The 72089-nt window shown below is 40.2% G+C and overlaps 1 pseudogene; it reads left to right on the forward strand.

Moving 5' to 3' along the window:
- Window positions 1-22229: 22229 nt before the first annotated feature.
- LOC118152597 (small nucleolar RNA SNORA42/SNORA80 family) lies at window positions 22230-22372 on the forward strand (annotated as a pseudogene).
- Window positions 22373-72089: the final 49717 nt, after the last annotated feature.

A 72089-nucleotide genomic window follows, 5' to 3' on the forward strand; every position in this document is an offset into this window, starting at 1 on the left:
CTGCATGTGCCCTAACGCTGTGCCATGCCTCTCATTGAGCTACCCTGGCTGCTTTGAAGGGAAGCTGAAAGGAAACAATGCTCATTTAATAAATCCATGTATCAGGCATTGTGCTAGGAGATGTACATGCAACCCCCACAACACACATTTTCTCTGAGTCACAACAAAGGCTGTTGCTCTCTGTTTATGACATTTGGACTCCCTGTGGGAAAGGCATAGTATTTGGAGATCTTTTTAAAGAAGTAATTTGGCAGAAAATTGTCACTCACCTACTAAGTGCTAGACATGATGCCAGGTCTTCGGAAGACAAAGATGGGAAAGACTCCATGCCTAATTTCCAGGAGCTCAGATTTCTCTAAAATGCTAACAAATCATCACCATAAAATGTGATGTATGCTATCATGGGAGACAGAGGAGGGGGAGAATCTTTTCTGCCAAGAGGGGCAGGGTGATTGGGAAGAGGGGTTCAGAGAAGGTGTCACATCAGAGGCATCTAGCATTTGAGTAGGGTCTTAAGAGATAGTTAGGATTTTTCCAGAGGGAAGGGGCAGTGGGATATTTAGGCAGAAGGACCAACATATAGAGATCAGCGTCATGGATTTTCCAGGCAAGGAATGTGCTGCTTGATACATCAGCATCCCAGGAAGGTGAGACAGGAGTGGCGAAGTGATAGTGAGGAGGAGGATGGTAGCAATTGCCAGCCCATAATCCACTTCCTGCAAGAACTTGCAGTCTCTGGCTGCCTCCTCCTTTTGTCCAGTACAGTCCAGAACCAGCTGTCTTCACCAGCGATTATTTTAGCTTCCTCAGAGACCAGGGCTTCTCAACCTCGTTAGCACAATTGACATTTGGGGCCAGTTAATGCCTTGTGGTGGGGGCTGTTCTGTGCATGATAGAATGGTTACAGGGTCCCTGCCTCTACTCACTAGATGCCTGCAGCACTTCCTAAGGTGTGACAACCAAAAATGTCTCCAGGCATTGCCCAATGTGCCCTGGGAGGCAGAATGGCCCTAGTTGAGAATCACTGCTTTAGACAAATGTCACCTTTCTTTCATCTTCCATAGAATAAAGCATAGTGTTGATATGGTTTTGCTGTGTCCCTACCCAAATCTCATCTTGAATTCCCACATGCTGTGGGAGGGACCAGGTGGGAGATAATTGAATCATGGGGGCAGGTCTTTCCCATGCTGTTCTTGTGATTGTGAATAAGTTTCAGGAGATTTGATGGTTTTGAAAACAGGAGTTTCCCTGCACAAGCTCTCTTTGCCTGCTACCATCCATGTAAGATGTGACTTTCTCCTCCTTGACTTCTGCCATAATTGTGAGGTTTCCCCAGCCATGTGGAATTGTAAGTCCATTAAACTTCTTTTTCTTTCTAGTCTTGGGTATGTCTTCATCAGCAGCATGAAAACAGACTAATACAAGGGTTTTGCAGATAGTGGGACCATGTGTAAGTTGAGGATACGTCTCCTTTGAACCAGAGGGTCTATTTCATCAGCCAACAGTCTGGCCTGCTTTAGAGTAGTGTTCTGAGGAGCAGCCAATATACAATAGTTACCCTCTATTTTGTATTTTGCTTACTTTAAACATGTCTGTCTTTTATTTTTTTAATTAAAATCAGGCAGGCATTTAGTATACAATTACTTTCTCAAATGGAAGGTCAGGTAACTTTTTAAAAATAAACTGATTGAGACACAAGCAGATTAAAATGATTTTGGAATGTTCTTTCTTTCTTTTCAGGACAAAATGATCTTTTTTATGCTTTATGACCTAACCCTCCCCAAATAATACTTCATTTACTTGCAGATACCCCAGCAGTCCATCTGGGGGAAATATAAGCCAGGCTCCCATATTTTCTCAACTAAATGTTGACTTTGCTTGCTCACACATCTGGCATCTAAAACACATGGATCATGCTTTAATCAACATCCCAGAATATCATCATTTTAAGCACCTGTCAGAGAATTCATCCCAGAATTGACTGCAGCCCAGCATTTTCCAAAATTGCGGTTGAGACATCTGATTTTCAGAGAGACTGTCTAAAGGACATATCAACTGCCAATTCTCAGTTCTGTAAGCTCTGCCTCTGCACAAAGCTCATCAGAAAACAGTAGGTCCAGACTCTGTTATTAATCAAACTTTTCACAGAAGTGCACTTGGTGGGAAAAAGTTGTGATTTCATTTTTTTTTCTTGGTAGAGGGAAATAACTACCCATCTGTGGAATAAATACGTATTTTGCAAAATCATGGTCAAAGTTTCTGCCAATTATAATCTGAGTCCATTTACTAAGAATGAATTGAGTTCTGGCTCTGGCAGCCAGGCAGGAGGACCAAGCATGTGCCTTCAGACAGAATACAAACTGGTTCCAAGCCCAGCACCAGGAAAGTCCAGAGGGAAAGTTTGAGGTCTTACCAGACTGCCAGAATGTCAGTGAGGACTAGAGGCAAAGCAATGAAGCATGTTCCGGGTTGACAGAGTGTGCTTGGGGGCTGGGGTGGGGGTGGGGCAGCTTCCATGCTCTGGAGGGCTATGCCTATGTTTTCATGGAGTCTTTCAAAATTAATCCTTTAGACACAAGTGAGCCCTATGGTGAGCTCCAGGGAGAAAAAATGACATTTTCCTTCAAGTGAGATGGAGGATGTGGGGAATTTAGTTTAAATTGAGAGAGTGAATATATAAATGGACAACTCCTTCATAATCTTCAGCAACCTGCACAAGGAACCAACTGATTATCTATAGCAACCAGCCCAGGAAACCAACTGATTATCTACAGTAAGCAGCCCAGGAAACCAATCGATTATCTATAGTAACCAGTCCAGGAAACCAATCGATTATCCATAGTAACCAGCCCAGGAAACCAATCGATTATCTATAGAAACCAGCCCAGGAAACCAATCGATTATCTATAGTAACCAGTCCAGGAAACCAATCGATTATCCATAGTAACCAGCCCAGGAAACCAATCGATTATCTATAGAAACCAGCCCAGGAAACCAATCGATTATCTATAGTAACCAGTCCAGGAAACCAATCGATTATCCATAGTAACCAGCCCAGGAAACCAATCAATTATCTACAGTAACCAGCCCAGGAAGCCAACTGGTTATCTATAGTGACTGGTCCAGGAAACCAACTGATTATCCATAGCAGCCAGCCCAGGAAACCAATCGATTATCTATAGCAACCAGCCCAGGAAACCAACTGATTATCTATAGTAACCAGCCCAGGAAGCCAGCCTGCTCTGTCAGACTTGTCAGACTACCATCCCTAGAAATAATCCAGGAACCCAAACAGTAACCCCAAAGCAGACGATTAATAACTGACAGCTTCCCTAGTTTTTGTTCTCACTCCAACTTAGGAGCAATCAGAGAGACCCAAATATGCACCCCTAACTAACCTCCTAGGAGGCCCTCCTGCTAATTAGCCCACCTTCAGCTTCCCCATGCCAACAGCCTCTGATCAGGGGACACCTGAAGTCTTCTATTTCTTCCACGATAAAAGCTTTTCCATTCAGAATTGCGCACTGACAGCGTGCTGGGCCCATAAAGTTTTCCCACTCCTCTGCCTGCCTTTGATTTTCTGCCAAATACAAGTCATGGTGGCTGACTCTCTTGCAACTGCAAATTCTGAATAAGTAGTCTTTGCTTGTTTTCATTTGCTCCGTCTCTGTTTATTCTCACAGAATGTTGAAAGTAATGTAACCTACTCTTGAACTCCAAGCAATTAAAGCTTGCAAAAGCAATACCCATGGAGGGGCATGCGTGTAGCATGGTCCCACTCTGTTCACACATGTGCACCCAGTTTCTTCAATCTGGAGTGGTCCTGTCCCCTCTCTTACCCCTGGAGGAATCTCACCCACCCTCCCAGTCTTAGCATGAACATTTCTCTTCCCTGCCTGTCATTGACAAAATCCCAGGAGTTCTCTTCTTCCTCCATGTTAGAATGGTGACAGCAGCTCAGCATAAAATGTCAACAGCAAAGAAAGAAACATTTCCTGAGCCATTATCTATTTCTTGAAGGCTTTCACATGTGATATTTCACTAAATTCTCCCTTAACTTTGTGAAGTATGAACTCATTCCTGCATTTCCCAAATGATGAAAGCAAGACTGTAACTCATTATACAAAATTGAAGATGTATTTCTCTTCCCCAATTCCATTTTGAGGTTCTTGATGAGATTATTTCTGATGCATCTTACTTATTTAATGCAGAACAAATCCTGGACAAATGAAAGCTATTTCCTTCAGAAACTGAATGAATGAATAAATGAATGGGTTACCATGGGACAGAAAAGTGAATCTGTTTACAAGCTTAGTCTGGCTTACATGACTCATTATTCAAAAGCATAGACCATATGGTTCTTATAGGTAAAGGGATCTAAGTCAAACTTTTTCATCCACCCATACCCCATTTCTGTGGACAGGAGATGAGTCATCATCAAAGTTTCCAGGTGGAGGCATCAAGTGTTTCTAGCTCTGGGTATGTTGGTTTGGAAGCTTTGATGCCTGTGGGTCACATTTTGAAGACTTACCAAGAAGCAAGCAGCAGCTTTCTGCCTCAAGTGAGAAGACAAATGTCAGCAGGTGATCTATAATCTGTGCTTAAGCAACAGCGGGAGAAGAAAACACTTAGTAAGCAGCATGTGAGAGAATGCATAATTTTGCCCAGGCTTAGGGAGTCTGCATTATCAGTGCTTTTGATTTATTTAATTATTTTAAATATTTTTTTAAATTGCATTTTAGGTTTTGGGGTACATGTGGAGAACATGCAAGACATTTGCATAGGTATACACATGGCAGTGTGTTTTGCTGCCTTCCTCCCCTTCACCCACATTTGGCATTTCTCCCCAGGCTATCCCTCCCCAGCTCCCCACCCCCACTGTCCCTCCCCTCTTCCCCACAATAGACCCCAGTGTTTGGTACTCCCTTCCCTGTGTCCATGTGTTCTCATTTTTCATCACCCACCTATGAATGAGAACATGCGGCATTTCGTTTTCTGTTTTTGTGTCAGTTTGCTGAGAATGATGTTCTCCAGATTCATCCATGTCCCTACAAACGACATGAACTCATCCTTTTTGATTGCTGCATAAAATGTGCCACATTTTCCCAGTCCAGTCTATCATCGATAGGCATTTGGGTTGGTTCCAGATCTTTGCTATTGTAAACAGTGCTGCAATGAACATTCGTGTGCATGTGTCCTTATAGTAGAACGATTTATAGTCCTTTGGATATATACCCAGTAATGGGATTGCTGGGTCAATTGGAATTTCTATTTCTAAGGCCTTGAGGAATCGCCACACTGTCTTTCACAATGGTTGAACTAATTTACACTCCCACCAACAGTGTAAAAGTGTTCCTATTTCTCCACATCCTCTCCAGCATCTGTTGTCTCCAGATTTTTTAATGATCGCCATTCTAACTGGCATGAGATGGTATCTCAATGTGGTTTTGATTTGCATTTCTCTAATGACCAGTGATGATGAGCATTTTTTCATATGTTTGTTGGCCTCTTGTATGTCTTCTTTTGTAAAGTGTCTGTTCATTTCCTTTGCCCATTTTTGAATGGGCTTGTTTGTTTTTTTTCCTGTAAATCTGTTTGAGTTCTTTGTAAATTCTGGATATCAGCCCTTTGTCAGATGGGTAGATTGCAAAATTTTTTTTCCCATTGTGTTGGTTGCCGATTTACTCTAGTGACTGTTTCTTTTGCCGTGCAGAAGCTGTGGAGTTTCATTAGGTCCCATTTGTCTATTTTGGCTTTTGTTGCCAATGCTTTTGGTGTTTTGGTCATGAAGTCCTTGCCTACTCCTATGTCCTGAATGGTTTTGCCTAGATTTTCTTCCAGGGTTTTTCTGGTGCCAGGTCTTATGTTTAAGTCTTTAATCCATCTGGAGTTAATTTTAGTGTAAGGTGTCAGGAAGGTGTCCATTTTCTGCTTTCTGCACATGGCTAGCCAGTTTTCCCAACACCATTTATTAAACAGGGAATCCTTTCCCCATTGCTTGTTTTTATCAGGTTTATCAAAGATTGTATGGTTGTAGATATGTTGTGTTGCCTCCGATGCCTCTGTTCTGTTCCATTGGTCTATATCTCTGTTTTGGTACCAGTACCATGCTATTTTGATTACTGTAGCCTTGTAGTATAGTTTGAAGTCGGGTAATGAGATGCCTCCTGCTGTGTTCTTTTTGCTTAGAATTGACTTGGTTATGCGGGCTCTCTTTTGGTTCCATACGAAGTTCAAGGTGGTTTTTTCCAGTTCTGTGAAGAAAGTCAATGGTAGCTTGATGGGGATAGCATTGATTCTGTAAATTACTTTGGGCAGTATAGCCATTTTCACAATATTAATTCTTCCTAACCATGAACATGGAATGTTTCTCCATCTGTTTGTGTCCTCTCTTATTTCATTGAGCGGTCGTTTGTAGTTTTCCTTGAAGAGGTCCCTTACATTCTTTGTGAGTTGTATTTCTAGGTATTTTATTCTTTTTGTAGCAATTGTGAATTGTGAATTTGTTCTTGATTTGGCTCTCTTTAAGTCTATTATTGGTGTATAGAAATGCTTGTGATTTTTGGACATTGATTTTATATCCTGAGACTTTGCTGAAGTTGCTTATCAGTTTCAGGAGTTTTTGGGCTGAGGCGATGGGGTTTTCTAGGTATACTATCATGTTGTCTGCAAATAGAGACAATTTGGCTTCCACCTTTCCTATTTGAATACTCTTTATTTCTTTTTCTTGCCTGATTGCTGTGGCTAGAATTTCCAGTACTATATTGAATAGGAGTGGTGAAAGAGGGCATCCTTGTCTAGTGCTGGATTTCAAAGGGAATGCTTCCAGTTTTTGCCCATTCAGTATGATATTGGCTGTTGGTTGGTCATAAATAGCTTTTATTACTTTGAGATACGTTCCACTGATACCGTGTTTATTGAGGGTTTTTAGCATAAAGGGCTGTTGAATTTTGTCAAAGGCCGTCTCTGCGTCAATGAGATAATCATGTGGTTTTTGTTTTTGGTTCTGTTTATGTGGTGAATTACGTTTATAGACTTGCGTATGTTGAACCAGCCTTGCATCCCTGGGATGAATCCTACTTGATCATGATGGATAAGATTTTTGATGTGCTGTTGCAATTGGCTTGCCAATATTTTATTGAAGATTTTTGCATCTATGTTCATCATGGATATGGGCCTGAAGTTTTCTTTTCTTGTTGGGTCTCTGCCGGGTTTTGGTAACAGGATGATGTTGGTCTCATAAAATGATTTGGGAAGGATTCCCTCTTTTTGGATTATTTGGAATAGTTTCAGAAGGAATGGTACCAGCTTCTCTTTGTGTGTCTGGTAGAATTCAGATGTCAACCCATCTGGACCTGGGCTTTTTTTGTGTGGTAGGCTCTTAATTGCTGCCTCAACTTCAGACCTTGTTATTGGTCTATTCATAGTTTCGGCTTCCTCCTGGTTTAGGCTTGGGAGGACACAGGTGTTCAGGAATTTATCCATTTCTTCCAGGTTTACTAGTTTATGTGCATAGAGTTGTTTGTAATATTCTCTGATGAGGGTTTGAATTTCTGTGGAATCTGTGTATTTTAAATATTTTTATGGAAAAGTTGTCATAGCAACAGCATCAACAAGTATTTTGAAGTGAAAAATTCTATTTCCAGCAACTTCAAGTAATAATTTTCATTTTTTCCTTATTTTCCACCCATGGCTTACCACACATAAGCATTTTATATACTTCTGACCACAAAGCAATGTCTATTTTGTGTCCTGCTTTTTTTGCTTAACACCATGCCAAAAATATTTTCTATGTTTCTGAAGGCTTCATATTCAAAATGGTCCTCTGCATAATATTTTATACCTTACTAAACTATTCCCATGTTGTTGGGCAATTAGGTCACTTCAAATTTTTATCATTTTTTAGGACATGTTGCCAAAAGGATCTTCTTGCATATAACTATTCATTCTGATTATTACCTTAGAATGAATGCAAAAGAAGAACATGTCTGACATCTTTGTGGCTTTTGCTACATGAATACCATGTTGCTTTGCAGAAGTGCTTCTGCTATTAGAAAGCCAGCGGTTTGTGGAGGATGCCTTGTTATGAAGCCTGTGCAGACTTCTTCTTTTGGTGGAGGGCTAGACAGTCAATGGATGCAGCATCTCCTTAACAAGAATTAAAAGACATTTGCTGAGGTAGCCATGTAGGTTGCACATGGGGGAAAAACTCCAAGCCTGCCTTGATTAGAATTTTCTGAATAAAAACCATTTTGCTCTGGCTATGTGAGCTCTTATAATGATAATAGAAGGTTTTTCTTTTCTCTCTTCTGAGTTTTGCATCTCATAGACCTTGATGTGACTACAAAATCCGAGACTGGCTTTTACAAGTACAATGAAATTCTTACCTGCAAACAGGAGAGCCAATCTTTCAAAGATCTTCCCATGCTTACATAGTTGCTGAAACACGAAACCTTTCTTAGGGAATTGCATTCATGGCCAGCTTTTAAACTATAAAAGGAAATTTAGACTCATTTTATCTTTTTATTTTCCATAAGAGATACTCACCAGGTTGATGAGCAAGCAGTGAAAAGTAAGCCAGGCAGGTAAGTCAAGTTCATGATAATTATAGTTGCCACCCCAGGAGCACCTACTGTGTGACAGGTTCAGGGCTGAGTCTCATCTGGATCATTCCTCTGGCCTCCTCCCTGTGGTCCTGCTATCACTCTCACTTCTACTATCTAATCCCCACACATCAACCAGAGTGATAATCTCAGAACACAAGTTAAATAGATCATTCCTCTGCTCAAAATCCTTCAGTGGTTTCCATCTCACTTCAAATGCAAACCCGAGTCCTCACAGCAGCCTGCTCCTTGCCCCTTCTTTTCTCCCACTGCACCCCCTCACTCCCTGTATTAGTTGGTTCTCATGCTGCCAATAAAGACTTACCCAAGGCTGGGTAATTTATAAAGGAAAGAAGCCTAATGGACTCACAATTCCACATGGCTGGGGAGGCCTCACAATCGTGGTAGAAGACAAAGGAAGAGCAAAGGGATGTCTTACATGGCATCAGGCAAGGGAGAGCATGTGCAGGGGAGCTCCCATTCATAAAACCATCAGATCTTGTGAGACTTATTCACTACTGTGAGAACAGTATGGGGAAACTACCCCCAAGTTTCAATTATCTCCATCTGGCCCCACCCTTGACATGTGGTGATTATTACATATCAAGGTGAGATTTGGGTGGGGACACAGCTAAACCATATCACTCTTCCAGCCATATTGAAACCCTGGCTGTTCCTCAAACATGCCAAACATTCTCTGACTTCAAGGTCAATGGAATGTGAACTGTATACTGCACGTGCCTAAACACAAAGTATTCCCCACTGCTAAGTGATGGGGCTCAAACAATTGTCCTGAATGCTGACCGCAGACAACCTTTGGTTGTCACCATTCTGTGAGTTTAAATGCAGATAGAACACATTGCAATAAAATCAGCAGTAAGTGATATGTGACTGAGGATGTTGGGGGGTAGCAAAGGCTTATATTTTGTCTATTAATTTAGTATCCCCCAATAACATTGACTGTAAGTGTTGGCTAAAGGACTGAGCCATGACCTTGTCTGTTTGACATTGTAGGTATTTCCAGGCAAGCAGAGGATATATCCAGATGATATTCTGCAATTTGTAATTTAGGGCAGGCATTGGTAAAAATTTTCCTATAAAGAGACAGATATTATATAATTTAAGCACTGCAGGTCATTGTAGCATGAAAGTAGCTATAGCTAGTACCCAAATGAGTGTGGTTACTCCCCAACAAAACTTTATTTACAAAAGAAGGAAGTGGTCAGGTTTGTCTTACTGGGGTAATTTTCCAGTCTTGATTTAAGGGCACCTGTGGGAGCTCAAGACAATATGGGGGAGCATAGGTCTGATATTGGAGTTCCTCACTGGAAAATAAATCACATTCCTTTTTTTTTCATATACTTTCAGTGTCTAGCAATTCACCTGGCACATAGGGGACATTTGGGAAATGACTGAATGAATGAATGCATAGAGTTTAGAGCAGGTAGATCTTTTTCTATATGTACAGAGAGATCTTGTCATTCATAAATTTATTAGACAAAACATTATTGAGTGTCCCCTATGTGCCAGACACTGGGGCTTGGTGAATAAGAGGGATTTGCATCAGACCTCACAGAACACAGACCTCCTGGATTTGGGGAGACAGATGATCAAGGGGGAATATCAGCAAAATGTGAAAATTGTTAACATAGAGGAAGTTCAGGGGGCTTCAGAAGCACTTTGGGGGTTGGGGGGCACCGTAGGGTATGGTCTAGGAGTGCCCACTGGTAACTCTGCACTTGTCAATCAAGAAGCAGCAATGGCATAAACCACAAATGCAGGGAATGGAGCTTACGTAAGTGGCAGATGTGGTCATCTTTGTAAACACAAATAAACTGTTTAGCTGTAAGCACTGTATTCAGTAAGGGAGGTTCAAACTGCTTCTGTATGAGGGCTTTCCAGCTGTCAAGTGGAAATCACTCAGTTGTGAAGGCTCTATTTGAACACCATTTGATTTCTCTTCAACCCTCTTTGAGGGATTAATATGTTCAGAGGCAGCCTTTAACAATGCACTATATTTAACCTTTTCTAAAACTTCTTTTATCTTTTTCTCTAAAAATTATTTCCATTATTCTGAATTTCATTTTGCCTTTTCTATGCCTCTTTTGTAAATTTTTCTTTAGGAGATAAAGAGCCCATTAAACGCTGTGAAGTCCCCTCCTGCCTTTAATATGGGAGGGATATGGCAGCTCTAATAGAAGGTCACTGCGTTGTGAGAGAAATAGATTCACAGTGGGCACAGATTTCTTTTGGTACATATGCTGGTGGCAGAGCCGGGCTGTAACTATAAGAAAAATGGTAAACTTCATCCTTGCACTTTATCAGAAAGACGTTTCTTACATTAAAACTGGTCAGACTATAACAAAAGGCCTAACATTCACGTCATCAGCGTTCTAAAGAGAGATGAAAAAGAAGGTGGGGCTGAAAAAGTACTTGAAGAAATAATGGCTGAAAACTTCCTAAATTTGACAAAAGATATAATTCAACAGTTACAAGAAGCTGGGTGAACCCTGAACAGGATAAGTTTTAAAAAATCACACCAAGACACGTCAAATCAAACTTCTAAAAATTAAAGACAAGGATACCTTCAAAGTAGTGAGAAGGAAACAAAACCTTACCTAAGAGGGGAAAGGAATCAAATGACGATGTATTTCTCATCGGAAACCATGGAGGCTAGAAGAAAGTGGCACAACATTTTTCAAATACTGAAAGAAAAAAGCTGTCAACCCAGACTCATAGTCTCAGCAAAATATCCTTAGGAATGATGCAGAAATCAAACATTCTCACAGTAAAACTAAGATAATTGGTCATTAGCATACCTGCCCTAAAAGGATAGCAAACTGACCTTCTCTCAACAGAAGGAAGAAACTGGTTCATCAAGAAGGAAGAAAAAACATGTAAGCATGATATCGTGATACAATAAAGCATACTCTGAGAGTATCCCTCCCCCTATCTTCAGGGTATACTCTCAAAGACCCTCGGCGGAGGCCTAAAACTGTGGACAATACTGAACTCTCTCTCTCTCTCTCTCTCTCTCTCTCTATATATATATAGATAGATAGATAGATAGATAGATAGATATACTGTGTTTTCTGCAATATACTCACATACAGGCTGGGTGCAATGACTCACACCTGTAGTCCTAGAACTTCAGGAGGGGAGGCAGGAGGATGACATGAGCCCAGGAGTTTGAGACCAGCGTGGTCAACATACAGAGACCAGCCTGGTCAACAACGTTTCTCTATAAGAAATATGAAACAAATTAAAAAAAAATTTTTTTAAGCATTTAATAAATACATATGACAAAGTTTAAGTTATAAATTAGGCATAGTAAGAGAGTAACAATAATAACTACTAATAAAATAAAACTGTTATAGCAATATGCTGTACACAAGTCATGTGAATGTTGTCTCTCTCTCTCTCTAAATATCTTATTGTATGTAATATTTTCAGACTACAGTTGACCACTGGTAACTGAAACTTTGGAAAGTGAAAGTGCGGATGGGGGGACTACTGTATATATTTTGGTTTTTATCTACAGTTTCTGGCTCACAGCTCCTAAAACATTTGTAATATCCTGAGTAACTGAAGCAATTTTGTTAAAATATTTGGCCTTTGTCACTGGTTCTTGAACAACTCCCACGCAGGTAAAAGATGTATTTTTTGTTATTCATAACGGACTCCTTTCAACCACACCTGAGTTTATATTAACCAGGTGATTTTTGGAAAGCCCACAGATAATGCAAAATGTGGGACTCACTGCTAGGAAAACCAGTCATGGGATTGGAGGGTCGGAACTTTTAGCACCGCCCACCACCTCCTGGAAAGGGAGAGGAGGGGCTGAAGGTTGACTTGGTAACCAAAGGCCAATGACGTAATATATCATATTTATGTAATGAAGTCTCCATGAAAATACAAAAGGACGGGCTTCAGAGAACTTCTAGGTTGGTGAACAAGAATATATCCATATACTGGCAGGGTGGTGCACTCCAATTCCATGGGGACAGAATCTCCCGCACTCAGAACCCTTTCAAACCTTGCCCCGTGAGTCTCTTCATCTGGCTATTTTTTTGTATCCTTTAAAATATCCTTTGTATTGAATATAAAACTTACATGTATTATTATTATTATTAGGGAAACCTAAGTTCTGTGAGCCACTTTAGCAAATTAATTGTATTTAAGTGGGGATCATGAGAGCCCCCAACTTATAGCCAGTTGGTCAGAAGTACAGCTTACGACCTGGGACTTGCAATTGGCACCTGGAGTGGGAGGAAGCATCTTATGGGGCTGAGCCCTTCACCTTTGGGATCGGATGCCATCTCCAGGTAGATAGGGTCAGAATTGAATTGCGTTTTAGGACACCCAGCCGGCATCCTCTGGAGAACTGCTCAGTGGTGGGGAGAAATTCCCACAGCTTTTGGTAACTAGACGTGAATAGTATGTGAGAGGACAAAAAACAATTTGGCTTTCCCTATCTCATACAGTAAGAAAAATGCAGGTACAGGCAATAGACTTTCTTTCTTCTCTTGAGTTTTCTGAATATAGTTGGTGGTGGAAGCAAAAAGGATAAAACTGTCTACTGTGGTTTTGAGTGTATGTGGAGGAAATGGTTATGATAATTACACCATAAATGAGGAAGGGTAAAGGAATATAAAAAGAAGTACATTTCTATACTTCATTCCAACTGGTAAAATGACTACACTTGGAGAGTGTCTTAAGAGCCGGGAGGTGGAGGTTGTAGTGAGCCAAAATTGTGCCACTGCACTCTAGCCTGGGTGACTGAGCGGGACTCTGTCTCAAAAAAGAAAAAAAAAAAAAAAACTAGAAAGAAAAATAGACATCACAAATACCTAATACATGCAGGGCTTAAAACCTAGATGTTTTAACAGGTTGATAGGTACAGCAAACCACCATGGCACATGGATACCTATGTAACATACCTGCATGTTCAGCACATGTATCCCAGAACTTAAAGTACAATTTAAACAAAGATAAATAGACATCAAACAAAACAAAAGTTAAAATGGCATACTTATGCATAAACATTAATTACATTAACTGTAAATGGTTCTAATAGACCAAATAAAAGAGAGATCAGTGGAGTGGATTAAATGAAAAGACTCAGCTACAGATTACAGATGGTCCCAACTTAAAGTTGTTTGACTTACAATGTTTGGACTTTACGATGGTGTGAAGTAGTAGGAATTCAGTGGAAACCATGCTTTGGGTACCTATACAATCATTCTGTTTCTCACTTTCTGGTTTCATGACCTATTGAACACTTTATAATAAATAGACTTCACATTATATGATTTTGCCCAAATCTAGGCAAATGTTAAGTGTTCTGAGTATGTTTGAGGTAGGCTAAGCTATGATGTTCAGTAGTTCAGGTGTACTAAATGTACTTTTGACCTAGAATATTTTCAACTTATCATGGGTTTATCAGGACACAACAAGTCAAGGAGTATCAATATATGCCAAGAAGCTAAAAGAAACTCACTTTAAATATAAAACTATAGGCCAGTGGAAAGCATAAAGACGGAAACAGTTATATCATGTACACACTAAAGGAAAGCAGGTGTGGCTATTTTAACATCTCTGAAGTGGACTTCAGAGCAAAGAAAATATTGGAGACATAAAGGAACATTATCTAATGACCAAAGGGCCAATCCATGCAGAACTCACAGCCTAAACGTGTACACAACAGAAACACAAAGCCTGTTAACAGAAAGGAGAAATAGGTAAGTCCACAGTTATAGTTGGTGACTTCAACACTCTCAGCAATTTACATAACAACTAGATGTAAAATTAGCAAGAATATTGACGAACTCTACACCACCATGAACTAACAACATCCAATGAATATTTATAAAACATTCCACCTATCTATAGCAGAATGCCTCTTCTTTTAACGTGCTCATGGGACATATACTAAGATCAACCATATCCTGGGCCATAAAACAAACCTCAAAAAATTTGAACAAATTGCAATTATACAAAAGAATCGAAAAGACAACAAAATATCTCCAAACACTTGGAAACAACACATTTCTAAATAATTTGTGTATCAAAAATGAAGTCTCAAGGGAAACAAAATACATTGAATGGAATGAAAATTGAAGCAAAACACACTAACATTTGTAAGAGGTTTTTTTGTTTGTTTGTTTTTTTGAGACGGAGTTTCGCGCTTTTTACCCAGGCGGGAGTGCAATTGCGCGATCTCGCCTCACGGCAACCTCCGCCTCCTGGGTTCAGGCAATTCTCCTGCCTCAGCCTCCTGAGTAGCTGGGATTACAGGCACGCGCCACCATGCCCAGCTAATTTTTTAGTAGAGACGGGGTTTCACCATGTTGACCAGGATGGTCTCGATCTCTTGACCTTGTGATCCACCTGCCTCGGCCTCCCAAAGTGCTGGGATTACAGGCTTGAGCCACCGCGCCCGGCCAGGACACAGTTAAGCCGTGCTGAATGGAAAACTTATAGAACTGAATGCATATATTAGAAAAGAACAAAAGTCTCAAATAACATAAGCTATTCTCTCAAGAACTTAGGAAAAGAAGAGGAAATTAAACCCAAAGCAAGAAGAGGGAAAGAAATAATAAAAAGAAGAGCAGAAATTGATGAAATTGAAAACAGAAAAAAAATAAAAGTGCTGAGCCTTAGCAAAGGTAAATCATACTTACAAACCTCTAGCAAGACTGACAAAGAAAAAGAGAAGATACAAATTACCAACATCAGGAATAAAACAAAGTATCACTGAAGACCTTGCAGACATGGAAAGGATAATAAGAGAATCCTCTGAATGTCTCTACAGACGTAAACTTGATGTTTGTTGGTGGCAGATTTGACATTATGTTGATATAACTTGGTAAATTTAGATGATATGGACTAATCCCTCAAAAAACACCAACTACCATAAGTCATCCAATATGAAATTGATGATTTGAACAGCTCTATAACTATTAAGAAAATTGAATTTGTAATTTAAAAATTTCCCCAGAGAAATCTCTAGGCCCAGCCAGGAGTGGTGGTTCATGCCTGTAAGTCCAGCACTTCGGGAGGCCTAGCAGGCAGATCATGAGGTCAAGAGATGGAGACCAACCTGGCCAACATGGTGAAACCCCATCTCTACTAAAAATACAAAAATTAACTGGGCATGGTGACATGTACCTGTAGTCCCAGTTACTTGGGTGGCTGAGGCAGGAGAATTGCTTTAACCCTGGAAGTCGAAGTTTCAGTGAGCCAAGATCATGCCACTGTACTCCAGCCTGGTGACAGAGCAAGACCCCATCTAAAAATAATAATAAATTAAAAACAAAATCTCTAGGCCCAGATTGTTTTACTGGAGAATTCTACCACACTTTAAAGAAAAAGTAACACCAATTCAAAGAAAATGTGGCACGTATACACTGTGGAATACTATGCAGACATAAAAAAGGATGAGTTCGTGTTCTTTGTAGGGACATGGCTGAATCTGGAAACCATCATTCTAGGCAAAATGACACAAGAACAGAAAACCAAAGACCACATGTTCTCACTTCTAGATGAACATTGAACAATGAGAACACATGAGCAGAGGGAGGGGAGCATCACACACGGGGGTCTGTTGCTGGGAGTCTAAGGGAGGAACAGCAGGCGGTGGGGAGATTGGGGAGGGATAACATGAGGAGAAATGCCAGATATAGGTGATAGGGTATGGAGGCAGCAAACCACCTTTCCATGTATGTACCTATGCAACAATGCTGCATGATCCACACATGAACCCCAGAACCTAAAGTACAATTAAAAAAGAAAAAGAAAAATTAACACCAATTTTATACAATCTCTCCATACAATACAAGAGGAAGGACTACTTCCCAATTCATTTTATGAAGCCAGTATTATTTTGATACCCAAAGCAGAAAAATACTGCACACAAAAAGAAAACTACAGACCAATGGTTCTCACTGATATATAGATGCAAAACATCTTTAATAAAGGAAGTCCACTCTTACCACTCTAATTCGACATAATGTTGGAAGTTGTAGCCAGTGCAATAAAGCAAGAAAAGGAAATAAAAGACAGAACACAGGGAGGAATAAAGCTGTTCTTATTTGCAAATGATATGCCTGTCTACATAAAAAAATGCCAAGACATTTAAGAAAAGAAAACTCCAGAAACAATAGGTGAATTAATCAGTGTCGCAAAATTAAGATAAATATGCAAAACATATTAAAGAACATCAAAACTTTAAATGTAATACCATTTAAAATCAAAGAAAAAGAGGGAATTTTAGGTGTAAATCTTACAAAACGTATACAGGGCTTGTATGCTGAAAACTACAGCACTCTCAAAGAAATCTAAGAAGATCGAAATAAGCAAGAGTTGTGGCATGTTCATGGACAGTAAGACTCAACATAGCAAAGACGTCAGTTCTCCCCAAATTGATATACAGATTTAATGCAATTCCTATCAAAATACCAGCAAGATTTTTGACAGATATAGACAACACTATTCTAAATCTCATGTGGAAAGGCAAAAGAAATAGAACAGTTGAAAGGCAAAAGAAATAGAAAAGTTAAAACCTTTTTTTTTTTTTTTTTTTTGAGACGGAGTTTCTGTCTTGTTACCCAGGCTGGAGTGCAATGGCGCAATCTCGGCTCACCGCAACCTCCGCCTCCTGGGTTCAAGCAATTCTCGTGCCTCAGCCTCCTGAGCAGCTGCAGTTAAAACCATTTTTAAAAAATAAGAGCAAAATGGGAGGAGGTATCATGGCCACACTTGATTTCAAGACTTACTATGTAGCTACTGTAATAGAGGCTGTGTGGTATTGTGGAGGGATAGATACACAGATGACGGGAACAGAATAGAGCAGTGGTCCCCAGCCTTTCTGGCACCAGGGACCAGTTGTGTGGAAAAAAATCTTTCCACAGACCATGGGGGTGTGGTAGGGGATGGTTTGGAATAATTCAAGCATGTTATATTTATTGTGTACTTTATTTCTATTATTATTACATCATTACAGATGATGAAGTAATTATTCAGCTCATTGTAATATAGAATCAGTGGGAGATCTGAGCTTGTTTTCCTTCAGCTGGATGGTCCTTTCTGAGGGTGACGGGAGACAGAGACAGATCATCAGGCATTATATTCTCATAAGGAGCATGCAACCTAGATCCCTCACATACACAGTTCATAACAGGGTTTGGGCTCCTTTGAGAATCTAATGCCATGGCTGACCTGAGGTGGAGCTCAGGTGATAAGGCAAGGAGTGGGGCAAGCCATTTAAGGCAAGCTTCGTAAATACCAAGGAAGCTTCATTCACTGATCTGCTGCTTACCTCCTGCTGTGCTGCTGGGTTCTAATGGTCTGTGGGGTGGGGAAGTTTGGAATAGACAACCAGAAAATAGACCCCCCTCACCAAAAATATATACTTGGTTGGTTTTTACAAAGGTCTAAAAGAAATTCAGTGCAGGAAAGACAGCTTTCCCAGCAAATGGTGCTAGAGCATTTGGATATCCATAAGCAAAAAAGTGAATCTTGACCTAAGTCTCACACCTTGTACAAAAATTAACTCAAAATGGATGGCGGGCTTAAATGTAAAACTATAAAAGTTATAGAAAAAAAGAATACAGGAAAAAACCTCCAGGATCTAGAGCTACATGGAGTTAGTGGTGACACCAAAAGCATAATTCATAGAAGGAGAATTGGTTTGGACTTTATCAGTAAAACTTTTGCTCTGTGGAAGACCCTATCAAAGAGGAGATGAGCTAAAATTTTTGCAAACCACATATTCAGCAAAAGATTAGTATTTAGAATATGCAAGAAACTCTGATAATCAACAGTAAAAAAATTAATTAGAAAACAAACAAAAAAGACATAAATATTTCATCCAAGTGGATGGACAGAAAATAAACACAAGGAAAGATGCTGAACAACTTAGCTTTCAGAAAAATGCAAGTTAAAACCACAGTGAGGGCTGGGTGCGGAGGCTCACACCTATAATGCCAACACTTTGGTAGGCTGAGTCAGGCAGATCACCTGAGGTCAGGTGTTTGAGACCAGCCTGACCAACATGGCAAAACCTCGTTCTCTATTAAAAATACAAAAATTAGCTGGGCGTGGTGGTGCATGCCTGTAATCCCAGCTACTCAGGAGTCTGAGGCAGGAGAATCGCTGGAACCCCGGAGATGGATGTTGCGGTGAGCTGAGATAGCGCCATTGCACTACAGCCTGGGCAATGAGCTCAGTCTCAAAAACAAACAAACAAACAAACAACAAAAACGCCATAATGAGCCATCGCCACACACTTATCAGAATAATTAAAATTAAAAATAGTGAAAACATAACATGTTGGAGAGGATGCAGAGAAAATGGAACAGCCATACATTGGTGGTAGGAATGTAAAATGGTATGCCACCCTGGAAAACAACTGGAGTTTCCAAAAAGAATTAAACAGAGAATTACTATTCAACCAAGTAATTGTACTTTTGAACATTTTTATCCAAGAGAAATGAAGACTTACATTTACAGAGACACCTGTACACAAATATTTATGGCACCTTTATTTGAAATAGCCCAAGACTGGAACACAGCTTACACATGAAATCAGTATTTTCAAGAGAGACCTGCATTCCCGTGTTCACTGCAGCACTATTTACAATAGTCACAAATGGAACTAACCTAATGTTCATGTATGGATGGATGAACAAATTTTTTTTAGATCATTATTCAGCCTTAAAAAAGGAAATCCTGTCATTTGCAGCTATGTGGATGAACCTGGAGGACCTGTCCTTCAATGGCCGAATGGTTGAGTGGACAGTGATGCATTCATAGCATATGCTACTACTTAATAATAAAAGAAAGAAACTGTTGATACATGAAACAACTAGATGAATCTAAGTGAGAAGTTCAAATGCCAAAAGATTGCGTATTATATGATTCCATGTATATAATATTCTTGAAATAACAGAACTATAGAAATAGAGAACAGATTATTTGCTGTTGGGGTAAAGAAGGGAGTGGGGGCAAGTGAAAGCAGATATGGTTCCAAAAGGGCAACATGGGGGATCCTTGTGGTGATGGAAATGTTCTGTGTCTTGACCACATCAATGTCGGCACCCTGGCTGTGATATTGTACAAGATGTTATCATTGGGCGAAACTGTAATGGGCACATTGGGATCCTCTGTATTAATTTTTTACAACTGCACATGAACTAAAATTATCTCGAAATAATAAGTCTATTCATTATTCTTCTGCTTTATTAAGGTATAATTGACTAGAAACTATATATTTATGGGGTTCCATGTGATGTTTTGATAAATGTATACATTGTGAAATGGTTAAATCAAGCTAATTAACATATCTATCACCTCATGTATCTGTCATACCTCACGGTGAGTATATTCAAGATTTACTCTTTCAGTAATTTTCAACTATATTATTAACTATTGTCACCATGTTGTGTGTTAGATTTCCAGAATTACTTATTGACCCTAACTGACCTTTGTACCCTTTGACCACTATCTCTCCATCTTCTCCCCTCCTGCCATTCCCATCCCCTGGCATCTGCTATTCCACTCTCTGCTTCTATGAGTTTGACTTTTTAAGATTCCACATATAGGTGAAATCATGCAATATTTGTCTTTCTGTGCCTGGCTTATTTCACTTAGCTAGTGTCCTCCAGGTTTATCCATGTTGTAAAAGTGACAAGGAAATCTGAATGCCAATGGAAGGCTGAATAGTATTTTTAAAAAATTATTCATCCATCCATCCATGAACATTAGGTTAATTCTATTTGTGGCTGTTGTAAACAGTGCTGCAATGAACATGGGGGTGCAAGAATCTCTTGGACACACTGATTTCACTTCCTTTGGTTATAAATCTGGAAGTGAGATTGATGAATCATATGGTAGGTCTGTTTTTAATATTTTGAGGAACCTCCATACTGTTTTCCTTAATGGCTATACCAATTTGTATTCCTGCCAACATCATACAAGGGTTCCTTTTCTCCATATCCTTGCCAATACTTATTTTATGCCTTTTTTATAATGGCCATTCCAACAGGTTTGAGTTGATATTTCACTGTGGTTTTTAATTTTTATTTCCCTAATTAGTGATGTTGAGTACTTTTTCATATACCTCTTGGCCATTTGTATGTCATCTTTTGATAAATGCCTATTCATCTCCTTTGCCCATTTTTAAATTTTAATTGGGTTATTTGTCTTCTTGCTATTGAGTTGTTTGAGTTTTTATATAGTTTGGATATTAACCCCTTATCAAGGTATAATTTGCAGATACTTTCTCTCATTTCACAGTTTGTCTTTTTACTCTGTTGGCTATTTTCTTTACTATGCAGAAGCCTTTTAGTTTGATGAAATTCCATTTGTCTCTTTTTGGTTTTGTGATGTGGGCTCCAAAACTACAAATTTTATTTTTAAAATCTGGTAATAAGAAGCTTTAAAATATCTGAATCAGGAAATATCTATTGAGTCCTTAATTTGGCCAGAGACCATTTTAGGAGCTGAGGATACATCAAGGAATCAAAGAATCTAAATCCTTGTCCTCATAGGACATCTATTCTAGAGCAAGAGAGTGATTTAACAAAGACATACATTTATAATATAATGTTGAGTATTAGGAGATACTATTACCAAAAATAAAACAACCTAAAGAGGTAGAGAATGTTTGGGGGGAAGGATAGAAGGCTTTTACAGTTAAATTTTTCAAGGGAAGCCTCTTGGGAGATAGTTGCTTCAAAATTGCTCAAAGGAAGTCTCCTAGGAGAAGACGGCATCTGTGTGGAGATTTAAGATGATTAGTTTGATTTAGGACATGTTTTTCTGAGACACCACCTGGGTATAGAGAGCCAGGTAGAGCTGTGTAGAAGGTAGGAACAGAGACAGAATTTGACGTAATGTTCATGGGGATGCTAGTTTAATGGTCACAGGGCTAAATGAGATAAGTAAGAGTGGGAGGATGGGAAGAACCAAGGAGTCAGTAGAAATATTCTTCCCCTCCCAGTGAACCTGTTTTGGGTACCACTGAATCAGCCTTTCTTAGTTTTCTTGGTGAGTTGCTCCTTTTCTTCTCACCCTCCTAACACTGGAGATTATCATTCTACAGCCTTGGGACTCTTTTCTTCTTTATCTCTACCACTCCCTTGGAGATCTCATCCAGCCTGAACCCTTCTCCTGAGCCCTAGACTCTTATCTCCAGCTGCCTATCTTCATTTTATTTAGATATCCAGCTAATTTTCTGGAATTGAATTTGGGAATATAGGTATTGATAGAGTAGAAATGCAGGGATTTATATATATTATATATACAATGTATTATATCTCTATATAAATATATAATATATATCTATATATGTTATATACAACATATGTATCTCTATATATAATATGTTGTAATAACATATATTTTATATATATAACATATATATATAGAGAGAGAGGCGGGGAGAGAGAGAGAGAGAAGGAGTCAGAGATGGGATCTCGCCATGTTGCCCAGGCTTGTCTTGAGCTCCTGAGCTCAAGTGATCCATCTACCTTGGCCTCCTAAACTGCTGGAGATTACAGGCATGAACCACTGTACCCAGCCTTAGAAATGCAGGGAGGTTCTAACCGATTTTAAAGTTCATATGTTTTGATGTCAGAGGAGTTGGGAGGCCAAGTCCCCCAGGGCCTGCCATAGTACCCTATGCCAGAGCAAACTGTGTCTGTCCCCAAACCATTGCCTGGCCTCTGTGCCCGTAGGCTGCTGGCACTGAAGTGGGTTGCACATTGGAAAAAAAAAAAGAAAGGAGTTGGGGCACACTGGCCCAGAATTTTAGCAAGGTCCTTTCTTTTAAGTTTTCTTCAAAGTGTTTCTATTTTTATTGACAAAATATTTTTGTCTACTTTATTTATAGTCCATGTTTTGCAGCTACTAAAGAGCAAACAGTACAATACTGGTTGAAAATGAAGAAAGCAGAAATGGAATGGGTGCGATGACCTTATTACCTCATTTTCTAACTTTTTAAAATGGTGGTTCCATCAATAAAGATAAGTTTTGCAGAGGCAGATGTCATATCCTGAAATAATTCCTATTCCAAGCTCCAAACATCTTTTATTTTGAGATATATGCATATTCTCTGTTCCATAGTGAACCATTTCCAAGCAGTCAGAAATATCTCATGTAATTAAAAGTCATTCCAAATTACCTTAAAGTTCGGTCAGTTTTATAAGTCCTATGCATTTACAAGTCGTATGTATTTAACATCTTTTCTTATGTTATCACCACATTTAGAACAGAGGTACAATGAGGCCATTTTCCGCTTCCTGTGGAAATTGCTTGCATGTCTTAAGAAAATGTCACATTCTGCCTCCATTCCCAATTCATATCTTCAGTGGCAGCAAAGCTGTGGTAGTTATCTATCTCTGTGTTACGAATTAGCCCGTAACGTGGTGGCATAAAACAACAAGACTTATCTCTGAGAGATCTGGACATGGTTTAGCTGGGTCTTCTGACTCAAGATCTCTCACAAGCAGGATGAAGATATCAGTCTGGTCTGCAGCAAACTCAAGGCTAGACCAGGGTAGGAGATGCTTCTGTGCTCACTGACAGGTTTGGTAGGATTCTGTTTCTTCCCTCATGAGACTTTCCATAGGGCAACCCACAACGTGACTGCTTACTGCATCAGAGCAAGCAAGAACTGACAGAGAAAGACACACACACACACACACACACACACACACACACACACACACACACAGAGAGAGAGAGAGAGAGAGAGAGAGAGAATGAATGAGAGCAGGACAGAAGTTAGTCTTTTGTAACCTACCAATCTTGTAAGTGGCATGCCATCACTTTAGCTGCACATTTTTTTTGCCAAAAGCAAGTCAGTAGGTCCAGCCTACACTCAAGTGTAGGAGAATATATAAGTCAGAGGAGGCAGAGATAGTTGGGGGACATTTTAGGGGCTGTGGATGTTTGTTGAATGAATGAGTAATTGCATAAATGAAGTTATATAGTCTGATGCCAATCCCAATGAAGGATCAAACTATGGCACCCCTGACAAAGTCAATATATATGGTTGTACAATTACAGGTGAAGGCACATTTCAATGGAGGTCCATTTTCAAAAGGATCTGGCTGCTACATTTAGATATTTTTGTAGCTTTGTTTAGTCAGTGGGACAAGAAGGGCACTTCCTTAGAATGTTTATTTGTGTCTGGTTGGGTTCTGCCAATCTGGATGTGGAAAGCAAATATTACCCGTGAACTGTCATTGACTCATTCAAGAAGATTCAGGCTTACAAAAATCTTAGGCGTATAAAAAAACTTTCCTTGATTAAACAAAAAAAGATTATCAGCATCCTTTCAGTATCCTTTTTGAAGTAATACATTTATTCAATAGACATAAAATAAAGACTTCTGGCTAATAAATGAATGAGTACCAATGGCAAATATTAAATGACTTTTGCAGTTATCTACCTCAGTGAGTCCTGTGTGGACACTGCATGCAGAAAGTATGCTGTGAAACCATGCTAAGTATCATGCCTGAGCCAGCCTCAAAGTGAGAGTCACTGAAACTAAGATTCCTATAAAAAGCCTGCCTCAGGAAGTCCTAGCCAGAGCAACTAGGCAAGAGAATGAAATAAAAGGCATCCAAATAGGAAAAGAAGAAGTCAAACTATCTCTTTATTGACAATATGATTCTATGCATAGAAAAACCTAAGGACTCTGCCAAAAGGATCCTGGAACTGATAAGAATTCAATAAAGTTGCAGGATACAAAATCAATGTACAAAAAATAAGTCGCATTTCTATACACTAATAATGTTCTAGCTGAGAACCAAATCAAGAACACACCACATTTATGATAGCCACACAAAAAAAGAAACACTTGTGAATTCATCTACCAGGGAGGTTATGAATTCTCTGCAAAGAGATAGATGGTTCTCTACAAAGAGAGCCACAAAACACTGCTGAAAGAAATAGAGATGACACAAATAAATGAAAAAGTATTCCATGCTCATGGATTGGAAGAATCGATATTATTAAAATGACAAAGAGCCAAAGCAATGTACAGATTCAATGCTATCCCTATGAAAATATCAATATCATTTTTCACAGAATTAGAAAAAAATCTATTCTAAAATTCATTTGAAACCAAAAAGGGCCCTAGCCTGAATAGTATAAGTAATCCTAAGCAAAAGGAACAAAGTTGGAGACATCATGTTACCCGATTGCAAAGTATACTCCAGGGATACAGTAATCAAAACAGCATAGTAATGGCACAAAAACAAACACACAGACCATGGAACAGAATAAAACACCCAGAAATAAACCTGCATACCTACAACCATCTGATCTTTGACCAAATTGACCAAAATAAGCAATGGGAAAAGGACTCTTTATTCAATGAATGGTTCTGGGATAACTGGGTAGCCATATGCAGAATGAAACTAGACCCTTATTTCTTATCATACAAAAATTAACTCAAGATGAATTAAAGTTTTAAATGTAAGACTTCAAATGATAAAAATCCTAGAAGAAAACCTAGGAATACCCTTCTTGATATCAGCTTTGGAAAATAATTGTGGCTAAGTCCCCAAAAGCAACTGAAACAAAAACAAATATTAACAAGTGGGGCCTGATTAAACTAAAGAGCTTCTGCAAAACAAATTACTAACAGAGTAAACAGACAGCCTACAGAATGAGAGAAAATATTTGCAAACTATGTGTCTGACAGAGGTCTAATATCCAGAAGCTACAAGGAACTTAAATCCACAAGTAAAAACCAAATATTCCAATTTAAAAATGGGCAAAGGACATGAAGAGACACTTCCCAAAATAAGCCATACAATTGATGAACAAAATTGGGAAAAAACACTCATTAGAGAAATGCAAATCAAAACCACAATGAGAAGCCATCTCACACCAATCAGAATGACGATTATTGAGAAGTAAAAAATAACAGATGCTGGCAAGGTTTAGAAGAAATGGGAATAATTATACACTGTTGGGGGCAATGCAAACTAGTTCAGCCCGTGTGGAAAGTGGTTTGGAAATTTTTCAAAGAAGTTAAAATAGAACTACCATTTGACCCAGCAATCTCATTATAGGGTATGTATCCAAAAGAAAACAAATCATTCTACCAAAAATATGCATGTACTCATATGTTCATTTGACACTATTTACAATAGCAAAGACATGGAATCAACCTAGGTGCCCATCAGTGGTGGACTGGGAAAAGTGTGCTAATAACTTTGTTAAGCCCTATCCTATGTAGCTGTTAGACATGCCAGGCTTACAGGCACGTAGTACATTCTATGTCTTTGTACTTTTACATTCTAGGCCTGTGCTAGACGTGCTCACAAGCATGTCCCAGCTCTCCAATTGCTTTTACCTGTTTAGAAAACATTGTTAGCCAATCAGGTTTTGGTTTAAATTGTGAGGTCTGACTCCAGCCAATGCATTTGGGTAAGGGATAAATTCGTGTGTTTTCCTTTGTTCGTTGTACTCTCATGGCACAATGGCTAGTGAGGGTACCCCTCATGCAGTCCAGGAGGTAAAAATTGCATTGATGAAAGATTTTTTGTCTCAGTGCTAATTTTTCCTTATGGCACTGAGCACCTATTTCCAACAGGCAGCCTGCTGCAGGAGGTTGTCTCAGTGGTCTTCCTTCTGCTCTTGCAGCCAAGTGAGTTTCTAATCTTGAGTTCTAATTTGACTGTACTGTAATCTGAGAGACTGTTATGATTTCAGTATTTTTGCATTTGCTGAGGAGTGTTTTACTTCCAACTATGTGGTCAGTTTTAGAATAAGTGCCATGTGCCACTGAGAAGAATGTATATTCTTTTGATTTGGGGTGTAGAGTTCTGTATATGTCTATTAGGTCCACTTGATCCAGAGCTGAGTTCAAGTCCTGATTATCCTTGTTAATTTTCTGTCTTGTTCATATGTCTAATATTGACAGTGGGGTGTTAATGTCTCCCAGTACTATTGTGTTGGAGTCTAAGTCTCTTTATAGGCCTCTAAGAGCTTGTTTTATGAATCTGGGTGCTCCTGTATTGAGTGAATATATGTTTAGTATAGTTAACTCTTCTTGTCGAATTGTTCCATTTATCGTTATGTAATGTCCTTCTTAGTCTTTTTTGATCTTTGTTATTTCAAAGTCTGTTTTGTCAGAGACTAGGATTGCAACTCCCACTTTTTTTGCTTTCAATTTGCTTGGTAAATTTTCCTCTATCCCTTTATTTTGAGCCTATATGTGTCTTTGGGAGACACATCACAGCACACCAACGGGTCTTGACTCTTTATCCAATTTGCCAGTCTGTGTCTTTTAATTGGGGCATTTAGCCCATTTATGTTTAAGGTTAGTATTTTTATGTGTCAACTTGATTCCATCATTATGATGCTATATGGTTATTTTGCACACTAATTGATGCAGTTTCTTCATAGTATCATTAGTTTTTATATTTTGGTGTGTTTTTGCAGTGCCTGGTACCAGTTTTTCCTTTCCACATTTAGTGCTTCTTTGAGGCACTCTTACAAGGCTGGCCTGATGGTAACAAAATTCCTCAGTATTTGCTTCCCTGAAAGGATTTTATTTTTCCTTCACTTATGAAGCGTAGTTTGGCTAGATATAAAATTCTGAGTTGAAAATTCTTTTTTTAAAGAATGTTGAATATTGGCCCCCAATCTCTTCTGGCTTGCAGAGTTTCTGCTGAGAGGTCGTCTGTTAGTCTGATGGGCTTCACTTTGTAGGTGACCTGGCCTTTCTCTCTGGCTGTCATTAACATTTTTTCCTTCATTTTGACCTTGGAGAATCTGATGATTATGCCTCTTGGGGTTGATCTTCTCATGGAGTATCTTAGTGGTGTTCTCTGTATTTCCTGAATTTGAGTGTTGGCCTGTCTTGTTAGGTTGAAGAATTTCCCCCGAATAATATCTCGAAGTGTGTTTTCCAGCTTGTTTCCATTCTCCCTGTCTTTTTAAGGCACTTCAATCAATTGTAGATTTGGTCTTTTTATGAAGTTCCACATTTCTTGGAGGTTTTTTCATTCTTTTTTCTCTAGTCTTGTTTGCATGCCTTATTTCATTCAGCAAAGTGGTGTTTGAACTCTGATATCCTTTCTTCTACTTGGTTGATTCGGCTGGTGATATTTGTATTGCTTCACGAAGTTCTCATGCTGTGTTTTTCAGCTCCATCAGGTTGTTTATATTCCTCTCTAAACTGGAGGAATTCCTCTAACCTTTTATTAAGGTTTTTAGTTTCTTTGCATTGGATTAGAACATGCTCTTTTAGCTCAGCGTAGTTTTTATTACCCATCTTCTGAAGCCTGCTTCTGTCAATTTGTCTCTCATCCTCTGCCCAGTTCTGTGCCCTTGCTGGGGAGGCACTGCAATCATTTGGAGAAGAGGCACTCTGGCCTTTGGGTTCTCAGCTTGTTTTGTTGATTCTTTCTCATCCTCATGAGTTTGTCTATTTTGATCTTTGAGGCTGCTGATCCTGGGATGGGGTTTTTGTGGGGCTTTGTTGTCGTTGTCATTGATGCTGTATTGCTTTCTGTTTGTTTTTCTTTCAGTGGTCGGGTCCCTCTTCTGTAGGGCTGCTGCAGTTTGCTGGGGGTTCAATTCATGCCCTATTCATCTGGTTCACTTCCACAGCTACAGATGTCACTCAAGAGGCTGGAAAACAGCAAAGATGGGTGCCTGCTCCTTCTTCTGGTATCTCTGACCTCGAGGGGCACTGACCTGATGCCAGTAGGACCACTCCTGTATAGGGTGTCTGACATCCCTGTTGGAGAATCTCACTCAGGTGGGTGGCATGGAGAACAGGACCCATTTAACAAAGGCCTTTGACTGCCCTTGGTGGAGGGGGTGTGCTTCATTGAGGGAAACCCACTCCTCTGGGCTGCCTGGATCCGTTATAACTACCAGGAGGAAAGGCTAAGTCTGCTGGTCTGCAGACACTGCAGTCACCCCTCCTCCTAGGGGCTCAGGCCCAGGGAGATCTGGGTTTTGTTCCTGAGCCTCTGGCTGGAGTTACTGGAGTTCCTGCAGGGAAGCCCTGCCTAGTGAGGAAGGATGAGTCAGGGTCAGGCCTGAAGAAGCACTCTGGCTGCACTCTGCCATAGCCAGTGTGTTGGGCTGTCGGGGACACGTCTTGAGAACAAGCCGTCCAGCCTCCCCGGCTTCAGCAGGGGAAAAGTACAGCCTGGAGCTATAGATTCTGCCCTTTCCCTGCCCAGGGAGCTTAGCGTGTTAGGCAGTTGTGGTCCCACTGCTGGCTGCCACCCCTCTTCCAAGGAGCTCAAAGGGCTTAGACAGCAAGTAGCCGCAGCTGTGGTGCTGACTGCTCCTCCTGCCTGCCTGGGAGCTAGGTAGGACCAAGCAGATTGCAGCTGAGGAGCTGTTGAGAATCTGCATGGCTCTGGGGTTGGGATGCTAGGCCCCAGTGGCGTGGGTTCACAAGCGGGATCTTCTGATCCATGAGTTGCACAGTTCCATGGAAAAAAACACTGATTTCCAGCTGGGTAGCAGCTCGCTCACCACCTCCCTCGGCTGGGTGGTGTGGGGGCTCCCCTGCCCCGTGAGGCTCTCAGCTGCTCTTCCTTCCTCTCCATGGACCACTCCAGCCTCCTCGTTAGTTCTGGTGAGAGAACCTGGATACCCTGGTTGCCAGTGAAGCTTTCACACACTGTGGTTCTTTTTATGGGAAACTCTGATCACCATTGTTTCTAGTAGCCCATCTTGGCCCTGCCCCCTCAGGTAGTTCTTTATATGAGTGTGAAAACAGACTCATACAGAAGAATTCCTCCCTAGGGACTTCAGAGGAACACAGTCCTGCCATCACATTGGTTTTGGACTTCTCGCCTCCAGAACTGGGAGAGAATAATTTTCTGTTGTCACATGACACCCTGTTGGTGGCATTTTTGTTATGGCAGCCCTCAGAGACTATATACAGAGTCCCTATAATAGGCACAAGCTCACGTGTCTTGCAGACTATAGTTGCCGGGACTTTCAATTCTACCATTTCAATCTAGGACCCCAAATAACTGTTTCCCATGAAGCAGCCTCCCATGACCACAATTTCCTTTTCTGTGTCCCCTTACTGTCTTCCTTAGGGTACAGGGTTCTTTGTATCAGGGTTGACATTTAATACACATTAAGGATTCATTAGGAAGTAAGAGATTCAGTCCAGGACCAAAAGGCCCCCCCAGCCTTTCTTCTCAGCATCTTCCACTTCTCCTCACCTGGTCAGGTGGGTCCGGAGATGCCCAGGGCTGAATGCCAGACACCCCAGCTGCCCGGGTACTCCTGGCCCATTGTGAGACCCATATTTCCAGTTCACGGTGGGGTGAATATTCAAAGGGAACCACTTTCTTTCATCTTTATCTATGGGACATTTCCCAAATAATATGTATGTTACTGAGCTCGTGGACATCACCAGAGAGAGTCAGGTTCTCTTTAAAAATCTGCCGGGCGGCCTTCTTTCATAGAATTCAAGACAAAAAAAAAAAAAAAAATGACTGACTATTGTCCTCCGTAAACCTAAATCTTATTCCAGCAAGTTCTGCATCCACTTAACTTTATGAATTTGGATTCTGTGGTTTGGATTCCATCTCTACTCCTCCACCATCCTTTTCCCAATTTAAGCCATTCTAATCCAGGATTTCAAAGTTGGGGGCTGGGGAAGCTAAATCGACTCTTATGCTTTGTCTCTTGCTGCCCTCTGCTGGTCAAATTATCACTTTTTTTTTTTTTTTTTTTTTTTTTTTTTTTTTTTTTTTTTACTGTTTAAGGAAATGAACAAAGTTCCTAGGGATGGATGGGTGAGGGAGAAGCAAGTGTCCTAGGTGATGAAAGACCATCAGACAGCTTGCATTATTTGAGGTTCTTGATTTTTAAAAAATGAAGAAATTGCAACTGTGATATTGAAAATGTTTAGCTGATTGGTCCTTTAATTTTACTTTTAAATTTTTAACATTTTTTAAGAGACAGGGTCTTGCACCGTTGCCCAGTCTGGAATGCAATGGTGTGATCATAGCTCACTGCAGCGTCCACCTACTGGACTAAAGCCATCCTCCCAACTCAGCCTCCTGAGTAACTGGAACCACAGGCGTGCACAACCACGCCCAGCTTAATTGGTCTTTTTAAACACACAAGTACAATATACTATAATGGTGCTTCCCCAGATGATTTGATTTGTGAAAGTATCCACTCAAAGTTCACTGCTGGTGGTATAACCTAGTGATGGGTCACAGTCTTCCTTCAATCTCCTTAGCAGGTCTGGATCTGGGACTGTATCTAGCACCACACTTAGCACTGCATTTGGGATGACAGTGAGGCACTTTGCGATCCTCCGATGGGTTTCCCACCAGAGAGCAAGGGTGTGGCCTGGACTGGCCCTCAGAGAGCCTCTAGGGATGAGGTGGGGGAGGGAGGATAGATGAGGGTGGCAGGTGGGGAGGGCCAAGTCTCTGGGACCCGTCTTCACAATCACACCCAATTCAAGGTGAAAGGCTGTGTGCCCTTTTCCCCTGGAAGCCATCAGTGTCAGAAAAGGTCTTTTGGGAGTAGTCAGGCCTCTGAAGTGCCTCAGTTCAGAGCTTCTCTGGGGTGGTGGGTTACTCCAAGGCATTTTCCAGGGTGAAAGGCTATCAGAAGCCAATCCCTGAACCCAGGACCTTGGCTACAAGAGCAGAAGGAAGACCACTGAGACAACCTCCTGCAGCAGGCTGCCTGTGGGAAATAGGAGCTCAGTGCCACAAAGAAGAATCAGCACTGAGACAAAGAGTCTTTCCGTAACACACTTCCTGGACTGCAGGAGGGGCACCCTCACTAGCCATCGTGCCAGGAGAGTACAATGAACAAAGGAAAACACATGAATATATCCGTTATGCATTTAGGGTCGTCCTTACTGCTGTGTCTGATATCCACTGACTGGAGCCAGACCTCACAATTTAGACTAAAACCCAATTGGTTAAGAATTTAAAACTTTTTTGTTAAAAAAACAGGACAGCTGCCACATGCCTGTGAGCATGTTGGTTAAAGTATCTTGGTTAAAGTACAAGGACATACAGTGTACTGCGTGCCTATAAGCATGGCATGTCTAACAGCTACATAGGATGGGGCTTAACAAAGTTATTAGCACACTTATTCTTTAACAAGTAAAAGAAACTTTAAAAAGGAATTTTCTATTTTCCATACTGCCTAACACAAAAAAGCCAGGACCTGCTGCTGCTTCCTGGGCTACTGCAGCTACTGAAACAAGGATTTCTGCTCACGGTTTCAGACCGAGGACCTCACCCTGGAGAGTCAAGGCCTTTCGGGAAAATGCTGTTTCCTACCAGCAAGAGCGGGTTCACCATGCTGTGTATCCCAGTAACCATGTAGCTTCAAGACCTGTTCCTCCCTCCTCCCTTCCCCGCCACATTCTCAGTAGATGCCCCGACGTAATTCAGTTAGCAACACTGTTTGCTTTTCACTGTGAGTCAGTTCCAATGGACTTTATCATCTACATGAGTTGATCTAAGATGTGGGACAGTGAATCTGAATCATATTTAAGTTGAAGGAACTGAAGTGACAATGTGTGTTGCACTTCCCGCCTGTTCATGGATTAGAATTCAAGTCCACATACTCACCTGCCCAGACAGCTCTTGTATTCCACCAGCTGCCCATCTCATCAATACCTCCCATGCTGTGCCTTCCTCCAGATGCTTCTATCTCAGGGAAAAGCACCACAGTCCACCCTGATTGAGAGTAATTGAGGCTGGGCGTGGTGGCTCGCACCTGTAAGCCTAGCATTTTAGGAGATCAAGGTGGATGGATCACTTGAGCTCAGGAGTTTGAAACCAGCCTGGGCACCTGGGCAACATGGCGAAACTCTGTCTCTACTAAAAATACGAAAAATTAGCCGGGCGTGGTTGTGCACACCTGTAGTCCCAGCTATTTGGGAGGCTGAGGCAGAATTGCTTGAACCAGGAGGTGGAGGTTGTATTGAGCCAAGATTGTGCCACTGAACTCCAGCATAGGCGACAGAGCAAGACTGTCTTAATAAAAGGAAAAAAGCACCAATAAAACAAACGAAAAAGAGTAAATGAGAGTAGGGCTCTAGAAACTTTTATTGCAAATGACTATACAAAGAATGAATAAACGTGTCTCCCAGAATAAAGAGAGTCCGATTCCTGTGTTGCCAGAATTGCGTGGTGGGTCCCATGTTGGGTGAGGGTGTACTAATCATGCCCATTAGGATCACATACGGGTCTGGAATGAGCTGGCAGTGGGGGGTGGGGTGAATCTAATCCTTCCCTATACTGTAACTGGCCTGAGAAGCACAGGAGGGAGGACCTCCACTTTTCACCTGAACGATTACCATAGCCTCTGTGTTCATGACAACTTGCTTGTTTTCCTCCCACCCTTAGAATGTGAGTTCCAGGAGGGCACACTTCAAGCTGCCTAGTTTACCACAGAGCACAACGCTAGAGCAATGATGGGCATATCGTAAGTTCTCAATACTTACTTCTTCATAGTCTCTCTACCTCTGGTCAGCAACTACCAAACCCAATACATTTTCCAGGCTACAGCCAGAACAGTCTTTCTAAAACTCAAATTGGATCAAGACCCTTCCTTATTTAAAATTCTTCAGTGACTCCTCTGTTGCCACAGTAAAGTCAAAAGCCTTGGTCTGCATTTTAGCCACACCAAACCCTTACATCTTACTAAAGGGCCATACTTGCAGGCCTCCAGGCATCCATGGAGGCTGTTCCCCAGCCTGGAATTCCCTTCTGTCCCCTCTTGAACAGTGGTAACTCCTTCAGGGCTCAGCTTCGCTATCACTCCCATTGAGACATTCCCAGAGTGACACTAATTACAAGATACTGCAATTATTTTTGTGTTTCCATTTGAAGTTAAGTCTGCCCCTTCACCATCATATCTGCCCCCAAACATGGCCATGGACATGATGGTGTCTTTATAGCAGAGGCAAGTAGGACTCCAGAGGTTCTAATTATAGGGGTCACCTCCTACTGCTTGGCACGTGAAGAGTGGTAACTCCACAGCAACGCAAACTCAGGTTCAAATCTCCACATTCACTTTGTTCATTTAGCCACTCTGTGCTCGGTTTCCATCTGAAACATGGGGCTCATGATGACATAAACTAGGTGGAGTCCGCTGGGGGCCTGGCAAATTGTAAACGCCTAGTTAATTAATGTTGGTTGTGATTAGTATTCATCATTTCTCCACTTCTAAGCTCTTTCAACCCTCTCTCTCTTCAGGCTTCCACTAGGGTGTTGGCTACTACTCACCATGTTACTTTAAAAAATGAGTGTATCACAAAGAAAATAGACATGACATTCTTAAAGCAATTGTTCTCTGCTACGATTTCCTCAAGCCCAGATGCTCTACTTTATTTTGGAGCCTGGGGAGGAGACAGTTGTGCTTAAAATTGATCAGACCTCTTCTCTCTTTCAGGCTTTCTTGAAGCCTCCGTTTATCAGGACTGGATAGAAAAATCAGTGTGATGAGGTCATTCTTCTCTGTGCTTACAAGTCTCAAGAGGGTGACTGTATTTAGAACTCCAGGTGGCCACTGCCATGATGATGAGAAGAGCAATAATAAAGTTAGCAAACATAAAACCATTTATTGATAGCACTTGTTACTATAGGATCAAAATGATTATTCTCGTTTCGCTGCTGATAAGCAGCAGGAGCTGGCTTTGAAGACAGTTCTGTCTAATCTTCCCTTACACAGAAAAGGTCACAGGATAATCCTTCCTCACCTGGGACTGTATGATTTTTGTGCCAAGCAATATCGTTTTGCATATTAGGTCTCTCGTGGCCAACCACCAATTTCTTCCTGTCCTTGAAATCCACAAGTACTTCCAAGGACACTTCATGGAATTGTGTGTGTGAGAGAAAGAGTATTTGCATGTGTGTGGGCATGTGCATGCCGGCACAAGTGTGTGTTTATGTATTTCTTTGCTATAATTCAAGTCTCTGGTTAAGGGTTCTATATGCTAACCATCCCACCTTTTTTTTTTTTCTCCAGTTCAACCTTTCAAAATAAAGTCAGATAGTCTGATTGAATAAACATCATGAAATAGATATTTTAGACTTTTCTAAAAAAAATAGATTCACTCTGATCTTGAGTCAGGGGGCGGATAAAGTTGGTTTACAGTCTGTATCCACCCTGGGACACATGAAAAATTTTCTCTATGTAGAAATTTGCATCATGACATATTAATTACAAGAATAAAAGTGTTCTTAAGTAGTGACCAGATACAGTAAATTCTAAAAATGCCTAAATTTCAGCCTGGGAGTGATTTAGTCCAGTGGTTGTCAGACTTGAGCAAGCAGCAGAACCGTGTGGAGGGCGATTATGAAAACCCAGATTGGTGCTTGTGGGGTAGTAAACTCTCCCTGTAGTTTCTGATTCAGTAGGTCTGGGGTGGGGCCTGATATTTGCATTTCTGTTTTTTTGTTTATTTGAGATGGAGTTTCCTCTTGTTGTGGAGGCTGGAGTGTCATGGTGCCATCTTGGCTCACTGCAACTTCCACCTCCTAAGTTCAAGCAATTCTTCTGCCTCAGCCTCCTGAATATCCAGGATTACAGGCATATACCACCATACCTGGAAAATTTTTGTATTTTTAGTAATGATGGGGGTTTGACCACATTGACGAGGCTGGTCTTGAACTCCTGAACTCAAGTGATCCACCAGCCTCAGCCTCCCAAAGTGCTAGAATTACAAGTGTGAGTGCGCTGGCTTGAGGTTTGCATTTCTAACAAAGCTCTCTGGAGGTGCTAGTCTGAGGAGCACAGTTTGAACACCACTGATTAAACCACTAGTTCTGAGTCTTGGCTGCATATTGGGATCACCTAGGGAGCTTAAAAATTAATGATGCCTGGAGTCCACCCCAGTGACTCTGGTTTAATTTGTATGGAGTATGACCTGGGCAGTAGAATTTTTTAAAAGCTCCCAGTTGATTGTCATGTAGCTGAATTTGAGAACCACTGATGGGAGTGGGGGGTGGGAAGAACCACTCATGTTAATAACAATGAGGGCTTTGGAGACCCAGAGCGAAGGGAGTGGTAGAAGGGCCCCTTGTGATGGTTGTCCTGGATGGGGATAAAGGGATGGGTAGAGCAGTCCTGTGCTCCGTCTCCATGTGCAGGATTGGCTAGCAAGAACTTTGCCCAGCCGTGGTTCTCAGGCTTCTGGAAGGCTAAAAATAATCCTTTACAGTAGGTATTGTAATTTTTAGGGCTCTTAGTTATACATAAGAATCTTGCCACTAACTAAGCAGGAAAGGATTTTGGTAAAGAATATTGGGAGACTGAGACAGGCTTCCAGGAGGGAAGCACAAACAGGCTAGAATGCTTTGATAAGCACAATGTCACTGCTTCTCTGCCCAGCACTGGAAAAACCGCCGGGGCCACTGTCCTACCAGTACCACGGCCCTGCCAGGAACTTGACATTGTGACTCTCTGGCACTTCTGGAAGCCAGATACCTGTAGTGCTGCCTTCACTAGTAAAACAGGAGCTCCAGGGAACCTTCTCCTAACTGGAAGTGAAACGGTCCCCACAGGGTTAACAAGAATGACATGCTGAGCTTTAGGCAGATATAAGATTATAATTAGGCATTCATCAGGCTGCATACTCTGGCCCACCTCCTTATAACTGAAAGTCATACAACAGTAGACACTGACCATTTGCATCCCTTGTTCCTGTAGATAGGGTCACACATTGGAATCACAAGGCTTTTTTTTTTTTTAAACATTGCTTAAGATGCTTTTCAGATCCCGATTTCCAGTGGAACAGCTGATGCCAACCAGCCTGAAGACCCCCATAGAGGAACTGAATCAGCATGAGGATGCAGTTTCCTCATCTCCCCATGCCATGACTTTGCCCTGCATTCTTAGACCAATCAATGATCCCTACACCTCAGTCCATTTCAAACCCCTTAAAGTCTCTATGCTCAAACTCCTCAGGAAAGCGGCTATGAGGTTTCTTCCCATCCCCTCATTTGGCAGCCTTACAATGAAAACTTTCTCTGCTGCAGCCCCAGGTGTCGGTGTATTGGGCAATGGACCAGTTATAGTCACCTAAGTCTCAGCTGAGTGACTCTGAGTAGAGGAGTCCCTGTCATATACTTTGCCCTGGCTGGGAGTCCCAGGGATACATGTTCTTATTGAATGTGGCCATGTATGGCTGGGAATTCCTCCAAATATATTATAGCAAAGGTCTTCTGCAGCCAGGGAAGGTAACAAGGTGTGATCGTCATTATTATTGTTTTGCAGACCACTGGCTCCCGTTTTCTTCTCTTCTGAGCTGCCACGACCTTGTCTAACAGTGTTCTCGACCCCACGGCAGCAGGGAAACTAGTCTTCCCAGCTTTCTCCATTCTCTGTTTCATGGGTGGGTTTCACTATCAATCAGTGCTCTTTTCAAAAGCCAATATGCATAGAGACAGCATGAAAGGAAAGAACTACTATACCTGTCTTATGTGAAAATGCTTCCTCTTTGGCCAGATCGAAGAAGAGTAGACTCAACATTTTGGTATGTGGTTCACACACTGATTCTCATGCTGGGAATGCCAAGGGTGAAGCCGTTTGGAGTGCTGCTGCCTGGGGCTGTTCTCAACTCTTGATATAAAACAGAAAAGAGGATTTGACAGTCCAAATGGAGTTGGAGCACATCTCACTAAGCTGTGGCTACGTCTTCCTTCTTAGAAAGGAAAGCTGAGGGCAGATCTTCAAGGTGAAAATTCTATTTCCATCTCCAGAAGCCACATGTGTGACCTCTATGAAGGCCGTGTGCCTTTTGTTGCCATCTTTTCCAGGTCCGGTGATAGCAGGCATTTCCATTAACCTCAATTTGCAGATAAGGAAGCACAAATAGGGAGGATAAGAAACTTGCCCAAGCTCAGACACAAGTGATTTAAACACAAGCTGTCTCCAGAGCCATCATTGTTTCACAATAAAAATGATTTAACACATTTATTCTGATTGTACCAATTCTTTATTGCTCTTTGTAAAATTAACAACAAAGGAAAAGGCAAGGGGAAACATTCAATTCATCAGAAATCTCATCAGTCTAAGATAAAAAACATTCATATTTTGGTAACTATTCTTTTTTCATCGGTTTATGCATGCATGCGTGTGTACACACAATGTTGCATAAATAGAATTCTTTCATGAGTGATGGCTCCTGAGGCTCTTGTTTGCCGGCCAGTGTAGCTCAAACAGTCCTGTTTCCTTATTGAAGTGGGTGAAGACAAAAATTTGCTCTAAGCAAATAGAGCCCATTGTAGCCTGCCAGCCTTTTTACTGTATATGACTGGGCTGCGGGACAGGGGAGACGGGAGCGAGAATGGCGAGATTCAGAGCACAGGTGCTAGGGTCAGAGTGCAGATACCAAGAGGTCGGCAGTCTCACTGAATAGCTGTGCAGCCTTATGGAAGTTATTCAACCTCTCTGTATCTCAGTTTCCTCAGATATGAAGTAGGGGTGATACCTACCTCGTAGGGTTGTTGTGAGGATTAAGTAAGAAGATACATAAGTCCCCCTTATCTGCAGTTTTGCTCTCCAAGATTTCAGGTACCCACTGGTACAGTTTAATAAAGTATTTTGAGAGCGAGAGAGAGACCACATTCACATAACCTTTAATACAATATATTGTTATAATTGTTCTATTTTTAGTTTTTGTTGTTAATCTCCTATTGTGCCTAATTTATAACTTAAACTTTATCATAGGTAAATATGTATAGGAAAAAGCGTAGTGTAGATAGGATTGGTAGCATTCATAGTTTCAGGCGTCCACTGTGGGTCTTAGAATGTATCCCCTGTGGATGAGAAGGGATTACTGTATATTTAAACTTAGAGCATTTCTTCAGCCAAAGTAAAGGCTTCATGTTAACTGTTATTTTAAAATACCCATAGAGTATGTAATCCAGAAGGTACTCAGGTGAGGTATTCATCACCACGAAGGTACACATACTTTACATTAAAAATGTTTTTTCTTTAACACTAATGACGGTGCTGCTTGTTCACTCCCAAATATAAGATCTGTGGGCTGCAAGGGGTTTTGCAAATTGTCGTTATTTTCTCAGGGCATGAAAAACAAGAACATATAATGTTGGAGAGATATGACAAGGCCATGAAGCAGATGGTTTATTCATTCATTTGTTCATTTATTCCTACATTCATTTATCCACTGATTGATAGTGCTGGGTACATAATAAATATTTGTTGATTAAAAAGTTACAAAAAAATTACCGAAGTAAATATTTCATTTAAACAAGATTATGCCCTCAAGGAGCTTACAATCCAATGACTCACTATGTTTCTTTCTTGGAATCACACACACACACCCTTTAAAAGAGCAATTTTCTGACAGCAAAATGGAGTCTTCTGGTCTAATGGCTTTTTAATTTAAGCCGCAAGGTACACATGGCTGAAAATTGCCCAGAGACATCTAAATTAACTACACTTGTTTATTTTTTTAGGTTTACAAAGAGTAACAGAAAATGAATTTCAAAATTGAGTCCAAATGTTGACCACCCAATTAGATGGAGTGTAAGCTTTTCTCCAGAGTTATAAATCACACAGGCCCCACTGGGGAAAGACACTGCCCTTATGAAAGTGCACTGAGGCAGGGCTGTCCCCACCGGAAGGTAGGAAGAGCCACCACAACCAGGCAGAGATCATCCTATTTTGCACGTGTGCCTTTGGAAAACCAGTGAGTGCTCCCTCAGGACAAAGAAAAAAATGCTTGATGGCGTAGTGAATGCTTCATTCTTGGCCAAACCCAATGCCTTTCTGGCATGTTTATCTTGGTGGAGCAAGGATGAGGTTAGCCAAGGTATGTGCACAGGTTCCTAGTGGATAATAAAACAGATGCTGATGGTAAATGTCCTCCAGTATTCAAGTAATTTACTTGAATATGCAAACTCCTTTAACTACACAAAGAGCGTTTTAATGGGTTTTTCCTCCTCCTAATCCCATGGTGTCATTATTTGCCTTAGATTAATTACTTATTACAGCAGATTCCGCAATAATTTTTCTCTCATTGTTAGAAACATTGCTGGATTTTATTGCTAGCCTTGTGTGTTTGTTGATCAACCACCTTGGGGAAAAACAGCAACATTGGACTAAATATTCAAGGTGTTTTCTTCCAGATTTTATGACTTACAGACACAAAGCTTTATGTCAATTGCAAGAAATGTTTCTGCATTTTATTAAACTTGGAACTCCTTCAAGAAAATGTCACTGACCAGAATAGAATCCACTGCTGGCACTAGGGGCTCTATGATTGTATGGGAAAAGATCAGAATAGAAACGTCAGCTATTAAAGAAGGTAAAACTCATTTCATTTGGTTTTCCATTGTTTGCTAAGTGAATTCAGTTGTAACCGAAAGAGGTGATGGAAAAACAGTATGTTATTTCTCTCTCTTTTGCAATCCTTGGCACTGGGGCTTCCTGTAGGCCTTAAGCAGACCTTGAGGAAGGTACTCAATGGCTGTCTGAGTTGTAAGCCCGTCATACTGGCTGCTGCACATTCTACATCTTGCCTTGTTCCATCTGGCTGTGGATGCAATATAATGCCTTGTAAAATAGATCCTTCCGGAAACATATGTTTCTTTTTTATATTAAATATACAAGAAAGAGGATCAATTAAAGGAAGACATTTTATTAAACTAATTGTCTTTGAAGATGCTGCATTTCAGAGAGGTTGTATTCACTGATTACATCACATAGAACAGTTGTCTTTGGGAGAGTCTCTAAGGTTCTAAGGACACCATGAAGAGACTCTTTTTTGATATATGAAATACTTAATGGGTGTGATTCTCATTTCACAAACTCCAGCAGAAAAGAAAGAAAACTTTGCACATTTTCCATAACTCAGTTTCATTTCGGATTCTGAACTCTCATTCTGTTGGACTTATGTGGGGAAGGGTGCAATCTGGTTCCTGAGGAAGGTTTTTGAGAGGGATTTTTTTCCTCATCTTTTTTTCCAGCTTCATTGAAGTAGACTTGACACACAAAAATTGTATATATTTAGGGTGTACAAGGTTATGATATACATTGTGACATAATTACCACAACTGAGCTAATTAACATGTCCATCTCTTCCCAAAGTTATGATCTTTTGTGTGGGGTGAGAACCCTCAAGATCAACTTTTTAAAGTAATTTTCAAGTATTCAATACATTATTATTAACTATAATCAGCATGCTGTACATTGCAGCTCCAGAACCGATTCATCCCACATAACTGAACCTTTGCACTCTTTGGCTACCATCTCCCATTTTCACCCCTCCTCACATTCCTTGGCAACTGCCATTCTACCCTCTTCTTATATGAGTTCAACTTCTTTAGATTCTATATATAAGTGAGATCATACAGTATTTGTCTTTCTGTGCCTGGCTTATTTCACTTGGCATATAATGTCCTCTAGATTCAACCATGTGGTCTCAAATGGCAAGATTTCCTTCTTTTTTAAGGCTGAATAATAATCCAGTGTGTGTGTGTGTGTGTGTGTGTGTGTGTGTGTGTGTGTGTATACCATGTTTTCTTTACCTATTCACCCATTCATGGACACTTAGGTTGTTTCCATATTTTGGCCATTGTAATAATGCTGCAATTGAACATGGGGTGCAGATATCTCTTAAAGATACTGATTTTATATTCTAATTTTAATAGCCCATATCTGAAGCATAGATTTTGATATTGAGTGTTGCAATTTAAGGACAACTATAGAAAAACTCCAGGTAATTTAGGCACAAATATGATGCTATTTCAATTGATGTAAGTTTTGACAAAACTTACATTTTTAGACAAAATCTGAAAATAGGTATCTTGAGCTCAATAAAATTGTTTTAAAATCCTTCTATTCCTATCAACATGCCATTGTGAGATTAGTTTTTCTTTCTTTCTTTCTTTCTTTCTTTCTTTCTTTCTTTATTTATTTATTTATTTATTTATTTTGAGATGGAATATTGCTCTGTCATGCAGACTGGAGCACAGTGGCGTGATCTCAGCTTGCTGCAACCTCTGCCTCCCGGGTTCAAGCACTTCTCCTGCCTCAGCCTCCTTTGTATCTGGGATTACAGGCACCACTACCACACCCAGCTAATTTTTGTATTTTTAGCAGGGATAGCATTTTGCCATGTTGGCCAGGCTGGTCTTGAGCTCCTGACCTCAGGTGATTTGCCCACCTCAGCCTCCCAAAGTGCTGGGATTACAAGTGTGAGCCACCATGCCCAGCCCTGGTTTTTCTATTATGAGTGCTATGACGTCAAATTATATCTTTTCCTTTATTTCTATCAACATACCTCTGTGAGATTAGTTTCTGTACATGAGTGCTATGAAGTCAAAATATATAAACTATTTAGATGTATATTAACTTCTGTGAGGAATTTTTAATCAATCTTACATAGATGACATAAACTATTCTGCAAGAAGCAAATCCATTTGGTCACAGAAACCGATGCCCATGGAGTATAAGAGCACACATAGAATGCTTAATGTGGGTTATTTCAATCATGAATAATTTTATTATGATTGGTTACAAGTGTAATTGCAGTTCCATTTTAATCACCTATACTCACTTTCAATGAACAGCACTCACAGTTTTTGTGAGTTTCTTTCTGTTTCCCTGGGTGATAACCCAAGTCTCTTGGCTCCCGCTTCCTCATCACCTCTCTTCCATCTTCTCTACTGCTTTTCAACATGCCTTAAGAAAGTATGTAGTTTTAGATAGAAATTAGACGATATGGGTTCCAGTTCATGAAGCAGTTGTGTACCTTGGCTAAATCACCTTTCTGGCTTTCAGTTTCTCAAATCCAAAATGGGACAGTAGAAGAAAATACTTTCTGACAGTTTATGATGGAAATAAACTTTTTGGAAGATTAATATAATGGCAGTGCGCAAAATGGTTTGAGAGGAGAAGGAGCCTACAGAGACATTGAAACTCCTCTGGTTACAAGATTTATGTCAAATATCTATAATTTAATATACCAACTCAATAGCTTTCTCATTATTACTATTTTTAGAAGCCATTATGCTTTGATTCAATTTAATCTTCAGGTATCGAGCCTTCCTTGCTATGCAGTGATTTCATATGTAACGTGCTTTCTTCTCTAGTAAGCTTATATGCCTACTGTCAAGATTAATAGTTTATCTTTTCAACTTTCTGCCTATTTTAACTTTTACCTAGTTTCTGGGCTCCACCCTGGTGCTAAATTTCTGAATGTCTACTTATGTTTGTCTACAATACAAACAAGCTTTGCTATGCTGCTGGAGCAAAGCATAGACCAAGAGCCAGTGAAATGCCAGACTACACAGACTTACTTTTGCTCCAGAGTCAGCCAAACCCAAGTCCTCGAGGATCTCAAAGAATTTGAAGCCATATATAAAATAAATACATGCAAATGGCACATTTCCCAGTTATATAGGATCTCTGTGGACTTCTTTAGATCCAAATGTTTCCCTTGTTCTTCTTTTCACTGTGTCAGGGGAAATAGGGCCAGAGTTTGATCTTTTGCTGAAAGGTTATATACAAGGAGGGAGGAATAAAAGAATAATATGGAGTTGGGTCCTATGGGGAAGTAAAAGTAGAAGTAAACATCCCCCTGGAAAATAAACCTCGGCTATTGCAAACCCCAGGATGCTACCTTTTCATGAAGGAGCTGTTCCAAGTTGTGGTGTCATATTTGAGCAAAGCTCTTTGAAGATAATTGGCCAATATTAAATGAGCCATCTTGAGTTGTAAAAATTATTTTATATTTTAATCAGTGATGCATCTGTTTATCTACTCTTCCTCATAGTTTTAAGGTCCTAAAATGTAATTTTTAATATAGACCGCAAAGGCTTATAATACAATGCTATTTCTCTCTCTTGCTCAATAAACAGTTTATGATTGTTTCAGTTTATCTATTGCTGCATAATAAACCACTCCAACCTAGTGGCATGAGAGAGTAGCCATTTTGTTATATTTACAGGTTTGATGAAAGGGAATTTAGGCAAGATACAATAGGGGATGTTTTGCTCTATGACATCTGAGGTCTCAGCTCTGAAGACTCAGAGAGCCTGAAGTGACATGAAAGTTTGGGTGTTGGTACCTCTGGAGACTTCTGCACACAAATGCCTTGTATCACTAAGTTCAAGGCTGGCTCAGCTGACTGTTGGCCAGAGCATCTACATGTGGTCTCTTCTTGTGGCTGGGTTTCCTCACTCCAGGGCATCTCAGGGTCATTGGATTTCTTACATGGTGTTGCATAGCTCTAAGAGTAGGTAGTCTAGCAAACAATTTGGAGATTAAAAAGCTTCATGACCTTCTATAAACCCTTGAAAATCATATAGCATTACTTCCACCATACTTTTTAGGTCAAACCAGACATAACCTTAGGCAGATTAAAGAGTAGACCTAACCCCCCACCCACTTCTTGATGGAAAGAGCAGCAAATAACTTGTGCCTTTATTTAAAACCAATCTTGACTTCTATTATGCATGCATTTCTCAAGATTTTGAAACTCCTAAGAAGCATGACTCAATTTATTCTCAGGAAATAAGAGGTAGGTTGGTAATTTAACCTACAGGATAGGCCCCTGCCTTTCAGCCCCAGGGTGTGTGTCCCTAACTGTCCTCTGAAGAGAGGAACATGAAGGGAATAAGCCTTTAAAGTACCACCTCACCTGAATACAAGAATAGAATACCTACTGAACTCTGGCATGAATATCTGCATGTTGATGGATGTACGTAATTGCTTCAAAGTTATACAGAGCTAGAAGTAGGAGACAAGGAAACATGCATGGGACCCTGATCTACTCGTTCTCTTGAATGCACAGAGGACAAGATTCATCCCTCTGATGGCAGGGCTTGGGTGACAGGAGGTGTCTCTCTCTTCCAGCCTAGACAAGTTGCAGAGTAGCTCTCATTACCTCTGACAACAAATGGGTCTAATTCTGAATTGCTTCTTTCCAATCACCAATACTTTTTCCAGGTCATAGGAATGAGAATAGAAATCTCAGTTCACCTGGGAAGAGCTCTGCTGGCTTTATTATGTTTCACAGAAGCTGAAAGGAAGTGGTTAAGAGGTTTCAGGCAACATCTGCTGTAAAGATGTGCATCACGTCTGCTAATGGGAAAAACTGAGGCTGGTGAGGTGACCAGTGGACAGGAAGTCACAGAAATGACTTTCTCTTTTTTCCCTCCTTTTTAAAATTCATTTTTTAAATTGATAAAAATTGTATATATTTATACTGTAAAACATGATGTTTTGAAACAGAGTAACTATATTAGGCGATTCTCGCATTGCTATAAAGAAATACCTGAGACTGAGTAATTAATAAAGAAAAGAGGTTCAATTGACCCTAAGTTCCACAGGCTGTACAAAAACATGCTGCTGGCATCTGCCTGGCTTCTTGGGAGGGCTCAGGAAGCTTTTACTCATGACAGAAGGCAAAGGGGGAGCCGGCATCTGACATGGCAGAGGAGAAGCAAGATAGAGTTGGAGGATGGGGAGGTGCCACACTTTACAAAAATGAGATCCCAGGAAAACTCACCCACTATCATAAGGGCAGCACCAAGCCATGAGGGATCCAGCCCCATGACCTAAACATCTCCCACCAGGCCCAACCTCCAACACTGGGGATTGCAATTCAACATGAGATTTGGCAGGGTCATATAGCCAAAGCATATCAGATACATTGTAGAATGGCTAAATAAAACTAATGGACATATGTATTACATCATATACATATTTATTTGTGGCAAGAACACTTAAAATCTACTCTCATAGTAATTTTCAAGTAAATGATATATTGTTATTAACTGTAGTCACTACGCTGTGCAATGGATCTCTAAAACTCATTCCGCTTGTCCAACTCAAATTTTGTATCCCTTGACCAATAGCTACATCTCCCCAACCACCGCCACCCCCAGCCTCTGGTAACCACCATTTTGCCCTCTGTTTCAATGAGTTCAGCTTTTTTACAATGCACCTGTAAGTGAGATCATGTGGTTTTGTCTGTGCCTAACAGAGAAGACTTTCTGTGTCATGATTTTTCCTAGGCTCAGCCATGCTTCTGGTCCAGGTCTTTCCCACAAATGTCATACATCCCCACCACCACAACACCTTAAAAACTTTAAGGAGGCCACCTGTTATACAAAGAGACAGTTCCAGGCCAGCTCTGTCACTAACTCTTGAGTGGATGCCCGGCAAGTCATTGACCATCTTAGGCCTCTTGCAGCTCTAACTCACCACAATTCAGAAGAGACAAAGGGAACTTGGTTTCTGAAAAATGTTGGCCATGTATTCAAAGGTAGATCAGAGAGGCCAGTTACCTTAATGCACAGAGAACAAGATTCATCCCTGACGGGGGATTTGTGGGAAAGACCTGGACCAGAACATGGGGTACACTTATACTGAAAAAAAACTATTTATTGTTTAGCTGCAGTTCATATCTAGCTGATCATACCATATTTTAATTTACTAAATCTAGAAACCCTACTTTAATAGTTATAAATGTAGTTAGACTATAGATCAGGAGTTGGCGAAGGTTTACGGTAAAAAGACCAGGTAACAAATATTTTCAAATTTACCATTTTAATGCAAAAGCGGCCAGATGATATGTAAATGACCGTGAATAGCCTTGGTTCAATAAAGCTTTATTTACAAAGCCAGGCCCTAGTTTGCTGACCCCTCCTCTACAGCTAAACTACCTCTGTCATTTATGAGATATAGGAAATTAAATGTTACTTAATCTCTTTGTGCCTCAGTTTTCTCATCTATAATATAGGTCATATTCATAATTCATCTGGCTTCTAGGGCATACAATGCTGTCTTATATATGAAGTGTTCAAAGCATGCAGTAAGTGCTGTGAAAAAACAGGGCTGCCACTTTGTGATGTAGGATTCAAGTATCTCAGTGGAGTGGCCAGAATAATCATAGTTAACATTCATATAGCACTTACCCTGTTGTCTAGGCACTTTTCATATGTTAACTCACTTAATCCTCAGGATAGCCTAGGCTGTAGGTAAGGTATCACCATCATCACCACCACCACCACCATCATCATCATCATCATCGTCATCCCCATTTACAAATGAGTCAACTGTGGCTCAGAGAGCTAAGTGGTTTGCCTAAGGTCACCCGACTGGCAAGCTGCCCATTTGGAGTCTGAACCCTTGTAGTCTAGCACCAGAGACTATTTGCTCACCCCTATCCTAGAGAGAAGAGATATGAGGGCAACCGGAAGATTAAGACATATCATGCTAAATGTCTGTGGTGATACTTGTCAATAAGTTGAATATCATTAGTTTTCTAGAAATGCAATAGTCTTCATTTTGAGGGTTTGTTTCCTGTTGTTCTTCAGTTCTGAGGACAATGACCCCGTCTGTGGTGCCCCAGTGAATTCATACTGATCCATGTGCAGACCCTCCAACCTCGGAAACATGTTGGCATCTTAAGTTTCTGGGGTATGAATTCTTTTCCTTTCTTTCCTCTTCCCCTGGGTTTTTCTCCTGTTTCTCTCACCTTCCTGCTCCTCCCCACCTTCTTCTCCCCACACTGCTTTCTCTCATCCTTCTCTACAATTTATTCAGGCCTGAAAAGAAGTCAGGGAAAAGATATTTGCTTTGAGTGAAGAGAAAAAGAAAAGATGAGTTAGCCAAGTCAAAGAATAGCTCTGATTTTCCACAAAGGGCTACTTCATGGAAAGACTGGGACTTACAGTGCTTTATACTCTCTCTCCTCTTTAGGAAAAACAACGTTGATGTAAACAGCTGGAGACTGTAACTTGAAAAACCAAGAAAGTAAGATGAATAAAACTTCCTGTTTTCCTCTCCTACCCTGGCCTACAGGGGGTTGGCCTACAGGGCTTCCTTCCAGACCAGATGTTCCATTCCCAAAGCTCCCTTGAGTCTCCGCATATCAATTATGCTTTACACAGCACCACCAGACCGTAGATTCAATTACCATGAGCATGTTCAGCCAAGCGCCTGCTGGGACACAGGCCCTCGTAGGAGAAGGAAGCGAAATATGGTCAGCATATGACCTGAGTCCAAGGAGGTAAACCCTCTACTATCACCGTCTGAATTAAGGCAGCATTAACAGAGCTCCTCCTACAGGAATGGACTGTGGCAAGACTCTCATCTGATCTGCAGATAGATACTATTACTGTCCCTATTTTAGGATCGGAAATCCAGCCTCGGAGAGCTGAATTAATAAATTCGTGACCCTGAAAAGGCCCCTTCAGCTCACCCAGGAAGATCCCCTCCACCTCTTCTCACTCTCAATCCGGCCTGGTTTAGAAAACATGAATGTACGGAAAAGAAACATAACGATGGAGAAACCCGGTTCTCTAGGAAGGAGATGGTATCGCCAGCATCGCTTTCGGCTCCGGCCTGCGTTGCTGCGCGGGCTGCTTTTCCTCTTGGCCGCTCATCCTCTTTGGAGACATGCTGTCATCGATTTTAAAGGTCTGTCTGCATCCTCCGTGGTCACACCCAGCTGACGGACTCCAGGACACACTGCCAGTAATAATGCAGACTTTGTCCAGCCTCTTCCCAGCGTCTCTGGCTGAGCTCTTCTTAAATATGTAGCCTAGCGCAGGCAGGACATATGCCTTCGTAGTAAAATGCTTAAGTGCTTCAACAGATCTTAAACATTTGTTTCAAGCATGACACTCGTCTATATTTGGCCTTTTCACGCTGAGGGACAATCTGCCAATAGGATTCGTGGTGGGGCTGTTATTAACAGTCTCTTCCCTGCAAAACAGGGCACAATGTACTTCAGGGTGAAGCTGTGTTCTTGCCTGTTGGGTAGTTATTAGTGGCTAATAATACCTAGTCATTAAAAATGTGTTTGCTTGTTTGTTTTGTGAGATCATCAAGATTTTACATATAATTTCCTTTTTCTTTCTTTCTTTTCTTTTCTTTTTTTTTTTTTTTTTGAGATGGAGTCTTGCTCTATCACCCAAGTTGGAGTGCAGTGGCATGATCTTGGCTCCTGGGTTCAAGCAATTATCCTCCCTCAGCGTCCCGAATAGCTGGAATTACAGGTGTGTACCACACCTGGCTAATTTTTGTATTTTTAGTAGAGATGGGGTTTCACCACATTGGCCAGACTGGTCTTGAACTCCTGACCTCGGGTGATCTGCCTGCCTCGGCCACCCAAAGTGCTAGGGTTACAGGCGTTAGCCTCTTGGCCCAGCCTATAATTTTCTAATTGTAAATGATAACAGGGTTAGCTTTCCAACCAGGTAATGACTACCCAGCAGTGGACTGCAGGGCTTTGTTGGTTGGCCCCCACATCAGGTGCAGCTTTGAGCCCTCCCACTCTACAAGTTGCCACATGTCCCAGTGGTGAGAAGATTATGGTCACTTGCAGCTGCCCCTCCAACCTCTACATCATGCTTTTGAGGAAAAGAAATTAAAAGCCTTTCTCTCAAAGTTTAGGAACCCTGAGTGTAGCTTCATTTCTTCTTTTAAGGCAAGAGTACTGTAGGCCTGTTTCATGCTCAAAAGGAAGCTGATATAAATGAAAAAGTAAAACAGATTTCTTAGCTGTAGAAATTCTCTGTATTAATGTCCTGATGTCACTGAATCTTCAAGAAGAAAATGTAGTGTGTAGAGTTTCCGAAACTTTCTTGACCTCAGAACACTTGGGAACTTCTTACAATATTATTGTTCCATAGACACTGCTTTAGTCTGTTCATGCTGCTATAGCAGAATACCACAGACTGGGTAATTTATAAGCAAAAGAAATTCATTTCTCATGGTCCTGGAGTCTGGCAAGTCCTAGATCAAGGTGCTCGCTGGTGCAGGCTCTGTCTCTCTACTTCCAAGATGGCATCTTGTGGCTGGATCCTCAGGAGGGAAGGAATGCTGTGTCCTCACAAGGCAGAAGGGACAGAAGGGAAAGAGAGGGCAAACTCTCTCCGAAGCCTCTTTTATAAGCCATTTAATTCATTCCCAAAGGCCTGTCTCTTAACACCACCTGATATGGTTTGACTATGTCCCCACCCAAATCTCATCTTTAACTGTAGCTCCCATAATTCCCACATGTCATGGGAGGGACCCTGTGGGAGGTAATTGAATCATGGGGACATGTCTTTCCTGTGCTATTCTCATGATAGTGAATAAGTCTCTTGAGATCTGATGGTTTTATAAGGGGGGAGTTTCCCACACAAGCTCTCTCTCTGCCACCACATAAGACCTACCTTTACTCTTCCTTTGTCTCCTGCCATGATTGTGAGGCTGCCCAAGCCATCTGGAACTGTGAGTCCATTAACCTTCTTTTTTATATTAAATTACCCTCGAGTATGTCTTTATTAGCAGTATAAGAACAGACTAATACACCACCGCAATGAGGATTACGTTTCAACAGGAATTTCAGAGAGAATATATATTTAAAACTGTAGCAGACACATTTTAGGAAATCAGGAAGTAGCCACAGTGGCCGCCATGAATTAAGCACATACCAGTCTCAGTCCAGTGCTGGATGTTCTGCCTATTAATATTGACCACTTCCTCAAAGACAGGCCTTATTATCCCAAGGCTTGGAGAACTTCAATAACTTGGTCAGGGACACATAGACAGACGTGGTAATGCAAGGGCTGGTACCAAATGTTTTGAACCCTAAATCTTCTATTCTTTTTCTCCTTAAGCAACATTTTTTTAGAAAATATATTTTGAACATAGAAGGGAATAAAGACCCACATAAGAAACACTCATCTTTCTACCATGCAAAATTAGTAAGTTTTTGGTCAGATTTGGTTCTAGTCTTTTTTTAAAATAAATGAAATATTACAGGTAAGTCCCATTTGCTTCTTGTCAGGCTTCTTCCCTGTTACAAATGAACCCCAGCCTGAGGGGTGAAGGAAGGCTGTTGTGAAGTGCAATGGCCCCGGCTCTTTTTGGGTGCTCTTTGGTCAAATCCAAACAAATATTTCCTTCTATTTCTTGTTTCCTCACTGCTCTCTTGAGTTCCCTTCTAAATTTGAGACACAAAAAGAAATTTTTTAAAACAATGCAATACACAAACCTGACGTGAGTCACCAACACATTGGTCTATAGTTAAGAAAGAAGACAGCACTGGGGTTCTCCAAGCAGCAAGTATAATATCGGGGGATATTCTCAGGTGTGACTGATATCATATGTGCTAAAGACACTGACAATGGTCAGCACTCAGGATTTATTATGAGTGACATCCTATAGTTTAGTCGAAGACATGGTCTACAGCATGTGGACAGAGATGGTACCATGCTAAAGTGTGTTAGCATGCAGTTGCTCCAGCCCACCCAGGCTGAGGTCAAACTCCCTGTCATTTTCATTCCCCTTACTTGATTTATTTTTCTTACAAAACACTCCTCACCACCTGACATTGTATTACAATTTTGTTTATGATTTCTTGTCTGTCTTTCCTACTAGAATGTAAGCTCTATGAAGGCAGGGTCTTGCCTGTTTGTCACTATGGTGCTCTCTTACCTGCCTGTCTTTTCTCTAATTCATTAGAGATACCAAACATTTCTGGAGATCATGAAAGAAGTTCTCCAAGCAGGAAACAGAAAAAAAATAGTATGTCAAGAAATCAAGGGAGAATCAAATTTGATATCAAGGACTGAATATGAGTGTTTGATACCGAAGGGGAAGAGAAGACACTACTGCTGGTGTTATTCACAAGAGCCTATTTCCACAGCAAGCAAAATTGGCCACTCAGAACTAAGCTCCCATGCTCTGTGGAACAGTTTCCCAGTGAAGAATCCTGATGCTCATCAAGGGAGGGAGGTACAAGAAATAGAGCTCTGTATCTCCCATTTTCAAAGTACTGAGGTGGGTGTGTCAGGACAGGTGGTGCTCAATTATCACCAAGAGGAGGTCCCAAGCTATTCATGATGGTTCTGCCCCATGATCCAAACACCTCCCACCAGTCCCACCAGGCCCCACCTCCAACATTGGAGATTCTATTTCAACACGAGATTTAGGCTTGGACAAATATCTAAACTATGTTGGTCACATACTAAAAAGAAAAGAAAAGAAAAAAATCCAGTAAGGAAAGAATGGGAGCTGATATGATTTGGCTCTGCATTCCCATCTAAATCTCATCTCAAATTGTAATTACCACATGTCAGGAGAGGAGCCTTGGGGGAGGTGTTTGAATTATGGGGGCAGATTCCCCCTTGCTGTTCTCATGATAGTGGGTTTGTTCTCATGAAATCTGGCTATTTGAAAGTACATGGCACTTCCCCCTTGGCTTGCACTCTCTCCTGCTCCACTATGAGAAGATGTGCCTTGCTTCCCTATCTCCTTCCACCATAGTTGTAAGTTTCCTGAAGTCTCTCAGTCATACTTCCTGTTAAGCCTGCAGAACTTTGAGTCAATTAAACCTCTATTCTTCCTAAATTTCCTAGTCCCAGGTAGTTCTTTATAGCAGTGTGAAAATAAATAATAGAAAAAATTGGTACCAGGAAAGTGGAACATTGTTACCCGAAAATGTGGAAATGACTTTAGAACTGGGTAATGGGCAGAGGTTGGAACAGTTTGGAGGGCTCAGAAGACAGGAAGATGTGGGAAAGTTTGGAAGTTCCTAGAGGCTTGCTGAATGATTGTGACCAAAATGGTAACACTGATGTGGACAATGAAATCCAGGGTGAGGTGGTCTCATAAGGAGATAAGGAACTTACTGAGAACTGTAGTAAAGGTCACTCTTGCTTTGCTTTAGCAAAGAGACTGGTGGCATTTTGCACCTACCCTAGAGATCTGTGGAACTCTGAACTTGAGAGGGATGATTTAGGGTATCTGGCAAAATAAATTTCTAGGCAGCAAGGCATTCAAGATGTGGCCTGACTGCTCCTAACAGTATAAGTTTGAAAGGAAGACAAATTTTGGGGCCCCAAATAAGCTAAAGGGAAAAGTCAAGCTGGGAACTGCTTAGGGCAAATCTGCCTCCCATTCTATTCAGTTGTCCCTCTGCTCACTGAGATAAATGCAACTATGATTGCCTCTTTTGGAATGGCGAATCAGAAACAAAAAAATACAACAGTTTATCCCTCATCTACCTGTGACCTGGAAGTGCCCTCCCTCCTTGAGTTGTTCTGCATTCCTGAACTGAACTAACGTACATTTTACATATATTGATTGATGTATCACGTCTACCTAAAATGTATAAAACCAAGCTGTGTCCTGACCACCGTGGGCACATGTCATCAGGACCTCCTGAGGCTGTGTCATGGGTGTGTGTGTTCTTAACCTTGGCAAAATAAACTTTCTAAATTAACTGAGACCTGTCTCAGGTACTCAGGGTTCACATAGTCATATGTGTTTATAAAGAGATGGTCCAAAATTAGAACCTATGTTTAAAAGGAAAGCAAAGCATAAATGTTTGGAAAATTTGCAGCCATGGGGTAGAAAAGAAAAACCCATTTGCTGGGAAGAAATTCAAGTGGCTGCAGAAATTTGCATAACTAAAGAGAAATGGAATGTTAATAGCCAAGACAATAGGGAAAATGTCTCCAGGATATGTCAGAGACCTTTGCTGTAGCCCCACCCAACACAAGCCCAGAGGCCTACGGGGAAGAAATGCCTTCATAGGCCAGGCCCAGAGCCCAGGGGCTCTGTGCAGCCTCAGGATATGGCACCCTATATCCCAGCTGCTCCAGTTCCCACTGTAGCTAAAAGGGGCCAAGGTACACTCGAGTTATTGCTTCAGGAGGTGCAAGCCCCAAGTCTTGGTGGCTTCCACATGCTGTTTGGCCTGTGTGTGTATGCAGAAAGCTAGAGTTGAGGTTGGGAATCTCCACCTAGATTTCAGAGGATGATGGAAATACCTGGATGTCCATGCAGAAGTCTGCTGCAGGGGCAAAGCCCTCATGAAAAACCTCTATTAGGGCAATGTGATGGGGAAATGTGGGGCTGGAGCCCCCACACAGAGTCCCCACTGGGGCACTCCCTAGTGGAGATGTAAGAAGAGGGTCACTGGTCTCCAGGTCCCAGAATGGTAGATCCACTGATAGCCTGCACCATGTGCCTATGGGCACTCAGTATCAGCCCATGAAAACAGCTGCAGGGGCTGTACCCTGTGACCCACAGTGGCAGAGCAGCCCAAGGCCTTGGGAGCCACCTCTTACATCAGTGGGGCCTGGAAGTGAGACACAGAGTCAAAGGAGATTATTTCAGAGCTCTAAGATTTAATGACTGCCCTGCTGGGTCTCGGGCCTGCATGGGGCTATGGCCCCTCTGTTTTGGCTAACTTCTCCCATTTAAAATGGGAGCAATTACTCAATGCCTGTGCCCCCATTGTATCTTGGAAGTACTTAACTTGTTTTTTTACTTTACAGACTCATAGGAAGAAGGGACTTGCCTTGCCTCAGATGAAACTTTGAACTTGGGATTTTGGGTTAATGCTGGAATGAGTTAAGATTTTGGGGCACTGTTGGGAAGGCATGATTGTATTTTGAAATATGAGAAGGACATGAGATTTGGGAGGGGCTGAGGCAGAAGGATATGGTTTGGCTTTGTGTCCCCACCCAAGTCTTATCTCAAGTTATAATCCCCACCTGTCAGAGTGGGAACCTGGTGAGAGGGACTGAATCACTAGGGCAGACGTACCCCTTGCTTTTCTCATAATAGTGAGTTCTCATGAGATCTGGTTGTTAGAAAGTTTGTGGAACATCCCCCTTTGCGCTGTCTCTCTTTCTTTCCTGCTCTGCCATGGTAAGATGTGCTTGCTTCCCCTTCTTCCAGCATATTCGCAAGTTTCCTGATGCCTCCCAGTCACACTTCCTGTTAAACCCGGACAACTGCGAGTCAGTTACACTTCTTTTCTTCATAAATTACCCAGTCTTAGGTAGTTATTTATAGTAATGTAAAAAATGGACTAATTCAGATACCTTCCCTATCACAAGATAGCCATGAAGAATCTTGATGAGGAGGACATCAAGACAGGATGTAGCAGGAGCTAAGTAAATAAAGCCTTTCTTGCTCCATGAGGAAGCCTCTGAACTTAACTTTTAAATAAATGTGCAAAAGATGGTATGCGGATCATGTAAGCATGGACAAATACAAAAAGTGTGGCATGTTTCTATTAGAACAGTGTTGAGAGGGCTAACTTCTGAAATGTGGCAAGTCTTGTTTAAAATAATTTAATTAGCAGAACGACAAGTGACAGCAAAGATGAGGAGTGTAGGAGAGAATAGCTGGGATCATGTACATGGAGGGATTTTTAAAATGATGGTGGAAACACAGATTTGGAAGAGGCAATGGGAAATGAGGGAATTGAGGCATCAGCTCTATGCTCTGAGGTATGGTGGAATTGGGGGAAGGAATAAATAGCCTCCTATCTAATCTTCCTGGAAGGAGTATTAAGAACCCTAAAATTAAAAAAAAAATGGAAGGCTGGCCTTGGATTTGTTCCTACTTGGTGCTTTTACTGCCATTAACATGATTCTAGGCAAAAGAAATATCAGTGAGTAGGGGAAGGACATACTGGTTCAGAGTATGTTTTTGTCTGTTCAGCCTTCTATAACAAAAATACCACAGACTGGGTAGCTTAAACAACAAACACTTGTTTCACACAGCTTTGGAGGCTTAAGAAGTCCAAGATCAAGTAGCCATCAGATCAGACATCTAGTGAGGGTACCCTTCCTGGTTTGCACATGGTCACCTTCTTATTGTGTCCACACATGGTGAGGAGGAGAGAGGGAAAAAGAAATATCTCTCTGCCTTTTCTTATACAGTCACCAATTCCATCAAGAGGGCTCCATACTCCTAGTTTTTCCTGTCTTAATCCATTTTGTGCTACAACAACAGAATACTATAAAATGGGTGATCTATAAATAATCAAAATTTATTTATCACAGTTTCTGAGGCTGAGAAGTCCAAGATTAAGATGCCAGCATCCTCACATGGCAGAAGACAAAAGAGCAAGAGAGGGCCAAATTCCTCCATCAAGCTCCTTTATAAGGGAATCTAATCCCACTCACAAGGGAGGAGACCTCATGGCCTGATCACTGCTTAAACGTCCCACTTCTTAATACTATCTCACTGGCAAAACCTGAATTTTGAAGAAGACTCATTTAAGTTACAGCATTCTATCCCTGGCTATGTTCTTCTCATATACAAAAATCATGTTCTTCTCATGTACAAAATATATTCATTTCATCCCTATAGCTCCCAAAATTCTTAATTCATTCCAGCATCAACTTTAAAGTCTAGTTCAAAGTTTCATGTAAACATCATATGGGTGAGACTCAAGGTATGATTCATCCTGAGGCAAATTTCCCTCCAACTGTGAACCTGTGAAATCAAACAAGTTATGTGTTTCCAAAATACAGTGATGGGACAGGCATAGGAAAGACATTTCCATTCCAGAATGAAGAATAGAAAAGAAGAAAGGAGTAAGAGATCTCAAGTGAGTCCACAACACAACAGAGCAGGCAATGTTAAATTTTAAAGCTTAGAATAATCATCTTAGTCTTCATATTCTACCTTCCAGACACTCTGGGGCAGGGGTTGGGCCCCAAGTCCCCAGGGTAGCCCCATTCTCATAACTTTGCTGAGTAAAGCTAATGCTTCAGATCTCATGCACTGGAAATTGCATGCCTACATCTTTCCCAGGTTGGTGCTGAATGCTGGTATCTCTACAGCTCTGGGGTCTCAGGGACAACTCCGGTTACAGCTCTACTAGGCATTACCCTAATGGGGACTTTCTGTGGCAGCTCTGCCACTGTGTTATTTCTCAGCTGGAACACCAAAACTGTCCAAGGTATCCTTTGAAATGTAAGTGGAGGAACCCATGACCTCACAGCTCTTTGGCTCTTTGGGGCTACAGAATTGCACCACATAGATGCTTCCAAGGTTCACCACTTGTACACTCCAGAGAAGTGGCCAGCAGCTTCTAGGTCTGCATGAGCCACAGGTGGTGCAGCTGCAGACCACTGCAGCAGAATTCAGGGAGCAGAGACTGAGGTGGCCCTGGGCTGTAAGCCCTGAGGCCCCATTTGTTTCTGGGCCCCTCCATATAAGCCATTTTGACCTCAAGGACCTAGCACTCTGGGCCTGTGATGGGAGGGGCAGTCTTGAAGTTCTCTAAAATGCCTCAGGGTGATTTTCCGATTGTATTGATGGCTTCCTTATATCTCTACTTCTTTCCTTATAAAATGGTCACTTGGCCACATCCTTGGTTCCCTCTCCTAAACGGTTTTTTATTCTTTACATGGCCAGGATAATTTTCCAAAGGTTTATATTCTGCTCCCGCTTTTATTATACATTTTGTCTTTAAATTGTTTGTTTCTTCTCACTGTAAGGCCGATAGCCTTGCTAAGAGCCAGATGAACAACACCCACCCCTCTCTATGCCTGATAACAGATTATCAGGCAGAACACATTACTCAGCATCTGGCTCCTCCGTGCAAGCTCCCCTCGCCCACTTCTGCATTCTGCTCCCAGGTCTATATTCAGCACTAGACTATGCACTCTCAGCAGCAAGCTATGCATTTGAACCTCAGCACTAAACTGTGCACTCTCAGCACTAAACTATGCAGCTGAACCCACGAAAATTGAAAAATCCCACCGAGCCTTACCCAATGGCAGCCCACCCCATGCATCCTAGGCCAGCCCCCCTCTAACCCCCATAAAACCACCTGCCCTGAGAAGTCAAGCACGACTTCTCTGGCCCCCGCTTTTTCTTAGGAACCTCGCCTGGGAGATAAATAAATTGGCATCTGATTGTTCTTTTTCTGGCCTCAGTTTCCTCATTTTAAACTCAGCAGTAACCATTACACTCACATTTCACTATAGGTAGTTAAGAAAAGCCACACAGCATCCTGAACACTGCTTAGTTCAAAATATCTTAGTTTATTGCTCTTAATGTTTTGCCTTCTATTAAGTCCTAGGACATAGACAAACGCAGCCAACTTCTTAGCCACTTTATAACAAGAATGAGCTTTCTTGAAGTTTCCAATACCTTGTTCCTCATTTCTAAGACCTCATCAGAATGGTTTTTACTGTCCATATTTCTACCAACATCGGGTTTATAATCATTTAACTTATCTCTAAGAAGAATGAGGCTTTCCATAAGGAAAGCCTTTCCTCCATAAGGAAAGCTTTCTTCTGAGCCTTCACCAGAATCACTCTTAATGCTGTGTTCACAGCAAGTCAGCTTTTCCTCATGTTCACTTCAAAATTCTTTCTGCCTCTAGTCATTACCCAATTCCAAAGCTGCTAACACAGTTTTCGGTATATGTTATAGCAACATCCCACTCCCAGTACCAATTTCTGCCTTAATCTGTTTTGTGCTGCTACAACAGGATACCATAGATTGGGTGATTTACAAATAACAGAACTTTATTTCTTACAGTTCTTGAGGCTAAATCCAAGATCAAGATGCTAGCATCCTCACATGGCAGTCGACAAAAGAGCAAAAAGGGCCAACTCCCTCTATCAAGCTCCTTTATAAGGGAACCTAATCCCATTCACAAGGGAGGAGCCCTCATGCCCTAATGACCTTTTAAAGGCCCTACCACTTAATATTATCATATTGGCACCACCTGAATTTTGGAGGGATACATTCAGACCACTGCAGCTCCCAAAGTCGCCGTCTCTAAATACCATCACACTGGGCATTAGGGCTTTACATACAAAGTTTGGAGGAACAGAGTCTGTAGCAAAGTGCTAATGGAGCCTTTATAACTTTCCCTGTAATTATAAGATTATTCTTATATGCATAAATATATAGATACAAACATACATACAGTTACATATGTAAAGAAAACTAGACTATATGACTAAACACTAAGTCTCTGTTCAGTGGTATATGGACACTTTGATTTTTTTATTATTTTCTACATTTTAAATAATAAGCATATGTATTTACTTAAAAATTATACAATATAGAATACATAAAAAGTTGTAAAAAAAATCAAACACTAAATAAATAGGCTCCCTTCACCAAAATCTGAGATCTTAGTTTTTCCTCAGAGCTAATATTTCTTACCAGTTTGGGATGAATCTTTCCAGATCCTTCTTTAAGGCATTTATCTGCACATAGGTAAATTGTGGTCATTTGTATGTATAGTACCACACTGAACACTATTCTGCACTTCATTTTTTTCAGTAATGATATTTCTTAGCAGCCTTTCCATTTTACTATATACAGAATTACTTTTTAATGTAAAAATTCATTCATTCAACAAATGTTAAGCACTTTGATGACAGGTTTCAATGTTTGCTGTGTATTTTGTAACTTTAGGTCTTTGATTGCTACACTTAAAAAAGTTTCTCTACTGATGAACGTTTTGATAGAAAATTTTTTTATTACAAACAAGGTTATAATAAACATTCTTTTTAAAAATATCTTTTCAAGCAACTGTGACTATAACTCTAGACAAGTAGAATTGCTCATTGGAAGGGAATACAGTAAGTCCCCAGTGTTGTTGATAGGTTCTTGGAAACTTCTTTAAGTGAAACAACATATAACAAAACCAATTTTTTTTCTCATTAGTGTTATAATGAAACATCATTGAAGGAAATGTTACTCAATGATCTGCTATACATTATTTCACTCATAGTCACTATTTCCAGGAATTTATCCATGATGTTAAGGGCTTACTCTATACTCTTAACTAGTATAATAAAATAAAAGAGTCTCTCAAATCATAGCTAAAAATACTTCACAAACTCATATTCTTAACCAGTCATGTATGTCATTTTTCTCTGCCTTGGATAACAATGATATTTTTAAATTATATGTTGAGCACGTACTATGTCTCAGGCACTAAGTGCTCTGCATATAGCAACTTAATTATTCATCAAAACAATGCTATGTGGTAGGTATTATTTTTATCATCTGTTTACAGATGAGGAAATAGAGGTCAGGGAAATTAACCACATGCTCAAAGTGACACAGTTAGGAAATGGTGCAGCTGGAATACTAACTCAGGCAACATGACTCCAGATCTTACATTCTGCCAGTCAAATGGAAGAAAAATGAAATGTTACTATTTGAATTTCCTGGCCAATCTGAGATCCTCCACTGTGTTTTAAGTTTGCTGTGCTTTCATTTCTCTCTTCTATGAATCTCCCATTTGTGACCATTGCTTATTGTGGTAGCCAGCCTCCTAAGATAGAACTTGGTGATCCTTTCCTCCCAGTATCCACACCCCAGTCTAATCACCTCCCCTTGAATCTGGGATGAGCCTAATGATTTACCTCTAACAAATAGAATATTTACAAAATGATGGGCTTTCATTTCTGAGATTAGATTACAAAAATGTGACATCTTGCTGGAGCTCTCTCTGGCTCTCTCTCATTTGCTCAATGTGATGAGGCCTGCTGCCATGCTGTAGTCTGCCTTCTGGAGAGGCCCAAGTGGCAAAGACAGCTAGTAAGGAACTGAGGACCTCATTCCAGCAGTTCACAGGAAGCCACATCCTGCTACAAACAATGTGCATGATCTTGAATGTGGGTTTTTTCCCAATTAACCCTTGAGGTGACTACAGTCACACTTCGACACACTGATTGTTGAATTATCTGTAATTTACTCCTGTAAGTGGGATGGACTAAGGACCTACTTTCCTTTTTCTCCAAGAGGATAGCCAGTTGTTGCAACACCATATGTTGAAGAGTCTGATTTTTGGTTATTGATTAGGTATATTACTTTCATGTATATACAAATCTTTTTTTCTTACTTTCTGTCTGGTCACTAATCTATTGGTGTATTTGTGTCTTAATTCTCATCTTTAATTTGATGAGCTGATAGTATATTTTGATATCTGGTAGTCCAGGTTTTCTTTACTGTTTTCCAAAACTCTATTATGAAATTGAAAATTAGCCTGTAATTTCCTAAAAATCCTGCTAATATTTTCAATGGAAATGCATTAAATTTGTAAATTAATTCAGAGTATTGGCATATTTATAATATTGTATGTTCCATTCTAGAAACATATTGACTTCACTTATCTAGGTTTTCATTGAAGTTAAGTGAAGTTAATGGTTTCCCTCATGTACACTTTGCACATGTATTGTTGTGCTGTTACGATCGGGATCATAACTGGTTACTGCTGCTATATAGAAAAATCATTGATTTGTATATTTCATATTTTGTCATGGGACTTTCTGCTGTTTTTCGTTGGTTGCTGCTGCTCCTAGTTTCTGCTTTGTTGTATGTGTCTGTGTTAGTTTAAAATGAGGAATGAGTGCTGAATTTTAGTAAATACTTTTTAGCAGTGATTAAGATAATTATATGGCCTTTATTCTTTAATCTGTTAGCACAATTGGTAGGTTTTTTTAGATTTTGAACTGTATTTTTGTAGTTTTAGACTAAATCCTACATAGTTATGATGTAATATTCCTTCAAAACACTACTGAATTTGACTTGCTAACATTTTATTTATGATATGAACTTGCTGACATTTTATTTAGAACTTTTGCAACTGTATTTAAAAGTAAAATTAACTTGCTATTTTCTTTCTTTGTACCAACTGTGTCTGGTTTTTAAATCAGTGTTAAGCTAGCATCAACACTGAGCTAATATGTTTTCTTTCTTTTTAATATTCTGAGTCAGTTTTTGTAACATAGGACTTACACATTCTTCGAACTTAAAAAAAAAAGTCACCTGTAAAACAATCTGGTTCTCTTGACTTTTAAGAATGTATTGTATTACTTTTACAATTAAAAATGCTTTCCAAACATGAGACTAAAAGAGTTTCATTTATTTTGATTCAATTTACTACATTTCTAAACTTATTTTTTTTCTCAAAAACTTTCTAATAGGCTTATTGCTTTTATTTGGATTAATTTAATTGCTCAGTAACTTTATTTTTATTATAAACTCTTTTGCAAAATTATTTGTTTTGTATAACACTGTAATATTTTATATTTGGGTTGAATCCATTCACTATTAAAGAAAGACTATTTAAGATTGATATTTTTGGCTTTACTTTTCTAAATTAACATAATAATTAATTCTGGAAAATCTGCATACACATTTTAGGATTAAAATTCTATATAGAAAAAGAGAAGTGGCTGGGTGTGGTGACTCACACCTGTAATCCTAGCACTTTGGGAGGCTGAGGCAGGCAGATCTTCTGAGGTAAGGAGTTCAAGACCAGCCTGGACAATATGGCAAAACCCCATCTCTACTAAAAATACAAAATATACCAGGTGTGGTGGCAGGCATGTATAATCCCATCTACTCAGGAGGCTGAGGCAAAAGAATCACTTGAATCAGGGGGCAGAGGTTGTAAAGAGCTGAGATCATGTCACTGCACCCTAGCCTGGAAGACAGAGCAAGACTCTGTTTCAAAAAACAACAACAAATAGAGAAGTAGAGAAGTTATTTTCCCTGTAGCTCAAACAGATATATTATTGATTCATATGATAATATAGTTGAGCAAAAATTCAGATCAAAACAAAATGCAGATGCACACAAGCACACAATATTCATTAAGATTCAAACAGTAGGTATGCATTACTTTAAATTACAAAACACAAGACACGTAGCAGGGTTTCCCTGCCCTGGGAGCCTGAATAAAGTTGATTTGGGCCCCACTGATCTGATATGGATAATAGATTATTGTCTTCAATACTTGGATTCTTTCAGAGAGCGTAATGATTTTGCACTTTACCTGATAAAATTTCACACACTCTGAGCCAGAAATAGAACTTGAGCCTCACTCAAAGAAAAACAAAGGGGCAGCAAATCTGAGATAAGGGAAAAGGCAATGGTGATCTTCCATCAGATATTAACACATGAAAATCATTTCCGTCTATTTTTCTTTTTTTTTTTTTTTTTTTTTGAGACGGAGTTTCGCTCTTGTTACCCAGGCTGGAGTGCAATGGCGCAATCTCGGCTCACCGCAACCGCCGCCCCCTGGGTTCAGGCAATTCTCCTGCCTCAGCCTCCTGAGTAGCTGGGATTACAGGCACGCGCCACCGTGCCCAGCTAACTTTTTGTAATTTTTAGTAGAGACGGGGTTTCACCATGTTGACCAGGATGGTCTTGATCTGTTGACCTCGTGATCCACCCGCCTCGGCCTCCCAAAGTGCTGGGATTACAGGCTTGAGCCACCGCGCCCGGCCTATTTTTCTTTTTTAAAATTTATTTTTCTTTTTATTTTTGAGATGAAGTCTCACTCTGTCACCCTGGCTAGAGTGCAGTAGCATGTTCTCGGCTCACTCCAGCCTCTGCCTCCCAAGTTCAGGTGATTCTCCTGCCTCAGCCTCACAAGTAGCTGGGATTACAAGCATGCAACAACATATTCAGCTAACTTTTATATTTTTAGTAGAGACAGGCTGGTCTTGAACTCCTGACCTCAAGTGATCCACCTGCTTCAGTCTCCCAAAGTGCTGGGATTACAGCTGTGAGCCACCACACCTGGTCCCATCTGCTTTTTAAAAAGAATAAATACTAGTTTAAACCATTTGTTTTTATTGATTTATTTACAATAGTGTCATTTATGGTGACAAAACCTTATAGAGAACATTAGAAGTGGTTTGAAGGCTTTGGTGACGTTTTTCCTTTGTATTTTAGTCTCACCTGTGCTTCCAATTCCAAACTCTGCAGTCTTGTTCATGCAATTCTCCTGAGCATCTTTGAGCTGCAATTTTAGCCTCTTCCAGAGTCTGACAGTCCCTATGAAAGTCAGCATCAAGAACTATTACTACATAATGTTGAGATTAATCTTACTGCCTTTAGCTTTGTGTGCTTTCTAAATTTAATTGATCTGAACTATATTTGATTATATTGGTCTTACTATTCCAGAACTTGCTTATGATCTGGCTTTTGCCTTGATCACTAATAGTATATCAGTTTCCCACACTGGAGCTAGAATTTTTCCCTGGAGACTAACTTTAGCACAGTCCATTTGGCTATACCTCTGTCCTCTTGCCTGCTTCTCTCAGATCTCTTTCTTACCTCACATCTTCATTACTAGAGACGTGGGTCCTGTTTGCAGAAGTTGTATAGAAGGTTTCATACATCCAATTTGGCCAGAACACAGTCATATGGCCTAGCTTCAAAAGGCCTATGAACTGTAGTCTTTGGATGGGTAGACATATGCTCTGTTAAAACGGGTTGGGCTATAGTGACGTTGGCAAGATGGCAGAATAGAATCTAACCTGCTCCTCTCCCCTAAAAACAACAAGAATTATACATCCATCTACAGACAAAAGTCTCTCTCAGAGAGCCTCAGAGTTCAAGTAGGAGGTTTTGAGGTCCTGGTGGAGTCCACAACCTAGAAAAGCTGATTTGAGCATGCAGACCAACACCCAGGTAGCAGACCTGCCAATTGTGCGCCTAGGTTCAAACCCGTTCTCCCTTGGGCTTGGCTACAGCCTTGTTTGTCCTTGATTCTGCAACCAAAACCATTTCTGCCAAAGGTTTAGAAGGAATCATGTATACTACTGCCTCAACAGAAAGGCTTGTCTGCCTACCACCGTTCTCAACACTGGTCTGATTGTTACCCTATAACTTTGCTCAGCCCCTCAGCATGGTCCCTATTTATTACTGTGCATACAAGAACCCAGAGGAAGACTCACTGACATCTCACATCCATCTAAGCCTCCATAATGTACCTTTGGGTCTCCATCCAAAAGTAGAGACTGAGGGGACCAGTCTCAGCTTGCTACACTCAGAGAGCTCTCCAACTCTGTGGGGAATGCTTGGGGATACATACTTGCCTGGGCTACTGAAGAAGCCTCACAATTGTCTGTCCCACAGCAGATCCTGAGGGGTCAGTTTCCACTCCAGGCCATCTTGCTACAATCAAGGAGACCCTGCTTGAGCAGAAGAATGCTCAGAAGCATGCACATCAGGGCCACTGGGGTAAGCCCACTGATTCCGATTCCACAGTAGATAGGGTACAGTCAGAGAACTGTCCCACCTATTCAGAGACCTCCCATGAAATGCATGCCTGTCTGGGCAAATAGCACAGGCTTTCAGAGTTGGATCCCTGGGCAGTTTTCCTATACAGCCTGGATACCTCCTTTGGGTCTTCCCCAGGTCTGTCTAGGCCAATGTGCTGCATCAACTTTAGAGCCCTTGCAAGACTCACAGCAAACATGGGCCCAGGGTACACACTAGTGCTGAAATGGCTCTGTGGGTATCCTGAGTGGTTATGGGTATTCAGTGGTATTCAGTGAATATGTGGGTATTGTGTGGTATGGACTCTGACAACAGTCAGTCTGCTTAGATTTCTGGACAGGCCCATTGAAGAAGGATCAACACAAAAGCAACTTCAAAAACTGGAATAAATACCCAACTCTTCAGTGCACAGACATTGACATATGTCCACAAAAATAAGAACAATTAGGGAATTATGATTTAACCAAATGAACAAAACAATGTGACAGACCCTAAAGAGATGGAGACATGTGATCTGACAGACAAAAAATTCAAAATAGCTACATTAAGAAAATTCAGTTTTTTAAAAAACTGAATTACATTAAGAAAATTCCCAAGAAAACAGAAAAAAGATTCAGAAATTTATTTTAAAAATTAACAGAAAGATTAAAATGTTAAAAAATGAAACAAAAATTGGGAAGCCGAAAAATACAATGAATGAAATTTTAAAATGCAATAGAGAGCATCAACAGCAGAATTAATCAAGCAGAAGAATCAGAGAGCTTGAAGACAGATGATTTGAAAATACAAAGTGAGATGAGAAAAAAGGAACGAAGAAAACTTATAGGATCTATGTGATTACATTAAGAGAGCAAATATTTGGGTTACTAGAATTCAAGAGGGAGAGGAAAAGGGTAGAAGTTTTATTCAAAGAAATAACGGAAAACTTTCCAAACCTAAAAAAAAGATATAAAAATGCAAGTAGGGAAGGTCAAAGGTCACTGATCAGATTCATTTCCAGTACATGTTATAATCAAAATTGTAAAGGTCAAATACCAAGAAAGGACTCTGAAATAAGTGAAAGAAAAGAAGCAAATAACATATAAGGATATTCCAATATGTCTGGCAACAGACTTTCCAGCAGAAACCTTGCAGGCCAGGAGGAACTTGGAATAATGTAATCAGAGTAGTGAAAAAACACAAACTTCCAGCCAAGAATACTGTACTCAGTATCTGTCATTCAGAAATGAATGTGAGACAAAGACTTTCCCAGACAAACAAAAGCTGAGAGAATTTGTCACAACCAGATGTGTCTTATAGGATATGCTGAAGCTAGTTCTTCATACTTAAAGAAAAAGATACTCAAGTGTAACAAGAAAACATCTGAAAGTATAAAACTCACTGGTAAAAGTGTATATACAGAAAGTTTCAGCATATTCTAACTCCATAATTTTTGGTGTGTAAATCACTTATCTCTTTAGTATAAAGATTAAAATATCAAATTATTAAAAATAATAATAACTATAGACAATTTGTTAAGAGATAGGCAATACTAAAACAAGATTGAATCAGTAATAAAAAATTTCCCATCAAAAACTGTCCAGGATTTGACAACTTTACTACTGAATTCTACCCAACATTTAAAGAAGAACTAATGGAAATTCTTCTCAAACTATTTAACAAAATTGAAGGGGAAAAAATTCTTCCAAACTCATTGTTTGAGGCCAGCATTGCCCTGATGACAAAACCAGATAAGGACACAACAAAAAAAGTAAACCAGAAGCCAGTATCCCTGATGAACATAGATGCAAAACTCTTCAACAAAATACTAGCAAACAAAATTCAAAAGTACATTCAAAAGATCATTTGCCACATTTAAATGGGATTTATTCTAGGGAGATAAGATAGCTCAACATGCATACATCAATAAACATAATATATTACATTAACAGAATGAAGGAAAACCCCATATGACCATTTCCTTAGACGCAGAAAAGGCATTTGATAATTTAATACCCTTTAATAATTAAAACCAGTCAACAAACTAAGTACAGAAGAAACGCACTTCTTAATGATAAAGTCTATGTGACAAATCCACGGCTAACATCATACTGAATGGATAAAAGCTGAAAGGTTTCTGTAAGATAGAAATCTAGAAAAGGATGCCAACTTTTACTACCTAGTCAACATTGTACTGGTACTCCTAGCCAGAGCTATTAGGCAAGGAAAAAATAAATAAATAAAAGACAACCAAATTGGAAAGGAGGAAGTCAAATTAGCCCTGTTTTTGGACAACATGATCATGCATAAAAAACAGACTCTACAAAAAAAAAATAATGGAACTAATAAACGAATTTGGTAAACTTGTAGGATACAAAATTAACATGCAAAAATCAGTAACATTTCTATATGCCCACAGTGAACTATTTAAAAAAGGAATCAAGAAAATAATCCCATTCACAATATCCTTGGAGTACACACACACACACACGCACACACACACACACACACACATTTATGGTTGGCTAAAAGCCTAAATAATTCTGGCATGGCCTTTTAAATGGGGGTCGAACACCTTAAGGTAGACAACTTCCTTAGAATTTGGCATAGCACTCCGCTTAAAAAGAGAAAGTTTCTTGTAATGAATGAAGAAAGAATGAATGTAGATTGCAAGTAAATGTACTGCTTTCAACATTGTTTAAGCAGTAATTTATATTACTTCAGTAGAGGGTGAGTTACATTCACATTCTAGGTCATTTAGTCAGAGAAAACTATCTGAAAGCTCACATATCAAATTCATAGCTGCAATTACTTCTGGGGAAGAGGATGGAATTGAGGGTTTAGTGAAGAACAGCTTTCACTTTTGCTTTATATACTTTCTAATTGTTTGACTTTTTCACAAGAATCAATTTGCATACTATTGACATAAGTAAAAATTTTGAACTATGTTTATACACATATATGAACATATGTGTATGTATGTGTTGTCTGTCTACATAATTGTTTTCATTCATGCATTGCCTTATTGTATTGTATAATTGTATCATATGCCAGATGTTAGGAAAATGACAATGAACAAAACAGATAATTTGGGTCTTCATAAAACTTAGTCTCCCCTTCCCCAAAACCTTGATGAATTCCCACTACTGACTTTCTAAGTATTTCTTCTTTAGAATTTTCCTCCTTACCTACTCTTTTTCACTGTTCGAGTGAAAAAAAAATCCTTTTATTCTGAATCTCCCAATCTCCTAAAGCCATCATCCCTTCCCTCTTCTTGTTTAAAATCTAGCTAAATTCTATAGTCATCAAAGTTTAGTTCCACTCTTAGTATTGTGAACTGGAGATGGTCCCATTCTGATGTGAAGGTGGATGTCAAGTTTCTCCCTGGAAACCAATCTCCCCATGACCCAAGCTTAGTTAATACTGTCAAGCACATGACTCTTTATAACCCATTGAATAGGCATGCAAACAGAGGCTCTGTGAAAGCCGAACTATATTTCAGGGCAGCATAAGCTAAGTACAATGAAGCCAACTTAGCATTCCTTCAATCCCCACATTAGATCCTTCCTGATGTCTGCTTTGACTGTGTTTTCAGAGGAAAGCTTAATTGAGCTGAGCTCTTGCATGTTTGCAGGAGACACGTGATACTTTATATGCACACACTAGTGATTTCTAAAGTGCTTATTTTCTATCTATAGAAATAATTTGAGACCAGAGCTACGGGTGATTTTATAGATAACAACAACAAAGGATTTGTTTTCCAAAAAGAAAAGTGAGTCTTTTACCCTCTCTGAAACCTCTGCCTCCTGGGTTCAAGCAGTCCTCAAGCCTCAGCCTCCTGATTAGGGGACTTCAGGCAACCACCACCATGCCCAGCTAAGTTTTGTATCTTTAGTAGAGACAGGGTTGTCCAGGGTTGGCCAGGCTCAAACTCCTGACCTCAAGTGATCCACTAGCCTTAGCCTTCCAAAGTGTTGGGATTATAGGCATGAGCAACCACACCCAGCCAGGCTTGGGATTTTGAGCCTCTGTAATTGCCATGTAAGAAACATGCCCAGGATAGTTCACTAGTATTACAAAGAGAATGAAGAAACTGTGGAGCAAAGCTGAACTGTCCCAGCCAAGCCCAGACAAGACAGCTGACACTCAACTGACCAGCAGCCCCATGCGAATAAACAATGGTTATTTTAAGCCACTGAGTTTTGGGGTTGTTTCTTATGCAGGAAAACCAAACAGATTTACTGTACAATTCTACACTCCAACCTCCGTTCCTAGTTGGTCTTTGATAGTTATCTCATTGGTAGGCAAGTATGAATGCTCAGACAAAGCACATGCCCTTCGTTTATGTTCCTTACATTTTAACTCCAGTGGTTCTTAAAATTTTAAAGGGCATAAGAATTATTGCACAGACTTATATTTATGACCCATATATGTAAGGAATTATGGACAGTTAATGAAACCTTCAGGGATAATTTTGAATAAATGAGATTTTCTATTTATTCTCCGATTTTAGAACCTAACCCCAATTAAAGTGGAACTCTGTTATATTTGTCAGTGCCTAGGTTGTACACTTCTGTTTTTTGCCTTTTGTTTATTTGGTTGTGTGTTTTACCTTACAGCTCCATCTCTAAGGATAGGTTGTAATCTTCTAGAGGGTGGGGAATGTATTATATTTATCCCTTTGTCCACCTACCCCCAGATGTGCTCCCAGACTAATTCAGTGTTTGTTCATTTGAATGGTTTTGTAGTTATTAAGCATCTGTTGCATAGGGCAGCATTTCTAGAGAGCTCTGAGAACTGTTTGTTGTTGCCAAAGGCTTGCATGCTAAGATGTGTAGCACTCATTCAAAATATGTATTTTTTAATTGAAAAATAAAATATTTATATATAATATATATTATACTAATATATTAATACTATGATAATAGTATTAATTCCTTGCAAGGAAACCCCAGCAAGTGCTTTGGGTGCACATTTCCCTTGCCAATTAAATAAGCATAATTTTCTTTATCTCTGACAGCCAGTCAGGCACAAATTGGAAACCGGATATTTTAGAAAAATTTTTCCCTTCGTCATATTTCATCACACAACTTCTCTCAGTTCACATATCCTGCCAATTACAAAATGCCCACACACTGCTGCACTTGAAGGGGGCATACTGAACATTTTAGCCAGCTGGGAATCTTCCTGGGGAGACCAGACCAAGTTCTCACTCCAGTTTCAGAAGGATACAGCCCATTTCTCTTCCTAAACCTGCCCCCTTTGTGATCTAGGTCAATGCAGTCAACCTTCTCTGTTTGTCTAGCTGGACGTTAGGGATAGTGATACCTAACTGCCTCACCAGGGTGTTGAGGAGTTCAACAATTAATCACTTTATGGCTCTTAGTTGAAAAACAACATGAAACTCAGGCAGGAGAAAGAAACCTTGTTGGCAGAAAAGGCAGAGCAGTATGATGGGAAAATCATTCTAGCAAACGAGGTATTCCTTTCCCACCCTGCAGATTTCTCAGTCATTAGTTAGAAACCAGTCCATCTTGTCCCCCAACTGTAGGGGATCCATATTAACCTACCTTAGAGTCCCTCTGTGTTGATCTTCAGTAAAAAACATAGATTCCCTTTCCATTCCCATTAAAAATGGTTGGACACACAGCCCACCAGCTATTCTCTCGAACAATCTTTCTCACACCTCCAAGTCTTTCCTCAGCCTCAAAGGCTGAAGATTGTTAATCAGTTATGGGAAAATTCCAGTCTCCCACCACCTTCCTTCGATTGCAAATCCTGCTTGATGGTTTCACGTCTCATTTTAAAATATGGTATTCCTATCTTGAAACCTCAGACAAATTGGAAACAAGAAAAGTTTAGTTTTTAACACCCGATTATTTTTCTTGATAAATTATGTTGAATGAATGAATATTGCTATCTCTTTCTTCAAAGTTTGTTTTGTTTTGTTACTGTGTTTTGACTCTTTGACTAAATCTGAAGCTTCTCCAGGACAGATTATGCCTTGCATAGAGCAAAAACAGAATTAGTCCAAGTTTCTAAAAGTGTGGTCCTGATTCCACCAGCATCAAAATTACGGATACTTGTTTAAAATGCAGAATCCAGGATGTATATCATATTAACTGCATCGAAACAAGAATGTGCATTGTAGATAAGTTCTTCCAGGGATGTGTATTGATACGAGGGTCAGTCCTGGACAAAGGAGAACAAAATATTTGGGGATTAGGGAAAGAGCCAGTAAGGACCAGGGGATACAGCCTTGTCAGAAGTTGTAATGCTAGTTATCTTCACAATGTGTTTCAAAAGAAGTTTGACTGTCAGTTGTCATAGCAAAGTACAGCTAATTTCCTTGCATTTTTGTTCTATTTTCAAGAACAATTTGTATTTTTCATGTAGTTGAAGGAACAAAAGAAGTCCTTATTTATCACAGCATGCATAGATTTAACATACTTTTGACAGTTCTAGCATGCTTTCATGGATTACAGACTTCTTTCCCTTTCTGCAGTTGGAGAGAAGCACATGTTGAATCCATCCTCCAGTACATCATCTCCCTAAAACACTAAATTTATTGTTGAAGTGTTTGATTTCTTTGAGGTTTCCTTCTTATTGTGCACACTCAAATATCCTATATACACACAGTAAATGTTCAATAAATGTTCCAGTCTCCTGACAAAATTTCAGAGTTTTAATTAGCAATTCAGAAATTAGAGTAGGAGAGCAAACCAAAAGCCATAGGTGCAAAAATGATACCATTTTGTCATAAAAATTGTTATGAACTCTGCAGAGAGGCAGTCTGTGAATGGGTAAGATAGTTAAAAACACCTGCTATGCAAAAAAGTGTGACTATGCTAATATTTTTTCAAGGGTAATCACAGTTTCAGTTATTTTCTCAGCACCACAGATTTTATGTATTGGCTCCTACTGTTAAAATATGCACCTGGTAATCTTAAATTAAAACTTTGCCTCATGTTGAATTTATCTGAAATGTCGGGTGGGACTACATTTTTACTAGGGGGAGTTTTATAGCCATTGTCTGGAGTAATGACTGCTTTGAATTGAACAAGGATTCCCATTGGAAATATTTAACTGTTCGAAACTGAGAGCATTCAAGATGCATGGAATGAAGTTAGGAATGGAAATCCATTTCTCCCATTTACTTTTACAAAATCCTTTTTGACCTCTGACCAGGTCAAAACAAATTCTTTGGATTTGACTTCACATACAAGCTGTGAGGAGGAACTCACAAAAGATTGATTACTAATTCTCTAGTGCTACATACAGTGTGAAGTTTTATGTTTGAATCTCTCCTGAGGGGCAAAGTTTGAAGTCTCTAAGCTTCTCCCAGTGGATGAGAATACAAAAACAATAGAAAAAACAAACAAACAAACTGAAATGTAGTGTTTTGAAAAGATCTACAAAATTGAAAAACTTCAGCTAGGTTAGCAAGAACAAAAAGAGGAAGACTCAAACTACTAAAGTAAGGAATGAAAGAGAGAACATTAACACTGACCTTACAGAAGTAAGGAGGATTACAAGGAAATATTGTGGATAACTGATTATCTATAGATTACCTATATCAACTGGAGAAATTTCTACGAAACATAAACTACCTAAACTAATAATTGGAACGCAGTAGAGAACATGTAACATGTAATGTAACACAGACTTATA

The sequence above is a fragment of the Callithrix jacchus genome, chromosome 3 (assembly GCF_049354715.1).
Source record: "Callithrix jacchus isolate 240 chromosome 3, calJac240_pri, whole genome shotgun sequence".
In the NCBI taxonomy this organism is placed as follows: Eukaryota; Metazoa; Chordata; class Mammalia; order Primates; family Cebidae; genus Callithrix; species Callithrix jacchus.